Source organism: Zea mays, chromosome 1 (genome assembly GCF_902167145.1).
Source record: "Zea mays cultivar B73 chromosome 1, Zm-B73-REFERENCE-NAM-5.0, whole genome shotgun sequence".
In the NCBI taxonomy this organism is placed as follows: domain Eukaryota; kingdom Viridiplantae; phylum Streptophyta; class Magnoliopsida; order Poales; family Poaceae; genus Zea; species Zea mays.
In genome coordinates, this window is record NC_050096.1 from 8,910,400 (window position 1) to 8,979,833 (window position 69,434).

Sequence of the window (69,434 nt, forward strand, 5' to 3'; positions counted from 1 at the left end):
GGTCTGTTTGGTTGGGTTCTCTCTATAGGCTAGCTGCATGAGCCAGGCCGTCAGGAGCCTGGTTCCAGAGATGTGACCAATTTACTCGCGCCTGTAGAGCCTGGTCTAAGGTGCTTTGAGTATCGTGCGAGTCTGACTTCACATCTGCACGCAGGTAACCAAACACACATCTCGCACGTGTAGAGCCTGATTGACAACAATCAAACACCAACTCATTGCATCCCGCGATGCAAGCACTAACAAATACATGCAATCAAACACACGGTAAGAGACTTTATTATATAATAGAGTGTTTTATAAATATAGTCTATTAATAAATACAGAAGTAAATACGTTTGTACAGGACCGGATCGATAGAAGAGACAACAAATTCGTAAAGTGGAAGTAAGATGTCTGTTACTACTTGTGTTACGAGCGAGAGACGTCTTTTTATGGTTTTCATAATTTTTTTATAAATACTTTATTTAAATATTTCAAAAGCATCTACATTAAATACCGAATTTTTTGCATTTTGGTCCTTCATTCGAAAAAAATTTACGTTTGGACCCTAAAAAATTTTAATGTCATTTTTGGACCCTTTACTCGGCGCCGTAGCCTGTGGCGCCGAGGTAACACAGCTCGGCGCCATAGGCTATGGCGCCGAGGTACGTGCTACGTTGGCACAAACGGATGTCGTGGCGCCGACGTGGTACCGAGCTCGGCGCCATAGATCTTGGCGCCGAGCTCCATTTTGTACAAAAAACTTGTCTAGCTCAGTTGGTAAAATACAAGGCTCTTAACCTTGTGGTTGTAGGTTTGAGCCCCACGGTGGGTGTTTTTTAATACTTTTTGTCTTTGTCACTTATTTATTTTTTTTGTTGTCCATATTTTTCGTTTATGTCGCTGATTTATTCGTCCTGATTTATTTCTCATCCAGTTTTATTTTTGTGACTGATTTGTTTATTCGTCCAGATTTTTTTTATCCGGCGAGCACAGCAGCTGTATATGCAGTAAATTCTAAAATATATCATCCATGAGACAAGTATATAATGGAGTATACTTTTATTTAGTGCAGAAGAAAAAAAGATGATTATGTGTGCTTATTTTTACTGGGAATATGTTATTATGTATTTAAAATTTATGTTCAAAAGAACTCAATAAAAATATAATATTTTTATTTGATCACGATTGAAGTAAGAGTGTTCTCGTTTGATTTTTATTGTGGTTAGCTGAGCAAACAAGGGGAGAAGTTGACGGCTTGTGAGCACTGTGGCACACAGCTGCTGTGCTCGCCGAATAAAAAAATTTGGACGAATAAATAAATCAGTCACAAAAATAAAACTGGATGAGAAATAAATCAGGACAAACAAATCAGCGACATAAACGAAAAATATGGACAACAAAAAAAACAAATAAGTGACAAAAACAAAAAGTATTAAAAAACGCCTACCGTGGGGCTCGAACCCGTGACCACAAGGTAAAGAGCCTTGTATTTTACCAACTGAGCTAGACAAGTTTTCTGTACAAAACAGAGCTCGGCGCCATGATCTATGGCGCCGAGCTTGGTACCACGTCGGCGCCACGACGTCCGTTTGTGCCAACGAAGCACGAACCTCGGCGCCATAGGCTATGGCGCCGAGCTGTGTTACCTCGGCGCCACAGGCTACGGCGCCGAGTAAAGGGTCCAAAAATGACATTAAAATTTTCTAGCGTCGAAACGTGAATTTTTTTTCCGATGAAGGGCCAAAATGCAAAAAATTCGGACGCCCGAATTTTTTGTATTTTAGCCCTTAAACAGAAATAAATTCACTGTACATGCTTTAAGGTGTCCTATGGCTCGGCATATACAGCAGCTGCATGGATTTATATTAAATTAAATTAGTTGCAGCATGCAGGAGGATGGAAACCACACACGTCGGCTGCTCCTCGTCCCTGATTTCTAACTTATTATTATCACCATCTTGGCGTGCTACCTGGACTCTTTCTATCTGTCCAAGTTCAACGCCTAGCGCTAGTGTGCTTGGGATCCAATGCAAATGCAATGCCCCCACACCCTCGTTGCAACTTGAAACAAAGCCCTCGCCATCATGGAGGAAAAGGACAACCATCTTTTGTAGACGAGCTTCGATGTGATCATACTACTACATATCTGGGAGCCCTCATGCTTTGCCTCCCTCTGACTCTCTGTAGCCTGTAGGCTGCTGCTTCTCTCAGTCCTATTATTTCCCTTTAGCCCTAGAGAACTCCTTTGCAGCAGCTTGGGTGAACAGTGACCTCGGGGCCCCGCGAGATGTAAAGGTTGCGATTCTCAGTTCTTGAGATCAGATCACACGCGTATTCTTGCATCTGGGAACGATTTTCCAAGACTAAAATAATATTTGGGCCACTTGCCGTCCTGCTCACTCACACATGCACAGAGGAGAGAAGGAACCCTCCATGGAAATTCTCTTACTGGAGACAGGAATCTTCGCTAGTGACGGCACGTTCACAATGGGACAAGGATCATATGTGCAAATCATTGCGTTTTACAAACATACGGTTGATATGTGACCACAATATTCAAGTGTCACAAGTGATTAGTTTACAGATTAACCATGGTGTGGCTGACATTTTGGGACATCAACTAATGCAAGAGTACATATAGATACACATGTCTTAATGGGTCTACCCACCAATGTCAACGGGTCCTATATATATGGTGTCTTAATGGGTCTACCCACCAATGTCAACGGGTCCTATATATGGTGCTGGTTCATGGGTTGGGCCATCGTGTCAGCCCAAGCACAGCATGCGGCAATCTATTTGGGCCATGGGCCGATCTAAGGCACGATGGATATGGTGATTGGCATGTGAGGACACCGAAAAATACACATGTAACTTACGTACACGTGTCCAGATGGACCTCTCGAGAAAAATAGCATATTGCAATGCATACTAACGAGTGTACCAAACTTACAATACGTCTATTGTAATATAATTGACAATATATACACAACTATATATTAGATTCTCTAGAAAATAATGGGTCATGTCAGGACCAATCCATCGTGACACGCCATCAACCCGAGAAAGGCACGATGAGTGGGCTAGGCTAGCATGAGCCCATTATCCACTATGGCGAGGTTGTGTTCGTGTCGAGCTAAACATGCGCCATGTCTTAGGGCATGTTTGGATCTTTAGCTCCTAAGGGACTAAACTTTAGTTACTTTTGCTTGAACTTCTGTGGCCTAAACATGCTCTTAGTATGCTCGATGAGCCTAGCCCGTTTAGACATCTATACATGTAGGGTAGACCATATTGACTTAATCAAGATGATGATTGTCCAAATCAATTGGTGATCAGATAGTTGAGAACTAGCGATGACACGTGTTAAGATCGTGGATGACCATATCAGATACGTTACTCATGATGGGTTTGGTGGTTTGGATCTGAAAACCATCAGATTGACGACTTCTCAAGTTTGGTCCTCAAACTCGATTGGAGTTCTAACGGGAACGAGCGAATCTTACATTGAGGCGGAGCAAAATCATGAAGAGCACGTACCCATCGGATGCACGGATCTTGAGTCAGACCATTTTACCCTGGGTTAAGTGGTTTGGCTAAAATAACTAAGAGGCGGGCCCCTGGACACAAGAGGTTCTTTTCCCTGGTTTGGCTAAAAATAACTAAGAGGCGGACCCCTGGACACAGAGGTTCTTTTCCCTAGGAGTGCTCTCGAAGGCAAGGACGGATCCCAAACGAGACGACGCCAAAAAGACCGACGGACAGAAGGACTCGAAGGTCGGAGCCCCGTCACCAAGTCAAGCCGCCAATGACTAGATGTATCAACGTTTTGCCCGAACCAGTATAAATCTTGCGTCCACCGCTCACACTGTCCGGAGTCCGGAACGCGCACATTAAATTTACTTGTCGGAGCAAGGTCCGAAACAACGACACCTCTACTCCGCTAATTGTACTTAACTGTGTTAAGTCTTAAAAAATATAAGGAACAATTGCATCATTACCCCTATTTGGAGTGTAATTGTAGTTTTACCCCTATTTTTTAGACTTCATGTGTCTTTTATGACAATTCAAATTATTTCCGCAACAATTAAAATTATTTTAGACAACAATTCAAATTATTTCAATTTGAATTATTATAAAATAATTTGAATTCTTGTCAAAATAATTTGAAATGGTGTAGAAATAATTTAAATCGTCATAGAAAACATGTAAAGTCTAAAAATGGGTAAAACTACAATTACACTCTAAAACAGGGCACTGACGTAATTGTTCCTTGTTTTTTTGTCAAGGCTTAACACCATTAAGTATACCTGTTGGAATAGGGGCATACGACAATTTGTTTTGAAAAAAACAAGGACAAACATGCAAAATCTAAAAAACAGGAACAAATCTGCGCTTGCACCGTAAAACTGAGTCACTAGCGCAATTGCCCCAATTATAAAGTGTGGTAGAAAAAACTGCCTATAGTTTATTCTAACATACTTTAGATTCTTTCTGTTATATTATCTTGAATCTATATATAGTAAATTAGCAGATTGAAGTACTAGTCCAGCTGAACTTTTTTCACTGTATCCACTTAATTTCAATTAAGTCATAATAGAAAGGAAAAAAATAACTAAGTCATAATAAAAAGGAAAAAACTATGAAAACCCAAACAATCATAAACAAAGGGAGAGAAGAATCAATCGGATGCTACCGACTATGGATCAACTGAGGAATGGTACTTTCCTCTCAGCAGTTTATGTCACCGAACAAGATGAGCATAACGGCCCTAAGACAAGACCAAGAAGCAACTATTGAGCTGGGGCATCTCTGAGAACTCAAACTGTTAATCAGCAGGCACGAAATGTTCCCCAGAATAATTGACACTTAAAGAGCATCACTTGCCATGTTAATTTATGCTCCACGAGTAACAAGATGCTTCGGTGTCTATCCAAACAAGATATTATGGTGTCTGCAACACCATAAGACCACAGTTCTCTTCAAGATTTCAAACATGTAGGGAAGTTGGCCCTATGGCAACAACTCCAAGCAAGTTCCCAAATTCCAATCAATCCTGCAGTGAGTTTTTTTCCTGGAGTCAATTATCTCGTGGATTATCGGCAAATCATACAGATGCTTCTTGCCTCATAGTTTATCCTCAAGATATATGTGTTTCACCAGCAGCCTCTGCAACTGCAATCACCTTTCTTAATTGTGTGGTACCTATTGACATCCCGTACTACAATTACTCTGTCGATCACCATGCTAGCATACTTGAAGAATTCATGACAATGAGCACATATTCTCAAGTTCTTAACTATTCTCAACACCTTTCCTGATGGTGCAGCACCACTGATCAACCCATATGCAAGAGCCAATCTTTCACTATGATGCCAAAGTCTCTCATCTGCCTCCTTGTACCCTAACTTCTCTACCTCTTGAATCAATTCATGCAGTTTGTCATATATTTCTAGCAGCTGTTCATGCCTTCTTTCGTTTGCAACAAAAACATGTACCAGCCCTCTGACCTCAATCCAACTTCGCCCACCTTCCTTCCTGACCCCATGGTCCCTCATTGCAGTCCATGCCTCAGCCTCCTCATTTGTTTTCCCAGCTGTTGAGTAGACGTTGGCAAGCATGACATAAGCTGAGTCATCCTTGGGATTAATCTCCAGAAGCCTCTGTCCCATGGATTCTGCCATGTCAACCCTGCGGTGAACCACACAGCCCATTAGAAGTGTCCGCCACACTGCTGCATCTGGTTTGCATGGCATTGTACAAGCAAAACTCTCTGCATCCTCTAGATGCCCCACCCGTGCCATTGCACCCACCACGCAAGTATAATGCTCAAGGTCAGGCTTCACGCCGTACTTCGACTGCATTGCTTCCAACCAAAACTTGGCTTCAGTGGCTGCTCCGGCATTACTACATGACGTGAGAACAGCAAGGAATGTTAGCCCATCAGGGGCAAAACCCAGCTTCATCATCTGGTTAAACAGTCCAGTGACCTCCTGCACATCTCCCTGCTGAGCATGAGCAGAAAGCACCGCGTTCCATGTAATCAGGTTTCGGTCACCACCCAACCCCTCAAAAACCTTGGCTGCATCATCCACATCTCCAGCCTTACCATAAGCATCCACCAGGGCGGTCCCAACAGCCACATTTCCATCAAGCCCAACTACCACCGCATGGGCGTGAATCCCACAAGTCTGCTCCAGCACAGCAAGCCCTGCAGCTGCCCGGAGAGAACCGGAGAGCGCATGCATGGTAGAATCAACACCGTTTGCGCGCATGCCAGCGAACACAGAGAGGGATTCTTCGTACCACCCATTCTGTGCGAGCCCAACAATCGTGGAGGAGTAGCAAACGGAGTCCCGATTTGCAACGGGGATTTCATCGAACAGGTGGCGGGCGCATGCCGGGGAGCGGGCTCTGGAGTAGAGAGTAATAAGGCAAGAGGCGGAGTAGGGGGACGACGAGAGGGCGAGCTTGAAGGCGAGGGCGTGCACGTGCGGTGCGATGGACGGCGGCATGGAGCGGAGGAGTGAGGATAGCGGGCCGTCGCAGAGGAGAGCAGGGGACATGCCGAGGACGCGGCGGAGGAGCGGGAGCGCGGAGGCCGGGGAGGAAGCGGAGAGGGAGGAGAGCGAGGAGGTGAGCGAGCCGGCGGTGGGGCGGAAGCAGAACGGGAGGTGGGAGAGGAGGTGCAGCGAGAGCGACGGATGGTAGCGGGAGAAGAGGAGGTTGTAGGCGGCGCGAGAGGACGAGGCGGTCTTGATGAGGACCGCGTGAAGAACGGCCGGGTCGCCGCCAGCTTCGGCCACCGCGGAGGCCGAGGCCCTGAGGGACGCGGCCACGGCGAGCATGGGCGTCTAAGGCGGTGTGTGATGGGCGCTGGTGATCAGCGACGGCGTGGCGGCGGTTTCGGGGTAGGAAAAATTCCTGGTATGCAGATTTTATATTCATTCCTTGTGTGCCACTGAGTGGCATATAGGTATATGTTTTGGTGTTTATGATATGTGAGGCCAGTGGCACACAAGGAACAAGTATATTTTCCAATGGCATACAGCGAATTGGCCCTTCGGGGTATGAGCATGACCTGTTTTAGAGCAGCGGCAACCCGGGAAGGCTGGATTTGAAGGCGTATTCGTTGGTTATCTACTAGCTGACGGTCTCACTGATGCTCATGCCTCCGCCTCCCTGCCCGCCGACGCTGCCGCACCTTCTCCGCCACCTCCGCGGCCGCATGCTCACCACCCAGCTCCTCGACCACCTCATCAGGTCAACCTCATCCTCGCCGTTCCCCTCCCTCTCCTTCTCCGTCTTCATCCTCCTCCTCCGCTCCTCCCTCCGCCCGTCCCACTTCACTTTCCCATTCCTTGCCCGCGCCGCCGCGCGCCTTTCCTCCGCCTCCCTCGCGTCTGCGCTCCACGCGCACCCGCTGCGGCTCGGGCTCCTCCCCGCCGACCTCCACGTCGCCAACTCCCTCGTCCACATGTACGCGGCCTGCGCCCTGCCGGACCACGCCAACCGAGTGTTCGACGAAATCCCGCGCCCCAACCTTGTCTCCTGGAACGCGCTCCTCGATGGGTACGCCAAGTGCCACGACCTCCCCGCTGCGCGAAAGGTGTTCGCTCGGATGCCCCAGCGGGACGTGGTGTCCTGGAGCGCCATGATCGACGGGTGCGTCAAGTGTGGGGAGCACCGCGAGGCGCTCGCGCTGTTCGAGATGATGGAGAATGCTGCCGCCAGGTCAGCAGAGGAGGAGGATGGTGGGGGTGGGGCGAGGGCTAACGACGTCACGATGGTGAGCGTGCTTGGAGCCTGTGCTCAGCTTGGAGACCTCGAGCGCGGAAGGCGGGCGCACCGGTGCCTGAGGGAACGTGGCTTTGCATTGAACCTCAGGCTTGCAACCTCGCTCGTTGACATGTATGCCAAGTGTGGGGCCATCAGTGAGGCAATGGAGGTGTTCTGGGCTGTGCCGGTGGAGAGCACCGATGTTCTGATATGGAATGCTGTGATCGGTGGCCTTGCGGTGCATGGCATGGCCACCAAATCGGTGGAGATATTCCTGGAGATGCAGCGTGCTGGGGTTGCGCCGGATGAGATCACGTACCTTTGTCTGCTGAGCGCTTGTGCCCACGGCGGTCTAGTGGATGAGGCTTGGGAGTTCTTCCGCTCACTTGAAGCGCAAGGGCTCAGACCACATGTCGAGCATTATGCTTGCCTGGTAGATGTGCTTGGCAGAGCAGGACGCCTGGAGGAAGTGTACGGTGTTGTTAAAAGTATGCCAATGAAACCTAGTGTTTCTGTGCTTGGTGCTCTCTTAAATGCCTGTCATTTGCATGGATGGGTGGAGCTGGGCGAGGTACTCGGTAGGCGGCTTGTCCAGTTGCAGCCAGACCACGATGGCAGGTACATTGGCCTGTCCAATATCTATGCTGTTGCCAGACGGTGGCAAGAGGCAAAGAAAGCTAGAAAGGTGATGGAGGATAGGGGTGTAAAAAAGGTCCCTGGATTTAGTGAGATTGATGTTGGTGGAGGGCTCTCCAGGTTCACTGCCCAGGACAAGACTCATCCTGGCTCAGTGAAGATCTATGAGTTGCTGAATCTAATAGCAATAGAGATGAAAATGAAGGATGATGCTACTATTCCAGATTACCTCCTGTGCACACTGCTAGAATGATGGTTGCGCTTGCACCTGTAGATCACTCAACAAACAATTTCCATGAAGCTGTTCGATCATTTTCTCGGAGTGAATGTGGACATAGTATTTTCCACACTTAGTTCTGGCCACTGAAGCACTATCCAAAGCATAATTTAGGCTAATCAAATTGGAAACTAAATTAACAGGTCAACTCAGTTGTGAGCAGATACATCAGGAGATATATATTTTGCATATTAGAAGCAGCATTTGCTGCAAATTCTCTGCCGATAGAAGAGATGTGGAAATATTTGATGCAGATGGCATTTAGATTGCTTGCATAGCAGACAAATAATATTGATATATAGATAAACTTTCTTCAGGAATTGCTTCGACCTGTAGCTACTGCCTGTATGACAGATCTAGCAATAAGGTGAAAACTACATCAATTGTTTTGTAAGTTACAAGCATCTGCTGAAACTGTGCATGGAGCAATTTTGCAATCAGCCAGGAGCCCCCAGGAGCATGTTCCAGCAATTTATATGGAACTGCATAAGTCATTCTGCTCTACATCAGTTCGGTACATACTGAGAGCACCTAGAGGGGGGGGGGGTTGAATAGGTGATCCTGTAAAAACTTCAAACTTATAGTCACAAAAACTTGTTAAGTGTTAGCACAGTTATTGCCAAGTGGCTAGAAAGGAGCCAAAACACAATAACCACAATAAAGCAATCACAGAGATGACACGGTGGTTATCCCGTGGTTCGGCCAAGTACAAAACTTGCCTACTCCACGTTGTGGCGTCCCAACGGACGAGAGTTGCACTCAACTCCTCTCAAGTGATCCAATGATCAACTTGAATACCACAGTGTTCTTCTTTTCTTTTCTCTTTTCCCGTTTGCGAGGAATCTCCACAACTTGGAGTCTCTCGCCCTTACAATTGAGTTTCACAAAGAAGCACGGAGTAAGGGAGAGAAGCAACACACACAAATCCACAGCAAAATGCGCACACACACGGCCAAGAATCGAGCTCAAAAGACTATCTCAATATTCTCACTAGAACGGAGCTCGAATCACTTAGAAGGACAAACGAATGCGCAAAGACTGAGTGTGGATGATCAAGATTGCTCAAAGGTTGCTTGGTCTTCTCCTCCATGCGCTAAGGGGTCCCTTTTATAGTCCCAAGGCAGCTAGGAGCCGTTGGGAACAAATTTGGAAGGCCATCTTTGCCTTCTGTCTCGTGGCGCACCGGACAGTCCGGTGCACACCGGACACTGTCCGGTGCCCGATTTGTTTCCATAAACAGTGCATCCGACCGTTGCTGTCTGATGCAGATCTGCGCACCGTTGGCGCACCGTTGGCGCACCGGACAGTCCGGTGCCTCTTCCCGACCGTTGGCTCGGCCACGTGTCGCGCGCCGATCGCGCGGCCGACCGTTGGCCCGGCTGACCGTTGGCTCACCGGACAGTCCGGTGCACACCGGACAGTCCGGTGAATTTTAGCCGACGTCGCCGGAGAAAAACCCGAGAGCGGCTGGTTTGCTCCGCGCTGGTCTGGCGCACCGGACTCTGTCCGGTGCACACCGGACAGTCCGGTGCCCCAGCCCGAAGCAGCCTTTGGCTGTACACAGCCACTCTCCACTTCTTTTCTTTTCTTCTTTCTCCTGTTTCTAACACTTAGACAACATGTTAGTACACAAAACCAATGTACTAAGGCTTAGAAACATACCTTTACTTGTGATTTGCACTTTGTTCATCCATGGGCATATTTTCACATTTAAGCACTTGTGTTTGCACTCAATCACCAAAATACTTAGAAATGGCCCAAGGGCACATTTCCCTTTCAATCTCCCCCTTTTTGGTGATTTATGCCAACACAACATAAAGCAACTAGAACAAGTGCAAAATCACTTCAAATAAAAAACTGACTTTGAGTTTTATTCAAATTTGGCATATATGGATCATCTTTTGCCACCACTTGGTTTGTTTTTTGCAAATCAAACTCAACTCTCTATCCCTAAGTAAAACACACATGTTGGAGCATGAAGAGAGTCATTCCAAAAGAGTTTGATCGAAGATTTCAAAAAAAAAAACTCCCCCGTTTTCCCATAATCACATTTTTCCCACAAGAAACCAACTTTTGACAAAAGAGTCAATGCAAGAGTTTTGACAAAACAAAAAGCTCTATTCTACAATTTTTTAAAATTTCTCAAGTGGTAGCTGATCCATTTATTGATTTGGCCTTTATTTTCTCCCCCTTTGGCATCAAGCACCAAAACGGGATCAATCTTGGCCCTTTAACCCCATTGCCTCACCAAAATCTTCAATTAAGAGCAAATGACAATAGAGTTCATGAGATGAACTTGGAATAAGTTACCCTCTCATCGGAGTGCAGTGGAAGTCTTTCATGGTCCAAGTCCACCTTTTCCCTTTCAATTCTCCTTCGAGACTAAATCAAGCAAACTCAAGCATATGGTTAGTCTCAAAGGGTCAAGTTGTAACACATCTCCCCCTAAACATGTGCATCACTTTGCAACGGACTTGTGAGGTCCAGGGAGTGTTTGTACAACTTGAGCACCACAATAAGCAACAAAATGCAGAATGAACATGATCAAAGGCATAAACACATGTATGCTACAATTCAATCCAAGTTCCGCGAATCTAAGACATTTAGCTCACTACGCAGCCTGCAAAAGGTCTTCTCATCTAGAGGCTTGGTAAAGATATCGGCTAGCTGGTTCTCGGTGCTAACATGAAACACTTCGATATCCCCCTTTTGCTGGTGGTCTCTCAAAAAGTGATGCCGGATGTCTATGTGCTTTGTGCGGCTGTGCTCAACAGGATTTTCCGCCATGCGGATAGCACTCTCATTGTCACATAGGAGTGGGACTTTGCTCAGATTGTAGCCAAAGTCCCTGAGGGTTTGCCTCATCCAAAGTAGTTGCGCGCAACACTGTCCTGCGGCAACGTACTCGGCCTCAGCGGTGGATAGGGCAACGGAAGTTTGTTTCTTAGAGTTCCACGACACCAGGGACCTTCCTAAGAATTGGCACGTCCCCGATGTACTCTTCCTATCGACCTTACATCCAGCATAGTCGGAATCTGAGTATCCAACCAAGTCAAAGGTAGACCCCTTTGGATACCAGAGCCCAAAGCAAGGCGTAGCAACTAAATATCTAAGAATTCGCTTCACCGCCATTAAGTGACATTCCTTAGGATCGGATTGAAATCTAGCACACATGCATACGCTAAGCATAATATCCGGTCTACTAGCACATAAATAAAGCAAAGAACCTATCATGGACCGGTATGCTTTTTGATCAACGGACTTACCTCCTTTGTTGAGGTCAGTGTGTCCGTCGGTTCCCATCGGAGTCTTTGCGGGCTTGGCGTCCTTCATCCCAAACCGCTTCAGCAGATCTTGTGTGTACTTCGTTTGGGAGATGAAGGTGCCGTCCTTGAGTTGCTTCACTTGGAACCCAAGGAAGTAGTTCAACTCGCCCATCATCGACATCTCGAATTTCTGCGTCATCACCCTGCTAAACTCTTCACAAGACTTTTGGTTAGTAGAACCAAATATTATGTCATCGACATAAATTTGGCACACAAACAAATCACCATCACATGTCTTTGTAAAAAGAGTTGGATCGGCTTTCCCAACCTTGAAAGCATTAACAATTAGAAAGTCTCTAAGGCATTCATACCATGCTCTTGGGGCTTGCTTAAGTCCATAGAGCGCCTTAGAGAGCTTACAAACATGGTTGGGGTACCGTTCATCCTCGAAGCCAGGGGGTTGCTCTACGTACACCTCCTCCTTGATTTGCCCGTTGAGGAAAGCGCTCTTCACATCCATTTGGTACAACCTGAAAGAATGATGAGCGGCATATGCTAGCAAGATACGAATTGATTCTAGCCTAGCCACAGGAGCAAAAGTCTCCTCGAAATCCAAACCTGCGACTTGGGCATAACCTTTGGCCACAAGTCGAGCCTTGTTTCTCGTCACCACCCCGTGCTCGTCCTGTTTGTTGCGGAACACCCACTTGGTTCCCACAACATTTTGCTTCGGACGAGGCACCAGTGTCCAAACTTCATTCCTCTTGAAGTTGTTGAGCTCCTCCTGCATGGCCAACACCCAGTCCGGATCTAGCAAGGCCTCTTCTACCCTGAAAGGCTCAATAGAAGAGACAAAAGAGTAATGTTCACAAAAATTAACTAATCGAGATCGAGTAGTTACTCCCTTGCTAATGTCACCCAAAATTTGGTCGACGGGATGATCCCTTTGAATCACCGCTCGAACTTGGGTTGGAGGTGCCGGTTGCGCTTCTTCCTTCATCACATGATCATCTTGTGCTCCCCCTTGATCACACGCCTCCTGTTGATGAACTTGTTCATCGTCTTGAGTTGGGGGATGCACCATAGTTGAGGAAGAAGGTTGTTCTCGTTCATCTTGTTCATGTGGCCGCACTTCTCCAATCGCCATGGTGCGTATTGCGGCCGTTGGAACGTCTTCTTCATCTACATCATCACAATCAACAACTTGCTCTCTTGGAGAGCCATTAGTCTCATCAAATACAACGTCGCTAGAGACTTCAACTAAACCCGATGATTTGTTGAAGACTCTATACGCATTTGTATTTGAGTCATAACCTAACAAGAACCCTTCTACAGCTTTGGGAGCAAACTTAGAATTTCTACCCTTCTTCACTAGAATGTAGCACTTGCTCCCAAATACACGAAAGTAAGATACATTGGGTTTGTTACCGGTTAGTAGCTCATACGACGTCTTCTTGAGGAGGCGATGAAGGTAGACCCTGTTGATGGCGTGGCAAGCCGTGTTAACGGCTTCCGTCCAAAAGCACTCGGGGGTCTTGAACTCTCCTAGCATCGTCCTCGCCATGTCGATGAGCGTCCTGTTCTTCCTCTCTACCACACCATTTTGCTGTGGTGTGTAGGGAGCGGAGAACTCGTGCTTGATCCCTTCCTCTTCAAGGAACTCCTCCACTTGAAGGTTCTTGAACTCGGACCCGTTGTCGCTCCTTATCTTCTTCACTTTGAGTTCAAACTCATTTTGAGCTCTCCTGAGGAAGCGTTTGAGGGTCCCTTGGTGTCGGCGTTTCGAGACAGGGGGGTCCCTAAGCCGACGAGTGAGTGTGCTGCGTGCCCCAGCCCAGATGGGTCGAGCGCGTGGGCGAGCGCGGAGGGGGGAGAGGCGAGGCGGCCGGAGCCGAGCGTGAGAGAGGTGGAAGTCCCGCGGCCTTCGTGTTCGTCCCGCGCCCAGGTCGGGTGCGCTTGCAGTAGGGGGGTTACAAGCGTCCACGCGGGTGAGGGAAGCGAGCGGCCCCAAGAGAGCGCCTGTCCCGTCCTCGGTCCCGCGCGGCCAACCTTCTCTGAGAAGGCCCTGGTCCTTCCTTTTATAGTCGTAAGGAGAGGATCCAGGTGTACAATGGGGATGTAGCAGAGTGCTACGTGTCTAGCGGAGGGAGAGCTAGCGCCCTAGGTACATGCCAATGTGGCAGCCGAAGAGATCTGGGCACCCTGCTGGCGTGATGTCGTGGCTATCGGAGGTGCGGCGGAGCCTGATGGAGGGACAGCTGTTGGAGCGGTCGAGTCCCTGCTGACGTTGTCCTGCTGCCGTAAGAGAGCTGGGGGCCGCCGTCGTCATAGAGCTCGTGGAGCGCCATCATTGCCCCTCTGGCGGAGCTGGCCGGACGAGACGCCGGTCTTGTTCTCCGTGACCCGAGTCGATTCGGGGTAGGATGATGATGACGTCTCCTGTTGACGTGGCGGTCTGTGCTCTAGGCAGGGCGACGTGGGGTTTCCTCCGAAGCCGAGGTTGAGTCTTGCCTTCAGTTGCCGTGGCCGAGCCCGAGCCAAGGGGTCGGGCGAGGCGGAGGTCGTTCGGCCGAGGCCAGGGCGGAGTCCGAGCCCTGGGGTCGGGCGGAGCGGAGTTCGTCGTCTTCCGGGTCTTAGCCCGAGTCCGAGCCCTGGGGTCGGGCGGAGCGGAGTTCGCCGTCTTCCGGGTCTTAGCCCGAGTCCGAGCCCTGGGGTCGGGCGGAGCGGAGTTCGCCGTCTTCCGGGTCTTAGCCCGAGTCCGAGCCCTGGGGTCGGGCGGAGCGGAGTTCGCCGTCTTCCGGGTCTTAGCCCGAGTCCGAGCCCTGGGGTCGGGTGGAGCGGAGTTTGTCGTGGTGCCCTTGGCAAGGCCTGATTGCCTGTCAGACTCACTCTGTCGAGTGGCACTGCAGTCGGAGTGGCGCAGGCGGCGCTGTCCTTCTGTCAGACTGGCCAGTGGAGCGGTGGAGTGACGGCGGTCACCTCGGCTCTGCCGGGGGCGCGTGTCAGGATAGAGGTGTCAGGCCACCTTTGCGTTAAATGCCCCTGCAGTTTGGTCAGTCTGTGTGGTGATTTAGTCAAGGTTGCTTCTGAGCGAAGCCAAGACCTTGGGCAAGCCGGTGATGTGTCCGCCATAAAAAGGGGGCCTCGGGCGAGACGGAAGTCTCTCGAGGTCGGCTGCCTTCGGCCGAGGCTAGGCTCGGGTGAAGCGTGATCGAGTCACTCGTGTGGACTGATCCCTGACTTAATCGTGCCCATCAGGCCTTTGCAGCTTTATGCTGATGGGGGTTACCAGCTGAGAATTAGGCGTCTTGAGGGTACCCCTAATTATGGTCCCCGACAGTAGCCCCCGAGCCTCGAAGGGAGTGTTAGCACTCGCTTGGAGGCTTTTGTCGCACTTTTTTGCAAGGGGACCAGCCTTTCTCGGTTGCATTTCGTTCCGGTGGGTGCGCGCGAGCGCACCCGCCGGGTGTAGCCCCCGAGGCCTCGGAGGAGTGGTTACACTCCTTCGAGGTCTTAATGCTTCGCTTTACGCTTCAGCTGGTCTGGTCGTTCCCTCATGCGAACTGGCCGTAGCCCGGGTGCACGGTCGAGGCCCAAGCTCTCGGGCTGGTATGTTGACGCTGTCAACGATTTGGCCGGAGCCGGTTTTTGCGAGAGCAGCCCCCGAGCCTCTGCACAGGGCGAGAGGACGATCAGGGACAGACTCGGCTTTTTTACATACGCCCCTACGTCGCCTTTCCGCAAGGAGGAGGGGGGGAGCGCGCCATGTTACCCTCGATGGGCACCGAACATGGTGTCTCCGGTGAGCTGCAAGCGGGTAATCCGAGTGGACGTCCGTGCCCCGTTCGTTGGGGGTCGGCTAGGGGCCCAGAGGCACGCCCAAAAGTACCTGCGGGTGATTTGCCGGACCCGGTCCCCTGGCGACGGGGTCCGAGGGCTCGATGCCTCCCTCCGATGGGATTCCGTTACAAGATCGTTCCCGCTGGTCTCGGAAATGTCCTAGGGTACCTCGGGAGCGCAGCCCGAGCCTTGGTTATGTATCGAACGTACCCCTGGTCATCCCTCGCTCGGTGTCTGAGGCGACTGTGAACCCTTCGGGGGCCAGCCTTCGAACCCCTGATCAGTAATGGGCGCGGAGCCCGAGTAGCCTGAGGCGGCCATGGAGCCCTTCGGGGGGCTGGCCTTCGAACCCCTGACCAGTAGTGGGTGTCGGGCCCACGCGATCTGAGGCGGCTGTTGAACCCTTGGGGGGCCAGCCTTCGAACCCCTGATCAGTAACGGGGGGCTCGGAGCCCGGTTCCTTCGCGGAGAAGGATCCCTTTCGGGGTATCCCCCTTCCCCGGTCCCTGTTGCAAGAGATAGAGAAAGAGGAAAACGGAAAAGGATACGAAATCGGACGACGTGGCGTACCTTTTCTGAAGCGGTTATTACGGCGAAGGTGAAGCGTCGCGCGCTCCTCCTACCAGAGGCGCCGTGTGTCCCGCCGCGGAGTTAATGCGACGGGGCGAGTGGTTGGCGGGGCGGCCGTTGCGCGCGGGTGATCTGTTCGAGGAACGGGTCACGGGTGCACCGTCTTCACGCCGTGAGAGGAGGCTCTCTTGCTGTCTCAGGATGGGACGTGAGCCTGGCTGACGACGTGACCGCTGCGCCCGCCCGCCTGCCACCGCCATTACTGCCGGCCCACTTTCGGTCGCTTTGACCGACGCGCCAGTCTGGCGCTGTTGGGTCGCCTCGAGTCGTGGCATAGGCTTCGCAACCGAAGAGGCGCGATGGTGGCGCAAGTGGCGGTGCGGTTGCTTGCATGCAGCAACTGGCGTGCCGGTTGCTCGATGCGTGGGCCTGGGTTCCAAGCTGGCGTGTCAGAAGTTGGAGAAGCGCGTCCATCTGGCGCGGTTGCATGCCGCCTGCATGGCTGCCCGCCCCTTCTGCCCGTTGGTCTGGGCGAAAATGGGGGGTCGCCTGTAACTGCTGGACGGTCGTACGCACCATGCGCGGCGGTTTGGCTTCTTCTGCCCTGAGCCGGCTTGCATGACATGCGGGACCCAGCCCCCGAGTCGCAGGGGAGGGCCTTGGAGCGTGTTGGAGAAGACTCGGCCCGCGGCGCCTGGGGGCGCACGTAGGGGGAGTTGCCTTTAAAAGGAGGGAGGCTCCTTTCGTAAGGCAACCATGTCTTCTTCCTCCCTTAAGCGCCGGGTCTTCCCGTCTTCCAAGCCCCCGGATGGGGGATATCCGCCGTCTTTCCGCCTCCTCGTTGGAGGAACGCAACTCCATGGGAGTTGGTACCTCTCAGCCATCGTTCGGCTTCAAGGATTTTCATCAGCCGGCCCGGCCGTACCCCCATGCCGACGATCACCCAGGATGGTGACCGCCGGTTTCTAGGTGGGGAAGAGCAAGCCAGGCTGCGATCTTGGTCCCACCCTCAGCTTCAAGGATGTTCATCATCCCCGCTGGGGCGGGAGCCATGCTGAGCCGGCGCTCTACCTTCCGCGCGGGTCCGCGGGTCGCCCCTTCCCACGGCGTTTGGGGGTGGAGGCGCTCACTGGCCCTGCGGACGGCGCGGACTTCGATAACGAGGGGTTGAATGACGGCGGGCGTCGTCACCTCCAGCGTGTCGGAGTCGTCGGCCAGGCTTCCGGCGGCCCCTCCTGCCGGAGGGTGGCCGCCGCATCGTGTGCATAGGAGGACCACCCAGGATTCCGCGCGCCGTTAGGGCGGCGTTCGTGTTCTGGGGTGGTCCTGCTTTTGCACTGGGACGGCGCCCTTGCGCAGTGGCCGGCGCCCCCACTCGTCCGGGAGGATTTGAGTGGGGATCTGCCGGGGGGCTGGCGTCCCCTGCCATCGGCGCCGGTGCGGAGGCGGCTCGAGAAGTCCTCGTCACCAACGGGATCACTGCCACCGCCCGCGCCCCGGGCCACCGCGCCGGCGTGCTTGTCCTCGCCCCTCGAGCGTCGGCGGGGGCGGGGACAAGATCGCAGCAGCGCCGACCCACTGTTGCCGTAGTCAGGACGGGCGGCGGCGAGCCGGCCATCGGTCTTCTGTGGCTCCGCAGGCCTTCCCCATGGAGTGGGGTCGTTCGTACCTGCGGAGGGGGGAACCGGAGTTCCGTTGGTAGTGGCATCTCGTATGCCAGTGTGTTCGTTCATTGTGGCTGTCGAGGCCTGAACGTGTATGTAATTTTGGCACGGAGCCGTGTTTTTTTTTTCTCATTTCCGAGCACTAAGTCTCGCCTGTTTGATTGTCTGAACCGCTTCACCAAGCATGAGTTGCCCCTGTGTCAAGGTGACAGGTGAGGTATCCGTATCCCGGAGGCGTAGGAATCCCTCGGCCCGTTCGGCCTTGTTATGTGAGGCTCCTCTAGCTTAGTTGAAGAGACCCCTCGGCCGCCCTTTGGTGGATCGAGGCCGGGGGTAGCGATATCAGTATGAACAGAGGCGGAGTTGACTCGAGAATGGGGAACCTGGTTGGCCGGAGCCTAGCCGTGTTGCCCGTCAGTGGAGCCGACGCCCAAGTCGGTCAGTCGAGGCCTCGGATCGGGCTAGCGCCCTTGGAAGCCGGTTGCCCGAGGCCTCAGGGGTAACCGGTTGAGCCGCCTGCTCGGGCCGGATTCCTGGAGGAGCCCCTGGACCTCGGTGCCGCCCGAGGCTGGGTCGGGCTTTGCTGAAGACGTCGTCGATGCCGAGGGTGCTATGGCTCCCTTCGGCGTGAAGACCCGAGCCTGCAGGATCAGATCATCTTGTAGCGTGTGCTTTCTGCGGCCGCCGAGGCCAGAAGAACACACCCTCGCCCCGCTTGCGAAGCTGCGTCTTTTTCCTCCTGTTTCGAGCATCTGGACTTTGTCGGTAACAGGGATGTTTGTGTGAGCGAGAGTTGCTTTTCGCGGAAGGGACGAGTGAGGTATCCGTATCCCAGAGGCGTGGGAATCCCTCGGCTCGGTCGGCCTTGCCGCTTACGCGTACTTTCACCCGTCCATGAGGCCCTGTCCCCGACTTAGTCGAGAAAGCTTGAAGGACTGCTTCGGCAGGAGAGCTTCCGAACGTGATGACTCGTTTGGTCCACGGAGTCGCTTTATCCGAGCGCAAGTTACTTATCGCAGAAGGGGACGAGTGAGGTATCCGTATCCCGGAGGCGTAGGAGTCCCTCGGCTCGGTCAGCCTTGGCTGCTTACGTGTACCTCGTCGTTTCCAGGATCCGCTTTCCGAAGTAGTCAAGAAGCACGAAAGAAATCCTGCTAAAAAGAGATCCTTTTTCGAGGAAAAATTCGACGCAGAGGGGGTCTCCCCCCTTTTAGCCCCCGAGGGAGGGTCGGGCTTTGCCGAGGCTAGGCCGACCCTTCCTTGACGACTAAACTTTGCGTAGGTGCGAGGTATATGAACAACTTGGAAACATCTTAAGGGTAGAAGCGACGTAGCTGTTTGATGTTCCAAGCGTTGCCGTAGATCTCGCCTTGATTGTTGGCCAGCTTGTATGTTCCGGGCTTCAGAACTTTGGCGACGACGAATGGCCCTTCCCAGGGGGGCGTGAGCTTGTGCCTCCCTCGGGCATCTTGTCGCAGCCGAAGCACCAGGTCGCCCACCTGGAGTTCTCGGGACCGGACCCCTCGGGCGTGGTAGCGTCGCAGGGACTGTTGGTACCGCGCCGAGTGTAGCAAGGCCCTGTCCCGAGCTTCCTCCAGCTGGTCCAGCGATTCCTCTCGGCTAGCTTGGTTGCTTTGTTCGGTGTAGGCCCTCGCCCTCGGGGAGCCGTATTCCAGGTCAGTGGGCAAGACAGCTTCAGCCCCGTAGACCAGGAAAAACGGCGTGAAGCCCGTGGCACGACTCGGCGTCGTCGTTAGGCTCCAGACCACCGAGGGGAGTTCCTTCATCCATCGCCTGCCGAACTTGTTGAGGTCGTTGTAGATCCGAGGCTTGAGCCCTTGTAGAATCATGCCGTTGGCACGCTCTACCTGCCCATTCGACATGGGATGAGCCACGGCGGCCCAGTCCACCCGGATATGGTGATCTTCGCAAAAATCCAAGAATTTTTTGCCGGTGAACTGGGTGCCATTGTCGGTGATGATGGAGTTTGGGACCCCAAAGCGATGGATGATGTTGGTGAAGAATGCCACCGCCTGCTCGGACCTGATGCTGTTCAGAGGTCGGACCTCGATCCACTTGGAGAATTTGTCGATGGCGACCAGCAGGTGCGTGTAGCCCCCGGGCGCCTTCTGCAAGGGGCCGACGAGGTCCAGACCCCATACAGCGAAGGGCCAGGTGATGGGTATTGTCTGCAGAGCCTGAGCGGGCAGGTGCGTCCGCTTCGCATAGAATTGGCACCCTTCGCAGGTGCGGACAATTCTAGTGGCGTCAGCCACCGCCGTTGGCCAGTAGAAGCCTTGCCGGAAAGCATTTCCAACAAGGGCTCGGGGTGCTGCATGGTGGCCGCAAGCCCCCGAGTGTACTTCTTGCATCAGTTCCCGACCTTCGGCGATGGAGATGCATCGCTGGAGGATGCCCGAGGGGCTGCGATGGTAGAGCTCCTCTTTGTCGCCCAGCAAGACGAATGACTTGGCGCGTCGCGCTACCCGCCGAGCCTCGACTTGGTCGAGGGGTAGCTCTCCTCGACGGAGATATTGCAGGTACGGGGCCTGCCAATCTTGGTCTGGCGTGGCCCCGCTCTGCTCTTCCTCGATGTTCAATGCCCCGCCCTCGGGGGCCGAGGGTACCTCGGGCTGAGCCGAGGGTACCTCGGGCCGAGCCGAGGTTACCTCGGGCTGAGCCGAGGGTACCTCGGGCTCGGGCGCGTCGTCGAGCTTGACGGAGGGTTGATGCAGGTCCCGGGAGAAGACGTCCGGGGGGACTGTCGTTCGCCCCGAGGCTATCTTCGCCAGCTCGTCTGCGGTTTCGTTGTAGCGCCGAGCGATGTGGCTGAGCTCGAGCCCGAAGAACTTGTCTTCCAGGCGCCGAACCTCGTCGAAGTAGGCCTCCATCTTCGGGTCGCGGCAGTGGGAGTTCTTCATGACTTGGTCGATGACGAGCTGCGAATCACCGCGGGCGTCGAGGCGTCTGACCCCTAGCTCGATGGCGATCCGCAATCCGTTGACCAGAGCTTCGTACTCGGCCACATTGTTGGACGCCGGGAAGTGGAGGCGCAGCACGTAGCGCAAGTGCTTTCCGAGGGGCGAGATGAAGAGCAGGCCCGCACCGGCCCCTGTCTTCATCAGCGACCCGTCGAAAAACATGGTCCAGAGCTCCGGTTGGATCGGAGTCGTTGGTAGTTGTGTATCGACCCATTCGGCCATGAAATCCGCCAACACTTGGGACTTGATGGCCTTCCGAGGGGCGAACGAGATTGTTTCGCCCATGATCTCCACCGCCCACTTTGCGATTCTGCCCGAGGCCTCTCGGCACTGGATGATCTCCCCCAGGGGGAAGGATGACACCACAGTCACCGGATGGGACTCGAAGTAGTGTCGTAGCTTCCGCCTTGTCAGGATCACAGCGTACAGCAGCTTTTGAACTTGTGGGTAGCGGATCTTGGTCTCGGACAGCACTTCGCTGATGAAGTAGACCGGCCTCTGAACGGGCAATGTATGCCCTTCCTCCTGCCTCTCGACCACAATCGCGGCGCTAACCACCTGAGTGGTCGCGGCAACGTAGACCAAGAGGACTTCTCCGTCCGCCGGCGGCACCAAGACCGGCGCCTTTGTAAGGAGTGCCTTCAGGTTGTCGAGGGCTTCCTCGGCCTCAGGGGTCCAAGCGAAACATTCGGCCTTCCTTAAGAGGCGGTACAGAGGCAGACCTCTTTCGCCGAGGCGTGAGATGAAGCGGCTCAGGGCCGCGAGGCATCCCATGACCCTCTGTACCCCTTTTAAGTCCTTGATGGGTCCCATGCTGGTGATGGCCGCGATCTTCTCCGGGTTGGCCTCGATGCCTCGCTCGGAGACGATGAAACCTAGGAGCATGCCTCGGGGCACCCCGAAGACACACTTCTCAGGATTAAGCTTGACTCCTTTCGCCTTGAGACACCGGAATGTCACTTCAAGGTCGGAGAGGAGGTCGGAAGCCTTCCGAGTCTTGACGACGATGTCATCGACGTAGGCCTCGACCGTGCGACCGATGTGTTCGCCGAACACATGGTTCATGCACCGCTGGTACGTCGCACCTGCATTCCTCAAGCCGAACGGCATGGTGACATAGCAGTACATGCCGAACGGCGTGATGAAAGAAGTCGCGAGCTGGTCGGACTCTTTCATTCGGATCTGGTGATACCCTGAGTAGGCATCGAGGAAGGACAGGGTTTCGCACCCAGCAGTGGAATCCACGATTTGGTCGATGCGAGGCAGAGGGTAGGGAACCTTCGGACATGCTTTGTTGAGACCAGTGTAGTCTACACACATCCGCCATTTCCCCCCTTTCTTCCTCACAAGCACAGGGTTGGCAAGCCATTCGGGATGGAATACCTCTTTGATGAACCCTGCCGCCATTAGCTTGTGGATCTCTTCGCCAATCGCTCTGCGCTTCTCCTCGTCGAATCGGCGCAGAGGCTGTCTGACGGGTCGGGCTCCGGCCCGAATATCCAGCGAGTGCTCGGCGACATCCCTCGGTATGCCGGGCATGTCCGAGGGACTCCACGCAAAGACGTCGGCGTTCGCGCGGAGAAAGTCGACGAGCACTGCTTCCTATTTGGGGTCGAGCCCGGAGCCGATCCGGATCTGCTTGGTGGTGTCGCCACTGGGGTCGAGGGGGACGGCCTTGACCGTCTCCGCTGGCTCGAAGTTGCCGGCATGGCGCTTCACGTCTGGGACCTCCTTGGAGAGGTTCTCCAGGTCGGCGATGAGGGCCTCGGACTCGGCGAGGGCCTCGGCGTACTCCACGCACTCCACGTCGCATTCGAACGCGTGTTTGTACGTGGGGCCGACAGTGATGACCCCGTTGGGGCCCGGCATCTTGAGCTTCGGGTAGGTGTAGTTGGGGACGGCCATGAACTTCGCGTAGCATGGCCTCCCTAGCACGGCGTGGTAGGTTCCTCGGAACCCGACCACTTCGAACGTCAGGGTCTCCCTTCGGAAGTTAGAGGGTGTCCCGAAGCAGACTGGGAGGTCGAGTCGCCCGAGGGGCTGGACGCGCTTCCCAGGGATGATCCCGTGGAAGGGCGCAGCGCCTGCTCGAACGGAGGACGGATCGACGCGCAGGAGCTTGAGGGTCTCGGCGTAGATGATGTTGAGGCAGCTGCCCCCGTCCATCAGGACCTTGGTGAGCCTGACATCGCCGACAACGGGGTCGACGACGAGTGGGTATTTCCCCGGGCTTGGCACATGGTCGGGGTGGTCGGCCCGGTCGAAAGTGATGGGCTTGTCGGACCAGTCTAGGTAGACTGGCGCCGCCACCTTCACCGAGCAGACCTCCCGGCGCTCTTGCTTGCGGTGCCGAGCCGAGGTACTCGCCGCATGCCCTCCATAGATCATGTAGCAGTCGCGGACCTCGGGGAACCCCCCTGCCGGGTGATCTTCGTTCTTGTCGTCGTCGTGGGCCCTGCCACCCTCGGCGGGTGGCCCGGCCCTGTGGAAATGACGCCGAAGCATAACGCACTCCTCGAGGGTGTGCTTGACGGGCCCCTGATGGTAGGGGCACGGCTCCTTGAGCATCTTGTCGAAGAGGTTTGCACCTCCGGGGGGCTTCCGAGGGTTCTTACACTCGGCGGCGGCGACAAGGTCCGCGTCGGCGGCGTCGCGTTTCGATTGCGACTTCTTCTTGCCTTTCTTCTTGGCGCCGCGCGGAGCAGACGCCTCGGGGGCTTCTTCCGATGGGCGGCCCTGGGGCTGCTTGCCCTTTCGGAAGATAGCCTCGACTGCCTCCTGGCCAGAGGCGAATTTGGTGGCGATGTCCATCAGCTCGCTCGCCCTGGTGGGGGTTTTGCGACCCAGCTTGCTCACCAGGTCGCGGCAAGTGGTGCCGGCGAGGAACGCGCCGATGACATCCGAGTCGGTGATGTTGGGCAGCTCGGTGCGCTGCTTCGAGAATCGCCGGATGTAGTCCCGGAGCGACTCCCCCGGCTGTTGCCGGCAGCTTCGAAGGTCCCAGGAATTCCCGGGGCGCACGTATGTGCCCTGGAAATTGCCAGCGAAGGCTTGGACCAAGTCGTCCCAGTTGGAAATCTGCCCCGGAGGCAGGTGCTCCAACCAGGCACGAGCAGTGTCGGAGAGGAACAGGGGGAGGTTGCGGATGATGAGGTTGTCGTCGTCCGTTCCACCCAGTTGGCAGGCAAGGCGGTAGTCCACGAGCCACAGCTCCGGTCTCGTTTCCCCCGAGTACTTTACGATAGTAGTCGGGGGTCGGAACCGGGTCGGGAATGGCGCCCGTCGGATGGCCCGACTGAAAGCCTGCGGACCGGGTGGTTCGGGCGAAGGACTCCGATCCTCCCCGCTGTCGTAACGTCCCCCACGCCTGGGGTGATAGCCTCGGCGCACCCTTTCGTCGAGGTGAGCCCGACGGTCGCGTCGATGGTGCTCGTTGCCGAGGTGGCCCGGGGCCGCAGGCGCGGTGTTGCGCGTGCGCCCGGTGTAGACCGAGGCTTCCCGCATGAATCGGGAAGTCGCGGCACGAGGTTCCGAGGGATATCCTTGCCTTCGGGATGCAGTGCTCTCGGCCCGCCGGGCCGCGGCGCCTTCCAGGAGATTCTTGAGTTCTCCCTGGATCCGCCGACCCTCGGTGGTTGACGGCTCCGGCATCGCGCGGATGAGCATTGCTGCGGTTGCCAGGTTCTGACCGACCCCGCTGGATGCGGGCGGCGGCCTGATCCTGACGTCGTTGGCGACGCGGTGCTGGAGACCTTGGGGCAGATGACGTATTTCTCCGGCCAGGGGTTGGCCCACCCATGCCTGTCCGACGTCCCGACGGATCGGCTCAAGCGCTCCTGTTCCCTCGTTGAGCCTGGCCTGTGCCTCGCGGACTTGCTCGAGTTGTGGGTCGTAACCCCCCGCCGGAGCGGGGACCACAGCTAGCTCCCGTGGGATGTCAGCGCGAGGCACCGGCCTAGGGAGATCACCATCCTCCGGCATACCAAGATGGTTGCCTTCGGTGGGATCCCCCAGCTCGATGTGGAAACATTCGCGGCTCGGGCCGCAGCTCTCGTCGCCAAGGCTGCGGCTTCCATCGGAACAGTCGGACAGACAGTAGTCACACGCGGTCATAAAGTCCCGCACGGCACTGGGGTTGCCAAGTCCGGAGAAATCCCAACCGATGCTGGGGTCGTCATCTTCCCCGGACCCAGAGGGCCCGTAGGTCGAGACGTCCGTCAGTCGGTCCCAAGGCGACCGCATACAGAACCTCAGTGGGGTTGCACTCGCCTCAATGAGAGCGCCCGCCAAATCGAGGTCGTTTGGCGGGTGGAGGCCGAGTCGAAATGACGCAAGATGGGAGTTAGTCGTTACCTTTTGGTCGACGAGGAGCGACGTAGTCACATCGGGGACTGGTTGCGCCGTCATCTCTGGTTCGAGGGCGACGTCCTGCATGCTTTCCGCGAGCGCGCCGGCGTCGTCTTCTTGCTCAGGGTCAGCGTGCCGCGGGGGGACGGCGCTCGCCTCCGTCTCGAACACGAGGTTGACGTCCGGCGTGCCTTCCGTCGGGGCGTCGGGGGCGTCGATTCGCTCGACGGCTGACGAAGCGCGGCCTCCCGTCTGGCCTTGACGGCTCCGCCTTCCCCTCCGTTGGCGGGGGAGAGAACGGAGCGAGCCCGAAAATAGCTCTTCCACCACGCGGGGAAGACGTCGTCGATTCCGCCGCCGGCGGGCGGGTTGTCGGCCGCCATTGTCGTGGTCGCACGGCGGTGGAAGAAGTATCATGTCGTAGCTGCCGTCGAAGGACATGAACTCGAGAGCCCCGAAACGAAGCACCGTCCCGGGCCGGAGAGGTTGCTGGAAACTGCCCATCTGGAGCTTGACGGGGAGCTATTCGTCAGCACGCAGCGTGCCCCTACCTGGCGCGCCAACTGTCGGCGTTTCGAGACAGGGGGGTCCCTAAGCCGACGAGTGAGTGTGTTGCGTGCCCCAGCCCAGATGGGTCGAGCGCGTGGGCGAGCGCGGAGGGGGGAGAGGCGAGGCGGCCGGAGCCGAGCGTGAGAGAGGTGGAAGTCCCGCGGCCTTCGTGTTCGTCCCGCGCCCAGGTCGGGTGCGCTTGCAGTAGGGGGGTTACAAGCGTCCACGCGGGTGAGGGAAGCGAGCGGCCCCAAGAGAGCGCCTGTCCCGTCCTCGGTCCCGCGCGGCCAACCTTCTCTGAGAAGGCCCTGGTCCTTCCTTTTATAGTCGTAAGGAGAGGATCCAGGTGTACAATGGGGATGTAGCAGAGTGCTACGTGTCTAGCGGAGGGAGAGCTAGCGCCCTAGGTACATGCCAATGTGGCAGCCGAAGAGATCTGGGCACCCTGCTGGCGTGATGTCGTGGCTATCGGAGGTGCGGCGGAGCCTGATGGAGGGACAGCTGTTGGAGCGGTCGAGTCCCTGCTGACGTTGTCCTGCTGCCGTAAGAGAGCTGGGGGCCGCCGTCGTCATAGAGCTCGTGGAGCGCCATCATTGCCCCTCTGGCGGAGCTGGCCGGACGAGACGCCGGTCTTGTTCTCCGTGACCCGAGTCGATTCGGGGTAGGATGATGATGACGTCTCCTGTTGACGTGGCGGTCTGTGCTCTAGGCAGGGCGACGTGGGGCTTCCTCCGAAGCCGAGGTTGAGTCTTGCCTTCAGTTGCCGTGGCCGAGCCCGAGCCAAGGGGTCGGGCGAGGCGGAGGTCGTTCGGCCGAGGCCAGGGCGGAGTCCGAGCCCTGGGGTCGGGCGGAGCGGAGTTCGTCGTCTTCCGGGTCTTAGCCCGAGTCCGAGCCCTGGGGTCGGGCGGAGCGGAGTTCGCCGTCTTCCGGGTCTTAGCCCGAGTCCGAGCCCTGGGGTCGGGCGGAGCGGAGTTCGCCGTCTTCCGGGTCTTAGCCCGAGTCCGAGCCCTGGGGTCGGGCGGAGCGGAGTTCGCCGTCTTCCGGGTCTTAGCCCGAGTCCGAGCCCTGGGGTCGGGCGGAGCGGAGTTCGCCGTCTTCCGGGTCTTAGCCCGAGTCCGAGCCCTGGGGTCGGGTGGAGCGGAGTTTGTCGTGGCGCCCTTGGCAAGGCCTGATTGCCTGTCAGACTCACTCTGTCGAGTGGCACTGCAGTCGGAGTGGCGCAGGCGGCGCTGTCCTTCTGTCAGACTGGCCAGTGGAGCGGTGGAGTGACGGCGGTCACCTCGGCTCTGCCGGGGGCGCGTGTCAGGATAGAGGTGTCAGGCCACCTTTGCGTTAAATGCCCCTGCAGTTTGGTCAGTCTGTGTGGTGATTTAGTCAAGGTTGCTTCTGAGCGAAGCCAAGACCTTGGGCAAGCCGGTGATGTGTCCGCCATAAAAAGGGGGCCTCGGGCGAGACGGAAGTCTCTCGAGGTCGGCTGCCTTCGGCCGAGGCTAGGCTCGGGTGAAGCGTGATCGAGTCACTCGTGTGGACTGATCCCTGACTTAATCGTGCCCATCAGGCCTTTGCAGCTTTATGCTGATGGGGGTTACCAGCTGAGAATTAGGCGTCTTGAGGGTACCCCTAATTATGGTCCCCGACACTTGGGTTTCGGACTTTTCCTGCAAAAAGAACACCCAAGTGAAGCGGGAAAAGTCATCTACAATAACTAGACCATACTTACTTCCTCCTATGCTCAGATAGGCGACGGGTCCGAAGAGGTCCATATGCAGCATCTCCAAGGGTCTTGATGTTGTCATCACATTTTTGGTGTGATGAGAGCCTCCCACCTGTTTCCCTGCTTGACAAGCTGCACAAGGTCTATCTTTTTCGAATTGAACATTAGTTAGACCTATCACGTGTTCTCCCTTTAGAAGCTTATGGAGGTTCTTCATCCCCACATGTGCTAAGCGGCGATGCCACAGCCAGCCCATGCTAGTCTTAGCTATTAAGCATGTATCTAGACCGGCCTCTTCTTTTGCAAAATCAACTAAATAAAGTTTGCCGTCTAATACACCCTTAAAAGCTAGTGAACCATCACTTCTTCTAAAGACAGACACATCTACATTTGTAAATAGACAGTTATACCCCATATTACATAATTGACTAACAGATAGCAAATTATATCCAAGTGACTCAACTAGAAACACATTAGATATGGAGTGCTCATTAGAAATTGCAATTTTACCTAAACCTTTTACCTTGCCTTGATTCCCATCACCAAATACAATTGAATCTTGGGAATCTTTATTCTTGACGTAGGAGGTGAACATCTTCTTCTCCCCCGTCATATGGTTTGTGCATCCGCTGTCGATAATCCAGCTTGAACCCCCGGATGCATAAACCTGCAAGGCAAATTTAGGCTTGGGTCTTAGGTACCCAACTCATGTTGGGTCCTACAAGGTTAGCACATATATCCTTAGGGACCCAAATGCAAGTTTTGTCTCCCTTGCATCTTGCCCCTAACTTCCTAGCAATTACCTTCTTACCCTTTCTACAAATTGCAAAGGAAGTATTTAAAGCACGATAAATTGTAGAAGGTTCATTTGCTACTTTCCTAGGAGCATGAATAACATTCCTTCTAGGCGCATGATGAATAGCATTTCTTTTGGGAACAACATTTCTCCTAGTAACAATTCTATCATACACATAAGAAGAACTGGGAGCAAACATGGCATGAGAATCATAAACATATGAATCAAAAGCATCATGACTTCTATTTACATTTCTAGTTTGTCTTCTATCATGATACAAAAAAGCATGGTTCCTTTTAGCACTAGTAGCCATAGGGGCCTTCCCTTTCTCCTTGGCGGGAATGGGAGCCTTATGGCTTGTTAAGTTCTTGGCTTCCCTCTTGAAGCCAAGTCCATCCTTAATTGAGGGGTGTCTACCAATTGTGTAGGCATCCCTTGCAAATTTTAGTTTATCGAAATCATTCTTGCTAGTCTTAAGTTGAGCATTAAGACTAGCCAATTCATCATTAAGCTTGGAAATTGAAACTAGATGTTCACTACAAGCATTAATATCAACATCCTTACACCTAGTGCAAATTTCAACATGTTCAACACAAGAGTTGGATTTATTTGCTTCTACTAGTTTAGCATTTAAATCATCGTTTATGTTCTTTAAGTTAGAAATAGAATCATGGCATGTTGACACTTCATAAGCAAGCATTTCATTTCTCTTAATTTCTAAAGCAAGGGATTTTTGAGCCTCTACAAACTTATCATGTTCTTCATACAATAAATCCTCTTGCTTTTCTAAAAGTATATTCTTTTCATTCAAGGCATCAATTAATTCATTAATTTTGTCTATCTTAGATCTATCTAAGCCCTTAAACAAACATGAATAATCTACTTCATCTTCATCACTAGATTCGTCCTCACTTGAAGAAGCATAGGTAGAGTTGCGAGTACATACCTTCTTCTCCCTTGCCATAAGGCATGTGTGACGCTCGTTTGGGAAGAGGGTTGATTTGTTGAAGGCGGTGGCGGCGAGTCCTTCATTGTCGGAGTCGGAAGAGGAGCAATCCGAGTCCCACTCCTTGCCTAGATGCGCCTCGCCCTTTGCCTTCTTGTAATTCTTCTTCTTTTCCCTCTTATTTCCCTGTTCCTGGTCACTATCATTATCGGGGCAGTTAGCGATAAAATGACCGATCTTACCGCACTTGAAGCATGAGCGCTTCCCCTTTGTCTTGGTCTTGCTTGGTTGCCCCTTGTGACCCTTTAGAACCGTCTTGAAGCGTTTAATGATGAGAGCCATCTCCTCATCATTAAGTCCGGCCGCCTCAATTTGTGCCACCTTGCTAGGTAGCGCCTCCTTGCTTCTTGTTGCTTTGAGAGCAAAAGGTTGTGGTTCGTTGATCGGTCCATTCAAGGCGTCGTCCACATACCTTGCCTCCTTGATCATCATTCGCCCGCTGACGAATTTTCCTAGGACTTCTTCGGGCGACATTTTGGTGTACCTAGGATTCTCACGAATATTATTCACCAAATGAGGATCAAGAACGGTAAAGGACCTGAGCATTAGTCGGACGACGTCGTGGTCCGTCCATCGCGTGCTTCCGTAGCTCCTTATTTTGTTGATAAGGGTCTTGAGCCGGTTGTATGTCTGAGTTGGCTCCTCGCCCCTTATCATCGCGAACCGTCCAAGCTCGCCCTCCACCAACTCCATTTTGGTGAGCAAGGTAACGTCATTCTCCTCATGAGAAATCTTGAGGGTGTCCCAGATCTGCTTGGCGTTATCCAAGCCGCTCACTTTGTTATATTCATCCCTGCACAATGAAGCTAGAAGAACAGTGGTAGCTTGTGCATTCTTATGGATTTGCTCATTAATGAATGAAGGGCTATCCGAGCTATCAATTTTCATTCCACTTTCAACAATCTCCCAAATGCTTGGATGGAGAGAAAATAGGTGAGTACGCATTTTGTGACTCCAAAATTCGTAGTCTTCTCCATCAAAGTGAGGAGGCTTGCCAAGTGGAATGGGGAGCAAATGAGTATTTGAGCTATGTGGAATGCGCGAATAATCAAAAGAAAAGTTTGAGTTAACCGTCTTTTGTTTGTCGTGGTCGTCGTCCTTTTGGGAAGAAGAGGATTCGTCGCTGTCGTAGTAGACGATCTCCTTGATGCGTCTTGTCTTCTTCTTCTTCCCATCTTTGCGCCTGTGGCCCGAGCCCGAGTCGTTGGACTTGTCATCCCTTGGCTCGTTGACAAAGGACTCCTTCTCCTTGTCGTTGATCACAATTCCCTTCCCCTTAGGATCCATCTCTTCGGGCGGTTAGTCCCTTTCTTGAAGAGAACGGCTCTGATACCAATTGAGAGCACCTAGAGGGGGGGGTGAATAGGTGATCCTGTAAAAACTTCAAACTTATAGTCACAAAAACTTGTTAAGTGTTAGCACAGTTATTGCCAAGTGGCTAGAAAGGAGCCAAAACACAATAACCACAATAAAGCAATCACAGAGATGACACGGTGGTTATCCCGTGGTTCGGCCAAGTACAAAACTTGCCTACTCCACGTTGTGGCGTCCCAACGGACGAGAGTTGCACTCAACTCCTCTCAAGTGATCCAATGATCAACTTGAATACCACAGTGTTCTTCTTTTCTTTTCTCTTTTCCCGTTTGCGAGGAATCTCCACAACTTGGAGTCTCTCGCCCTTACAATTGAGTTTCACAAAGAAGCACGGAGTAAGGGAGGGAAGCAACACACACAAATCCACAGCAAAATACGCACACACACGGCCAAGAATCGAGCTCAAAAGACTATCTCAATATTCTCACTAGAACGGAGCTCGAATCACTTAGAAGGACAAACGAATGCGCAAAGACTGAGTGTGGATGATCAAGATTGCTCAAAGGTTGCTTGGTCTTCTCCTCCATGCGCTAAGGGGTCCCTTTTATAGTCCCAAGGCAGCTAGGAGCCGTTGGGAACAAATCTGGAAGGCCATCTTTGCCTTCTGTCTCGTGGCGCACCGGACAGTCCGGTGCACACCGGACACTGTCCGGTGCCCGATTTGTTTCCATAAACAGTGCATTCGACCGTTGCTGTCTGATGCAGATCTGCGCACCGTTGGCGCACCGTTGGCGCACCGGACATGTCCGGTGCACACCGGACAGTCCGGTGCCTCTTCCCGACCGTTGGCTCGGCCACGTGTCGCGCGCCGATCGCGCGGCCGACCGTTGGCCCGGCTGACCGTTGGCTCACCGGACAGTCCGGTGCACACCGGACAGTCCGGTGAATTTTAGCCGACGTCGCCGGAGAAAAACCCGAGAGCGGCTGGTTTGCTCCGCGCTGGTCTGGCGCACCGGACTCTGTCCGGTGCACACCGGACAGTCCGGTGCCCCAGCCCGAAGCAGCCTTTGGCTGTACACAGCCACTCTCCACTTCTTTTCTTTTCTTCTTTATCCTGTTTCTAACACTTAGACAACATGTTAGTACACAAAACCAATGTACTAAGGCTTAGAAACATACCTTTACTTGTGATTTGCACTTTGTTCGTCCATGGGCATATTTTCACATTTAAGCACTTGTGTTTGCACTCAATCACCAAAATACTTAGAAATGGCCCAAGGGCACATTTCCCTTTCACATACTCTCCCTCTTCTTTTTATGCATATCAGCTGTACAAAATATAGGGAAACAGAATTCTGCAGGGACAAGCTATAGGCACAAGAATACTGTATTTGGCACTTCATACACTCGAAAGTCGCTCCATAAACCAAACTAAACTGTACAGTAAGCCTTCTACACGGAGAAACGACTAGCTGAGGTTTGATTAAGCTCTATAAAAAACATTGAATCAACCTATATGTGTGAACCCAGAAAATGTGGACCTATCCATTATTTAGTTGTGGGGCCACCATGGGCTGCAACAAGCCGTTTGCTGTTTGTTTACAATTGTCATGCTTCGCTACTTGTATGCTATATGCAAACTCTAGGTGACATTTCAGTCAGTTGCTGTTTTTGCTACTTAGTACTAGCAAATCAAACCATGCAACGAACACCTCATCTGTTGATGATGTGAATCATTGTGTTCTCAGAAGCTTTGGCATCCATTTTTTGCCATGCAACATCTCCCTTCCCCACTTTTAATATCTGCACTTGTGTTGAAATCAATGTCTTTTCATTCCTTTTCATCACTTACTAATTCATTTCGATTGCTGATCAGGGATGCTTCGATGTTCCAATTTCACTGCTCTCAAAGATCTTGCGCGCCATCTCCAGTACCTCACTTATCATGGGATGGTGCCTGGCTGCCTGGCTTGGAGCACCAGGTTTTTTTTTTTGACACTGAAGCGAGCTGGGCTCCTGATTTTATGCTGTAGTCCCCTTGAAGCCTTCTATCAGTTAGACTTTCAAACTTCTAAGAGTTGCAAGATTATGCTCGCCTCTTGGCCTGTTTTGGTCCAGAGGTCACTGGTGAGGTAGCCTTGACGAGGACCGTGTGGAGAACAGAACAGACAGGTCGCAGCTTGCCTGAGAGCCCCCGTAGGGACGGGTGGTTTTGTGTCCTCTTTTTGTATTTGAAAAAATGGAATCAGTTTATTGAGGACGGTGCTTTCTGGGTGAGTTTAGAAATGTAATTTGTTTGAACAATATTAGCTCTATGCAGTGCATGCGAATCGATGGTTGGAACCATACGAATTGATGGCTGGAACCAAATGTAATATATGTTCTTGTGCTTACTCGGCCTAGGTCTACCCATAAATAATTAGGTAAAAAGATTAGTCTAGTGTATGGAGGGTTCCTAGGGTAGTCTACCCATAAAAAATAGGTAAAATAAGTTTCATTCGGATTCACTGCTTCATAGGAAATTTGTGACCTGCGATTGGCGCTGGCTATTGACAATAGATACTACAAGTAGAGCATGATGACCTGCGAATGCTGGCAATTGACAAAACCCAAAAGGGACCTGCGATCGGCGTGGGGCGAGCTAAGCTACTACCGGCGAGAAACATCTTGAACACAAGAGTCCATTAGTCGACCTTATCGCTAGTGTGAGCTCGATTAGGATCTTCAACTCGACCAGAGCCACTAGGAAATGATTAGTCGTCCTAGTCACCGACTAATCACAATTAGTCGTCTGACTAGGGGTTATGATCGACTAGTTATGAATGTTTTGGGTCACTAATCCGGTCTCTGTTATATAAGCCGGCCCACCATCTATACAACACAAACATTATTTTGCCCTACTTACACCAATACGGTACACGCATTACGCATAGTCACACATGCGCCCTTCTCCAGCGCTGCCACCCCTTCTCCATCGTTGCCGCCCTGACGTGCTCCGACAACCCTCTACTCGAGCAGTAGTTGCGCCCCCTCCATCATGCTGCGGCTACAGTTTGCAGACGGTAATTGCTCTGTTATTTTGATTATTCAGTATTCACTTATTGATTAGTATTGTATCCGCCTTGACCTCCTCTTGAGTTGCGCTTCGCTTGATTGTGTTTGGCATTCTATTAATTCCTGGCAAGTGATCTTTACCTTTTAGTAAAAACATGCTTGTCTATATATCTACAATATAGTGTGTATTTTATCGACTAAGCTCAACTAATCGACGACTAGTCACCTTATTGTCACCTTATTGGTGCTCAGACGACTAGAGTCGACTTACCGACTTTAAAACCTTGCTTGAACCCCTCGAGCAAATACAGCAAGGCCAACTTGGTCATCCCAACCTTAGGGTCCCCACATGCATTTACTCATCACAGCTACATACCATGCCCGTCCATGATTGATTAATACCTGGGCAAAAGAAAATAGCAGCCGACGCAGTAAAAATAATCTAACGGCAAAATAACGAAGGCCCTGCTAGAGAAGTATAGGAATATTCAAGCGCAGGTAAAAGTATCATAGACCAAAATCAAAATGGCTGCTCTGCTTGGTTGGCAGGATATGCCTCTGGCCATCTAGCGGTGAAAGACATCCACCGCGAGTAAAGCCTAATCACAGTACAATATTAAAGTGTACAATGCAACAATACTCATCGCCAACTCAGGAATTCCATGTGCCCAAAAGGTGGTCACCATGCCTAGCTAAGCGAGGCCTGCTGCCTGCCATCTGGGATCGCAAACAGGACCACCGGTTTGGACGATCTGATAAAAGGGGCATCACACCTATAGTAGCCTTTCCTCTCGAGCTGTATGACCTCTCCACGCTTGATGTTCCTCATGTTCGCATCTCCAAGGGCTGGGATTTCCCGTCGAGTGCAAGGGTTGAGATTGTCGAGGAAGTCCTCGTCTTCCTCTAGCTGCCAGATGCCACCAACAGAATAGTTCAACATTAATTTGCCAAGGAACAGGGAGTCTTTCTAAGTAAAACTTAACAAGGAATCCTCCTAAGTCTAATTTGGAGGCAGACATTGCATTCACTCCAACAATGTCCATTCTAAGGATTCAACATACTTATATAAAAAAAGATTCAAGATAGATTCTCTTGCAGCATCACTTAGAAATCAAGGGGAGACCTTGTGAATGCAACTGCAGTTTTGCTGCATATCTAGAAGATAAAATGCCGTAGAAATCAGCATGCAATTTGATTCAGTGCAGCATAGTCTTCTACATACAAGACAATGCACAAGTCACATTATAACATGTAAATATGTCATCTAATTCTATGATCAAACTGATCAAGAAACATGGACACTCATGCACAAAATGGTATATTTGGGCATCACAGCGCTAGTACAAAGCATAAGCAATCAATAAAGAGAGCATACAATTACCTTTTTCTTGCTGATGAGGTAATCAAATTCAACCAATGAAAGGGGAACTAGCTCCTCTATATCTGCTAGCCATGTGATCTTCAATTTTGTTGTTTTCACAGACCCCTCAAGATGCAGTTCTCCAACTAGTTCAGTAATTACTCCACTCTCCACCTTGATCTCTTTAACAATAGCATTCCCCCAATCCATAAGGGTTACTTCCTCACCCTTGCTAATAGCTGCCGCATCAGCATAATCGAGCCAAATTCTGTTGGCAAAGGTTGTAGCCTTCTTTCCAGCACCCTCAAATTTCTTATGTCTTGGTAAAATTCGAACAAATGGCTCCTCTGGACCATTTGTAAGAGTAAAGATGACACGCTGGTCTTTTAGCACAGCAGTATGCCTTGCGCACACTGGATCAATTATCTTCTTGTTGATTGTCCAGAGTTTATCCCATTCCATGAGATTCAGATTTTTTGAAGCACCCTTCAACAACAAAAAAATATATAGTTTCAAAAAATAAAAAATGGGTATGAAATATGGATATGAAATCAGGAATAAACAATCAGGAAATATGAAGGTAAAGCAAGAGCACATTAGCACAAAGGTGTACCTGTTGGAGTATAAACTGTATCAATGCATCAACCTTCAAGCCCCGACGTACTATGCCTTGGACAGTGGGAAAACGTGGGTCTGTCCAATCTTCGACCTTCTTGTTTTGTACAAACCAAAGAAGCTTTCGCTTGCTTAGAAGAGTGTAAACCATATTCAATCGGCTGAATTCATAAATTTCCACTCTCCTCAACCCCATGTCTTGAAGAATTCGATAATATTGTGCATTTCTGTCATGATATTCACTGGAACGAAGAGCATGGGTTACCCCCTCCAATGCATCGACAAATGGGCACGCAAAGTCATATGTTGGATAGACCTTGTACTTCGAACCAACACGATGGTGTGGATCAGTATTACAGCGGTAGTAAACAGGATCCCTGAGTGACTTGTTAGGATCCTGCATGTCAAGTTTACCCCGTACACAGCACTGCATGCCCCTTTCAGTTCCATTAACCATCTCTTTCCATAATGAGAGATTTTCCTCCACGGTATTATTTCTGCACCTTGACTCAATACCGTCCATCCTCTCTTTCCTCATTTGCTCCTTTGGTGTGTCATCAATATATGCTTTACCCTGCTTTATCAAACTCTCAGCCATTTCCATTAGCTTTGGGAAATAATCAGATGTGTATGTGACAGCATCATATTTGATCCCCAACGTCTCAATATCTTTCAAAAGATTCTCAACAAACTCATTGCTTTCTTTTGAAGGGTTTGTGTCATCAAATCGAACTATTAAGCGCCCTTGATATCTTTCAGCAAAGTATTTGTTCAATAGTGCAGCCTTTGCATGCCCAATATGGAGGTAACCACTAGGCTCTGGGGCAAAACGAACGCAGACTTTCCCAACTTTTGCACCAGGGAGATCAACTTCTGGAGCTGATGGGTCCTTTGAGTCATGTACCTTCTCCTTAAGGCTAGGTGCAGGAGATTTTCCAATACCTCGTTTCCCAACAAATGCAGCCACAACTTCGTTCAGTGCCTCTTTGTATTCTGAATCTATGCTGTTGAACCAGCGAACAAGATTTTGGTATTTCTTTGATTTCCTTAGACTCTCCCACCGCTGACCAATTCCTAAAGAAAAATGATGCAGCAAGTTAAACATTGCATTGCCTAGAGCCAGACTGAAATAAGAATGGTGAACAATCCCACAGCTTACCAGCAAGATTTGACCAAACTGCAATGTCAGCAATTGTCAGGCCATGACCAACCAGAAAGGTCCGGGAGGCCAAGAATCCATCAACAAATAAGCATGCATTTTCAAATTCAGAGCCTGAAAGGAAGGTGGGGGCATATTCAAGCCATTCAACAACCTACAAGTTTATTGACAGCAGCCATTTAGAATTTAGGATATCAAAATAGTCAGGACAATAAGTAACTTATTGAAAAGCAGTTGATGGCAACATACATGCCCAAACTCAATATCATTCTTTCCAGATAAGGAGGCAATTGATGCACCTCTAGCAATGTAGAGGATGATTGGGTTGACACCATGGAGTGATTCTCTATACACAAACACAAACGGTTGAATGAGAAATTATATAAACTCCCAAATGGTGAGTCAAATCAAATAGAAATACATGAAATGAAACTAGATAAAAACAAATCGCACTCAATTATCTGGAAAATTACATATTGACACATTCAGTATCAGGGATTGCCATTACAAAGTTGCAGACCCGCAAGAAACAGGTACAAAATAGCAAAGTAGATGTCATATTAGATATACTCCTGCCCTGAGGATGATAGTAAACTGTGTGAAACACAATAGCTGTTGCAGCAATAATTTGTGGACAACTAACAGTGCAATAGTGCATCAGCCATCTCTAGCTCCAAGCAACAACCCGAGGTTGCCATTAGCAGCATCCCCACCCGTATGAACTGTCCCAAAGCTAACTATGATACAAGTGGTATGCTGCTTGCAGCAATTGACCAAAGAGACATTTTAATAAGGGAAACAGAGCATATACCTGAGCAGGGGCAAAGCTACATGTTACCTTGTGGATGCACATGCACCCCACAAAAATCCACCAAAAATCAGTTATGATAGTCAAATTTTCAGCATATATGCATCACCCACATATCATCCCTATGCACCCACAAGGAAGGTGCACCCCCCATATATTTGCTCTCGCCACTGTACCTGAGAAGAAGAGCAAAGACTTACCCAGAAGCAAACTGTAGGGTGGGTGCCGAGCCAGCAGCGAGGCTATGATTGATGGTTAGGGGTAGACCCACAATCTTTGCAGCACAAATTATCGAAATTGGTGGGCTGTCCTTGGAGAATGACAAAGCTGCCTCCATTGATCTTTTTTCTTAAAAATGGTAGGAACCTGAAACCAGCAGAAATCGACACATAGGCCAGCACAGTGTGAACAATTTAGGATAAACTAAATTACATTAGAATCAAGGTATGCCAGTTCAAGTATGATACAAGCAGTAGAAACTTCAAGTGTTTCACAAAATTATCTTCACAATTTGACAAAGCGGCCTTTCATGGCTGTGGAACCAAGGGCGACCCAGTAAATGACATGGGTGTACACATCTACCCAGATTGAAACAACCGAATTTTGTAGGCTTAATACATGCCCATACACCTTTACCTAGATCAGATCCAAATAGAAATGGTAAGTTAGGGTTTGTTGGGTGCTCGGTTTTGCACAGCAGGAAGGAAAGCCAAGGCCCAAAGGGTGGGCGTACCTTGTGGCGCTCGTCGACAACGAAGAGCCCGAAGACGGCGTAGGGCAGCAGCGACGGCCGCCCAGTCGTCGCCAAGAGGGAGATAGAGGGAGTGCGCACACTGGATACCGGCTAGCCGCCGCCGAAGGCAGGGTTACCACCGGCGCGGATTGGTAAAGTTACTGGTGACTAGTGAGTTGTGACTTGCCCGGATGGCCGGACGAACCCTTCAGTGTCTAGCACTACACAGATCTCTGCATGAGCGACGTGCTGGGCTTCTGTATTGGGCGCACTGTCGCATTGGACCGGGCCGTCTGGCCAGGCCTATCAGGCCTTATCGCCCGCATAGGGTTTGTTGCAAGCAGAACCTATCATCCGTGGCTATAAACGAATTTTAAATTTTTTAGTATAAAATTTTAAAGTCACTGTAGAAACTTACTTTATAGATTCAGGATAAGTTGTTTTTTCAGCTTTCATACTCTTAGTTAATATTCATAAAATAATTAGAGAATCACTACTCAAAAATGTTATCCTGATCCTCTAATTATCAGCTTTCATCCTCTATTTCTATGTCTATATACTCCTCCTCCGTATCTATACTGATCAACCGCTTGCATGCAGTCTGACTGAATAGAGCAGACGATGCTATGCTCTTCAAAGCGTCAAAGGAGAGCTTTTGCAGCAAGTCTAGCGAAACTGACTTCAAGGTGAAGCATATATGGCATGCTCTTCGTCATTAGCCCAAGTGGTGCGCACGATGACGACGTCCAGGGGCGGATCCAGAATTTTTCTATGACCTGGGCCAAATCTACCAAATTTTCTTTCCTTTATTTTATATTAGCTATTTTATGCCGTATTAAATAGAGACTTATATAGAGTTACATGGATCAAGCCCCGGGCCACGGATCGGGTGGCCCGGGGTGTAGATCCGACACTGATGACGTCTCCAACTACGCGAGCGAAAGGTCCAATCTCACCTTGAACGGCGATTATAGCTCCACATCACAGGATAGTGTCTGACCATCACATCATATTGACCATGATAGAGCACGAGATCAACACAAAAGGGAAGAGACGAACAACGAGTAACAACTAGTCTCCTGCATTGGAGAAAAACATGTTGAACAAGCTCTATAAGGCTAGGAAGAGGATAACTTAACCAAAATTATTTGAGTAATTCACCAAGTTGTTGGATTGCTCGGCCACCGATATAAACGATGACATGAAAAGAGTCCATAAGTTGATCTTAAAAGGTTGACCAAACAATGAAAATTAGATTATAGATAATAGAAGAAAAGGTATAAGAGGAAGATGACGATGAGTAACAGTAATGAATTAGTTTTTTTTACGAAATATGTAGCTTTTAACTTTTTTAATATTTTCCTATTTATTTTCTGTTTGAATTATGTAAATTTTTAGTTCATTGTGTGATCCAGTGATTTTAAATAAAATATTATATTATATTTTAAATAACGTTCTATGAAAGAAAAAGATTACGCGGCGTTAAGATGACTGCAGCTAATAAAGCTTGATCATGATCAAGGGTGTGTTTGGTTTGGCTTTTGGCTTTGGCTTTTGCCCCCTAAAAGCCAAAAGCCAACCAAAGGGCTGGATCCAGGAAGCAGCTTTTTCTAAAAGCCGACTTTCTCGTAGTGCAAAACTGAAAGCACCCCTAGACCTGCTTTTAGTGGCTTTTGGATGGAACTGTGAAAACATATATCGAAGAAATTTTAACGACTTTTAGTGGTTTCCACCAAACGATTTTTAGCTTTTTAACAGCACACAACCTACAACAGCTTTTTCCATAGCTCACAGCCCACAGCAACTTTTTTCACAGCCACAGCCCAACCAAACAGACCCTTAGTATGATTGGTTGTGCGGTCGATAACTGATATAACAGTCGGTGCACTGGATCGACCTTTGCGGGCATAGCATATTCACGCCCTCCAAATCGCATATCGAGTGAAAAATCATGCAGGTGAACAATGTCACCGCACTTGCCAGGTTCAACGCATATGTAGAAGCGCGGGGAGAGAGATAATCCAATGCAATGCGACAGGCGACAGCCACCAGCATGTATCGGTTGAACCGATTGAGCCTGTGTCTGTGTAGTACTAGTAGACGAACTCGCTCGCAAAATCATCGCGTGGCTACACGGCGCTATGGAATCTGTTTGCTCAGAAAGAGAGTTCGCGAGTAGTATTATTGGTATGCTACTACAGACAGAGACGAGCAGAGGCCACTGTCACGCTCCATTTCGACTGCGGAGGAACCGCTCTCGAGACTCGTGAGATGGCGAGAGAGTTCAGGTTGTTGCCGTCGCCGAAGCCAGAGACGAGTGCGCCGGCTGAGCGAAGGCCGCGTAGCTGAGCGCGTCGGCGCCGCCCTCCTCGTCGTCCGTGTCCCACAGGAACGCGGCGTGCGCGGCGAGCACGTGGCTGTTCTGCGGGGACGCCTTGGCCGCCCGCTCGAAGTAGCTGGAGGCGCGGTCCTCGTCGCGGTGCACCTCCCAGACCAGCTTGGCGTACTCCGACAGGAGCTCGCCGTCGTCGGGGTCGGCGAGGATCGCGCGGGAGTAGTACTCGTCTGCCCTCCTGTAGTCCCCTTTCACCTGAGATCCAATCCAATGCGCAGCGCAGGTAGGTGCCGCCGTCAGAAGAAGAATTAAAAATTTTGTATACGAGATCTGCGCGTCGTCCAAAACTCCAAATTGACGGTAGAAGGCGAGAAGGAGATGCTGCTGCTGCTGCTGCTTGCCTGGTACAGGAACTGTGCGTAGTTCCTGAGAAAGAGGCCGTTGCAGGGGTCCTCCTCGATCATCTTCTTGTAGTGCGTCTCGATGCCGGAGCGGTCCCCTCCGTTCCCCGACGTCACCAAATTCCCGCCGCCGCCGCCGCTCCCGCTGCCGTCGCTGCCGCCGAACCCGCCGCCGCCGTCGGCGCTGAGGAGGCCCGAGCCGAGGCGGTCGATGCCGAGGCCCCTGGCCAGGAACAGCGGGTGCTCCTGCGAGTAGGCGCCGCCGGCAAAGCTGAACTGGCCGAAGCGCAGCTCCCGCTCCACCTCGTACGCGTCTTCGTCGTCGTCGTCTTCCTCCTCTTCGTCGTCGGTGGACGCATGCGGGCCCCTGAACGACTGGATGGTCTCGAGCGGCACCGGCCGCGCCCGTGGCGCGCCCTTGCCGGACGGCGGGAGGAGAAGGTGGTGGTGGTCGTGGTCGTCCGCGCGGCCGCCGGCCAGAGACGCGAGGTTGTCCTCGGAGCACGTGCGGCGCATGCCGGCGCCGGCGCCGCGGCTGCGCGAGCGCTCGTGGTCGGACCCGGACCCGGGCCCGCCCAGGTGGCAGGAGATGGGCGGCGCGTGGTAGGCGGCCGACGCCGGCGACTCGGCGAAGTGCACGGCCGGGGAGGAGACCGCCGGCGAGTGGCAGCCGGAAGGGTGCAGCGCGCCGAGGACCGGCGTGGAGGCGCTCCTCACGAGCATCGTGGCGGGCTGGTGGCTGCTTGTTCCTCGCTAGCCTAGGCTCCCTCGACGTAACCACTGGACGCCGGCACGCGCTCGCGGTGGTCAGTGTGATCCTGATCCGGAGGCCGGAGCTTTGCTTGCAATTGCAGAGGTGGGGTGAAAGAGGGATGAGGTGAGCTTGCCGCGCGATGCTGCTACCGCAGTGCCGCTGCGGCGTTTGCTCGTTAACCATAGCATGTGCTCGGGTTTTAACTCCTGCGGTAGCCGCGGCACATCACCTGACACCTGCATGCGTGCACGGGAACAGCAGGCGTGTGTGTGTGGCGTCGGGTTGTTCCGTTGCCGAGCTCGCTGCCGCGTCGGGCCACTGCTTTGCTGGATGGGCTCGCCTACGGCTGAGGGAACGGCCTCACCTTTCCACCTCGTTCTCTGGTGTCGTTTTCTTCCTCCGCTTTTGTTTCCTCCTTCCTTTTGCAAAGACGGGGACGGGGGCAGCCGATGGGTACGCTACAGTGGATTCACGTGATTTACGCCAGCGAGGGGGTCCGTCGTCGTCCTCCTCTCCTTGGCGAGTGGCGCGCCTCGTGATTTTTATCGGCTCACCTCTATCATCATTGCAGGCTTCAGCGTTCGTCGTCCTCCGTCCGCGTCGGTCAGGCTGGGTCTCGCGAGTCGGCAGACGGCAGGCTCAAAAACCGCGTCTACCAGGAGGAATAGGAATACAAGAGACGTGCGCCTAATCATCCCTGTCTCTCTGTTTCCTGTTACTTTGATTGGCTGATTGCTCAGTCACGAACGTTGATATTTCTGCCGCCGAAACGCACGCATGTCGAGCGACGTGGGCACGGAAGGGAAGGAGAAAGGGAATTAACATTTGTCTATGCAGCATGTCATAAAACTCTCTCGTCTCCTACAAAACTAAGACTTTCGGGTTATAATATATCTAAATTACGTTTGTTTGGTTTAACTTTTTCTGACAAGTTTTTTTTTAAATATGTCCGTGAGACAATCTAGGTATCATAAGGATTACGTACATATAAAGATAAAAATATCCATAGGATTTAGGATTTAGAAAGTGACAGATTTCTATTATTACAACGACTCGATCTATTTGTGTTCGTGTGGATTTTGGATGGTTTTTTATCAAATCGATTTTTATAGAATCAGGCTAAAAAACTGAGCTTTTGACAGTCCGCAGTAGCTTTTGATGGCCAGAAGATGAGAAACATAAAACAAACAGGGTCATTATATAATCTAGCGCAAATAATACGGCGGGTAAACAAGCACCTAGATTATAAGTTCATATTATATAATATAAAGCATATCTCTACTACTCTATAAGAGTCTAATGTAGACCATCCGAAGTCCCGAACATCGTGGCTCTGCCTCCCCATGGCGCATAGGACCCACCACGCGCTCCCACCCCCGTCATACGTCCACACTCCATCGGGCGCTCCCCGCTCCCGACCAAATCGAACCCTGGTTGTTAAGTGCATGTACAACCGAGAGGCGTCTCTTAGCAGAAGAGACAACTAAAAGACTGTATAGTACAATGGACAATCTCTTGATCTTGTCTTTTAATAAATGCATCATGTGTTGTTGAATTAAAACATGCTTGATCAATTGTGCATGTGAATTTCGTATGCGAAGATGTATTGTTTCTAAACTCACCAGATACACTATGGATATTACTCAGGATCAGTACTGTTGGAGAGGAAATTCTCCGGCCGGGTGGCGGAACGCACCCGCCCTAAATCCTAAGATGAGGAGGGGCCTAAGCGTTTTGCCTGTCTACTAAGTGATGAACGAACACAAGAACACACAAGGGTTTAGAGTGGTTCGGGCCACCGGAGCGTAATACCCTACTCCACTGTGTGATGTATTGAGCTTGAGAGCTTGTATGAACTTGTGAGCCTGAGCTGGGTCTAAGTGTGTCTGAGTCTCGTAACGTTGCGTACCTCCCCTTTTATAGCTAAAGGGGGGCACGTACAAGGGTGCTGAGCCCCAACATGCGGGCCCAGGGACATAACGGATATAATACTTGGAGCAACTGATCCTGGTCGCCAATGCAATCTTCTTGCGCCCTGATATCCGTGGTCTGCATAGCATTGGCGTGCAGCGGAAGCTTCCCTGGCTACGTACGAGTGATGATGAGTACATCGTATGCCGCAGCACGGGCGTACTGTCCGCCACCGGAGTGGATGGGCACGTTGCTTGCAAGATGGCCTGGATGCCACCCGTCAGCAGAGTGGACATGGCACATTTAATACTGAGGTGGCACAACGCTTGTCAGTGGAGTAACCAGAGCGCATTTAATGCTGAGGCGGCACATCACCTGCCAGTGGAGTAGACAGGGCACATTTAATGCTGAGGCGACACATCACCTGCCAATTTGGCAGGCGGCGCGCCTTACCCGCAATAAATGCGAGCGGCCTAGAGGCCTTACGTCCGGCTCCGCCCATTGGCTTACGTCACGAGCAGCTGGCCACATGGCAGCATCGGGTCTCCGCCTGAGCGGGGAGCAGAGGCGTACGCAATATGGTCTGGGCACGTGTCGGCTCCGGACCCCTGCCTGGCCTTGATTAAGGTCCGGGTACTCCTTCTCCTAGAATCCCGGGACCTTGTTGTGAGTGACCTGGGCCCCACACAGGGAGGTCCGAGACCCATCTCGGGGGTCTAGTCTGTACTCGCGGAGGTCCTGGACCCTGCCCGGAGGTTCGGGCCGTGTATCCAGGGGTCCGGTATTTTCCCGCGGGGGTTCGGACCCAATGTTGACACCATGGAGTATATTGTCTCCCCGGCCACGTGGTGGCCCCGGTGCTGCCCACGTGGCGGGGTCAGGCGCTGTTTGCCACGTGGCTAGAGGCAGTCGCATGGACTCCGCGCCTTCACACTGTAGTAAGGGGTACCCCTGATTTAGGTTACCGATAGTGGCCCTCGGGCCCGCCTCAGGGGAGGAAATGAGCCTACAGGTGGGGCCAAAGCTTGATTGGCGATTGGCACGCTGCTTCTGTGCGCTTGCTGACACAATTACTGCCAGTCCGCATCTAGTCACGCCAACTGTCACGCCTGTCCCCGCGGCTGACTGACCCGTGGTCTCCGCACTTGATGGTTTTGCTGAGCCACGCGCGGGGTACCTCGATCCCGCTGCATTGGTTTTGAAAGTTCACCTTTTTTGTCCTTTGCGGCGGCCCTGAGGGGGCGCAGTACTGGCGCGAGCGGCGGTTCGACTTCTCTGCACCCAGGGGCCGGCGCCCAAGGAGGATGACTCATGGGCCCGGGCCCCCGTGTCAGAGACTGGGCTGTTGGTTTCGACGGGGATGAAGAGGCGTGGCGGTTCGCTCCTCGCATGGCGGTTCGCCTTCTTCACACACGGAGGCCGACACCCAAGGAGAATGACTCGTGGACCCAGGCCCCCGTGTCAGAGGTTGGTCCACTGCTTTCGGCGGGGATGAAGAGGCGCGGCGGTTCGCTCCTTGCGTGGCGGTTCGCCCTCTTCGCACACGGAGACCGACGCCCAAGGAGTATGACACGTGGGCCCGGGCCCCCATGCCAGGGGCTGGGTCACCTTGGCGCGCGTCGGACGAGATCTTCTGTGACGCTTCAGGGCGTCAGTGGGGGAATCTTTCTTTAAAAGGGGATTCCCCCGAGTGCGGTAGCCATTCTCATTACTCGCAGCGCCCTTTCGCCCTTGAGTTCTCCGCGCTCTTCTGCCGTCGTAGCCGCCATGGCTTTGCTAGACCCTCTCGAGCGCCTCCAGCCCGAGGTGGCACTCAACTTGGTGCGCAACCTGCCTGGATGGGGTGTGCCAGCGTTCGCCGGAAGGATCCGTGTCGGTGCCTCTCCTCACGGCGATCTCGCCGCCGGAGAGTTCGTGCTCTTCGTCTCCAACCTCCCCAGCGGGTTGTCGCTGCCGATCTCGTCTTTCTTCGTGTTGCTGCTGGAGGAGCTCGGCCTCCAACCTCAGCACTTCACACCCTGCTTCATCCTTCTGGCAGCCATCATCGCCTACCTCTACAAGATGTCTGTGGGGGCGACGCTTCTTCCTCCAGCATTCGGCTTCAAGGATGTTCATCAGCCTTGCGGAGGTGGAGAGCGAGTTGAGCTGCGGCTCCATCTTTCACGTGAGCTTCACCAGTGCCTCATGGTACACCACCATGAACTGGTCTAGCTCCAACTCCGTCGGGTGGGAAGCGAGCCGAGCTGCGGCTCCATCTCTTTGGCTTTGATGGCTTCGGTGCCGCCTCCAATGGTGACCGCTGGCCCGGCCGCTGAAGACGCCACCCAGGGGGTCGTACAAGATGTCGCGGAGATGGCGGCCGCGTGCTTCCAGCGTGACCCTACTGATGTCGAGTAGGTCATACCTGTAGACATAAGGCTAGGGTCCCGCTTGAAGGCGGATGTAATAACTTTGTTTTTGTAAGGTACTTTTGAGTACTACTTATCGAGCACTATTAGCGCTTATCTGTGTATTATTTGTCCCTGTTGTGTGTGGCGTTGCCGACTCTTCCCTGGTACCTGGCCCCCTGGGATGTAGGCTCGACGTGTCGAGGCTGGATACTAGCATACCTAAAAGAGTTGGCAACGACCCCTAGGAGGCAGCCTCGACTGGGACCTGGACCTCTTTCAGCTATGGCAAGACGGACACACCCGGGTCGTCACACTTCCGTCACCTTGAAGGGTCCTTCCCAGTTGGGGGGAGAGTTTATGGAGCCCTTCTTGGTTCAGTACACGCCTCAGGACTAGGTCCCCGACCCTGAGCTTCCTATTATGCACGAACCGTTGGTGGTAGCGCCTGAACGCTTGTTTGTACCACACATTTCGGATTGCCGCTTGCCATCTGTGCTCGTCGATGAAGTCCATGTCTTCATGCCGCAGCTGTTCCTGCATAGACTCATCGAAAGCCTGGACTCGTGGGGAGCCCATGATGATTTCTGAGGGAAGGCAGGCTTCAGCCCCGTAAACCAGGAAGAACGGGGTCTCCCCGGTAGCTCGGTTGGGTGTTGTCCTGTTCCCCCATAGCACGGACGGAAGCTCACTGACCCAATTTGCACCATGCTTCTTCAAGCAGTCGTAGGTGTGTGTCTTGAGTCCCCTGAGGATCTCTGCATTTGCCCTTTCCACTTGGTCGTTACTCCTGGGATGAGCCACGGACGCGAAGCAGAGCTGGGTGCCGATGCCCTCGCAATACTCCTGAAAGATCCAACTTGTAAACTGGGTTCTGTTGTCCGTAATGATACGGCTTGGGACCCCAAATCTACAGACGATGGATTTGAGGAAGGCGACAACGGCACCCTGGGTGATGCTGACTACAGGGGTGGCCTCTGGCCACTTGGTGAACTTGTCGATGGCGACGAAGAGGTATCGGTACCCACCGACGACCCTGGGAAATGGTCCCAGGATATCCACCCACCCCCCATACGGCGAATGGCCAGGAGGGTGGAATCATCTGTAGAGTCTGAGCTAGTGTGTGTATCTACTTTGCGTGGAATTGACACGCCTCGCAGGACTTTACCATTTCAGCTGCATCTTGGAGAGCGGTTGGCCAGTAGAAGCCATGCCGGAAGGCCTTACCGACTAGTGTGAGGGATGATGAATGGCTTCTGCACTCTCCATGGATCTCCGTGATCAACTCACGGCCCTCCTCCTGGGTAATGCACCGCATGTGAATGCCATTGGCGCCGCGGCGGTATAGATCCCCTTCTACCACCGCGTAGCGTTTAGCCAACCGCACTATGCGCTCTGCGGACACATGGTCTTCAGGAAGGATATTGTCGGCGCTTCGAGACCGGGGGGTCCCTGGGTCGACGAGTGAATGTCGTCGCGTGCCCCAGCCCAGATGGGTCGAGCGCGAGGGCGAGCGTGAAGGGGGGAGAGCGAGGCGGCCGGAGACCGGCGTGAGAGAGGTGGGAATCCCGCGGCCTTCATGTTCGTCCCGCGCCCAGGTCGGTTGCGCTTGCAGTAGGGGGTTACAAGCGTCCACGCGGGAGAGGGAGCGAGCGGCTCCAGGCGAGCGCCTGTCTCGTCCTCGTCCCCGCGCGGCCAACCCCCTCTAAGAGGGCCCTGGTCCTTACTTTTATAGGCGTAAGGAGAGGATCCAGGTGTACAATGGGGGGTGTAGCAGAGTGCTACGTGTCTAGCGGAGGAGAGCTAGCGCCCTAAGTACATGCCGTTGTGGCAGCCGGAGAGATTTTGGCACCCAGCTGGTGTGATGTCGTGGCCGTCGGAGGAGCGATGGAGCCTGGCGGAGGGACAACTGTCGGAGCGGTTGAGTCCTTGCTGACGTCCTCTTGCTTCCGTAAGGGGGCTGAGAGCCGCCGTCGTCACAGAGTATGCGGGGCGCCATCATTGCCTATCTGGCGTAGCGAGCCAGATGGGACACCGGTCTTGTTCCCTGCGGCTTGAGTCAGCTCGGGGTAGGGTGATGATGGCGCCTCCTGTTGACGTGGCTGATCTGCGCCCTAGGTTGGGCGATGTGGAAGCTCCTCCGAAGCCGAGGTCGAGTCTGTCTTCCGTGGCCGAGGTCGAGTCCGAGCCCCTGGGTCGGGCGCGGCGGAGTTCGTCGTCTTCTAGGGCTGAGCCCAAGTCCGAGCCCTGGGTCGGGCGGAGTGGAGTTCGTCGTCTTCTGGGGTCGAGCCCAAATCCGAGCCCTGGGTCGAGCAGAGCGGAGTTCGCCGTCTTCCGGGGCTGAGCCCGAGTCCGAGCCCTGGGTCGGGCGGAGCGGAGTTCGTCGTCTTCTGGGGCCGAGGCCAAGTCCGAGCCCTGGGTCGGGCGGAGCGGAGTTCGCCGTCTTCCGGGACTTAGCCCGAGTCCGAGCCCTGGGTCGGGCGAAGCGGAGTTCGCCGTCTTCCGGGACTTAGCCCGAGTCCGAGCCCTGGGTCGGGCGGAGCGGAGTTCGCCGTCTTCCGGGACTTAGCCCGAGTCCGAGCCCTGGGTCGGGCGGAGCGGAGTTCGCCGTCTTCCGGGACTTAGCCCGAGTCCGAGCCCTGGGTCGGGCGAAGCGGAGCTTCCTATGGTGCCTTTGGCAGGGCCTGACTGCCTGTCAGTCTCACTCTGTCAAGTGGCACCGCAGTCGGAGTGGCGCAGGCGGCGCTGTCCTTCTGTCAGGTCGGTCAGTGGAGCGGCGAAGTGACGACGGTCACTTCGGCTCTGCCGGCTGGGGGGTGCGCGTCAGGATAGAGGTGTCAGGCCACCTTTGCATTAAATGCTCCTGCGATTTGGTCGGTTGGTGCGGCGATTTGGTCAGGGTTGCTTCTTAGCGAAGGCAGGGCCTCGGGCGAGCCGGAAATATGTTCGCCGTTGGAGGGGGGCCTCGGGCGAGACGGAAATCCTTCGGGGTCGGCTGCCCTTGTCCGAGGCTAGGCTCGGACGAGGCGTGATCGAGTCCCTCGAATGGACTGATCCCTGACTTAATCGCGCCCATCAGGCCTTTGCAGCTTCATGCTGATGGGGGTTACCAGCTGAGAATTAGGAGCCTTGAGGGTACCCCTAATTATGGTCCCCGACAGATATTGTCCTTCAGGTAGTCTCGGATCTCGGAGATCCATGCATCGGGACCACTCTGAGATATTGGCTGCGGCGCTAAGGGGCTGGCAGGGGCCCTTGTAGCACACACAGCCTTCGGTGGGTTCTGGGACGCCACCAGGACCGCTAGCTTCGAGGTGCTAGTCTCGCCCCCTTCGCCCAGTTCGGTAGGCTGGGCGGTGGGTCTCAGCAGCCGTCTTTCGAAGACGCCCTCGGGCACGAGTGCCCAAGTTGATGCCTTCACGGAGAGGTCATCTGCCGCCGAGTTGTCAGCTCGTGGGACATGCTGCAGTTCCAGGGCTATGAAGTCTTTCTCCAGTTTTCTCACGTGGAGAAGGTAGGCTGCGAGCCTGGGCTCGTTGCAGCTACACTCCCCGCGGACTTGCTTGATGATTAGCTGGGAGTCTCCCTTCACCAGGAGTTGTTGGATCCCCAGGGATAGGGTCGTCGACAAGTCAAAGATCAGTGCCTCGTACTCTGCCATGTTGTTGGTGGCCTTGAACTCAAGGTGCACCATGTACTTTACTTGATCTCCGCTTGGGTCGATGAGGACCACTCTGGCTCCGCCAACTTGTTGGCGGGCGGGCCCGTCGAAGTAGAGCGTCCAGTGGGGCTCGATGAAGACCGGACCCCTTGGTTCCGCAGGTGCGGGGTCCGAATCGGTGTCCGGACCCCTAGAGACACTTGGGGAGGCGTCCACTCCACGATGAAGTCAGCCAGGACTTGGCTCTTTACGGCGTGGCGAGGTTGGAAGTCTAGCTGGAACTCAGCGAACTCCGCGGCCCACTTGGCGATGTTGCCTGGTTTTTGCCTCATAAAGGACCTCGCTGACGTAGTAGACAGGCCTCTGTACTGTCCGGACTCCTGCAGTCGGTTCCGAGTCCTCTTGTTCCTGGCCTTCTGGTGCCGTCCTTTCGATGACTAGCACCATGCTTATTGCTTTTACAGCCGTCGCGATGTATAAATACATCGGCTCCCCTGGCTCCGGAGCTACCAGTATTGGTAGGGACACCAGGTGCTGCTTCAACTTCTGGAAGGCTTGTTCCGCCTCTTCGCTCCAAGAGAAGGGCCTGGACTTCCGCAACAGCTTGAAGAAAGGCAACACCCTCTCAGCCAGCCTCGAAATGAAGCGGCTAAGGGCGACTAATGACCACGTAAGCTTCTGGACGTCCTTGATACGGACCGGAGGCCTCATTGCTTCAATCACTTTGATCTTCTCCGGGTTTGCTTCAATGCCCCGGTACGAAACCAGAAACCCCAGCAACTTCCCAGCGGAGACACCAAAGACGCATTTGTCCGGGTTCAGCTTTGTGCGGGTTGCCCGCAACTTGTCGAAGACCAGGGTTAAGTCTTCCACTAGGGTCGACCCTCTCTTAGTCTTGACCATGATGTCATCGACGTAGACTTCCACTTTGTCCCTAATTAGGTCCCCGAAAGTCTTACTCATCGCCCGCACGAATGTTGGCAAGGCGTTTTTCAGACCGTAAGGCATAACAACATAGCAGTAAAGCCCGTCCACTGTTACAAAAGCGGTATGCTTCCTATCTTCCCTAGACATATGGATTTGATGGAAACCAGAGTAAGCATCTAGGAACGACAATAGGTCGCACCCAGAAGTAGAATCCACGATTTGATCTATACGTGGAAGTGGATACGGGTCCTTGGGACAGGCCTTGTTCAGGCTGGTGTAGTCGATGCACATCCGAAACTTCTCATTCGCTTTGGGGACGATGACTGGGTTGGTCAGCCACACTGGATGATGAACCTCTTCAATGAAGCTAGCGTCTAGCAGCTTTTGGACCTCCTTCCGGATGAAGTTTTGCCGCTCGACAGACTGTCTGTGAGGCTTCTGACTCACCGGCCTGGCGTCAGGGTTGATCTTTAGATGGTGCTCGATCACCTCCCTAGGAATCCCAGGCATCTGCGATGGCTCCCATGCGAACACGTTGGCATTTGCCTGGAGGAAGGCGACGAGCGCGAGTTCCTATTTTTCGCCCATACCACCCGCAATGCGAGTGATCTGGGTGGAATCCGCATTAAGACAGATGGCTTTAACGGGGACGCCGTCTGCCCGAATGGTTGCACCTTTGGCACCTTGGGGAGCGCCTTGGTACCGAAGGTTGAGGGGTTCCCTCCTCCATCGTCCGGGCGAGCAGTCTCCGCCGCCAGGGCATGCAGCTTCTCTACGGCCGCAAGCGCGATGGCGCAGTCGCCCCGCACGGTGAGGACCCCGGTTGGAGACGGCATCTTGAGGACCAAATACCCGTAATGGGCAATGTCCATGAACCGATACAGGGTCGGCCTGCCGATGATGGTGTTGAAGGGGAGGTTAACCTCCGCGACGTCGAACATGACGTTCTCCGTGCGGAAGTTCTCCTTGGTCCTGAATGTAACCGGGAGTGCGATGCTTCCAAGGGGATACACCGACTATGGGCCCAATCCGGAGATTGGGCGAGAGGGTCCCAGACGGGACCCCAGGATCTGCAACTGTTTGAATGCAGCATGGCTGATGACGTTGAGGCCTGCCCCACCGTCAATCAACACATGGTGCAGCCGCATATTGGCTATGACAGGGGCGGTGATGAGTGGTAGCACACCGGCCCCTGCCATGTTGTCAGGGCAGTTAGATGCCCCGAAGGAGATGGTGGTGCTCCTCCATCGTTGATGTGGAGCAGCCTTCGAGACCCCTGGAGTCGCCGACAGGACCTCGCGGCGCAGGGACTTGACGTTCCTGCGGGAGGTGAGCTCCCAGCTCCCGCCGTACATGACGTATAACTTCTTGCGGCGGTCGTCGTCGTCCCCGGAGTCGGAATCTCCGGTGAAGACGTTCTTGAGGTCCCCCTCGGGTGATTGATACCCGAGTTCTCGTTCTCCCGCGGCTACCTCGCCGTCGTCGACCCCCTCCTTGCCAGGCCGACGATGGGGTGGGGAGCCATCCTTGGACGACTGCTCGAATCGCTCGCTGACGCGCTTCGCAAGCTTGATGATCTCGCGGCACTCCGAGGCGCTGTGTCGAGCGTTGGGGTGCACATGGCATGAGCCGCTGTTGCCTCCCTATGGCCGGGGGCGCTTGTTGAGCTCGCTCCGGCCTCCAGTCGCAGCTGCAACAATCGGAGCGGCAGACCGCGACTTCTCATGGCCACGGTTCTTCTTCTTTTGCCGTCCTGGGTGACGGCGTCGGATCCTCCCGTCTGGGCGACTCTGGTCTGTGGCGCCGAGTGCCATGCACGGCCCTCGGCAGCTCTAGCGCACTTGTCGGCCAGAGTGAAGAGAGTGGAGACAGTTTTCACGTCATGCGTGGCTAACTTCTCTAACATCTTTTTATCACGTACCCCCTGGTGGAAAGCAGTGATGATGGATGCATCTTATATACGAGGTATGGTGCCTCGTACCTTGGTGAAGCAGGAGATGAAGGCTCGGAGAGTTTCTCCGGGCTCCTGCCTCACTGCGTGGTGGTGAGCCTCCACGCCATGCTGCTGGTAAGCACTAGCGAAGTTTGTCGTGAACCGCGCACAAAGCTCTTCCTAGGAGTAGATTGATCCTGGGGTAAGGTTCATGAGCCAAGTCCGGGCAGGCCTAGACAAGGCAACATGAAAATATGTTGCCATTACGGCGGTGTCTCCACCTGCTGCCGTAATGGCGGTGACATACACCTGCAAGAATTCCGACAGGTTTGTCGTACCGTCGTACTTCTCTGGCAGGTGTGGCCAGAACTTGGATGGCCAGGTCACCACGCGGAGATGATACGCCAGTGTGGCACAGCCCACACCGGCTAATGGGACACCCGCCTGGATCCGAGCGCCTGTTGGGATCTGTGGTGCAGCCGCAGTGAAGTCATAGTCGAGGTTGCGACCCTCGACATTTTGTTGGCGCTCACGCGCCCTCTCCAGAGAGACGCGGGCATCCTCACTCGCATGCCTGCGGTTGAGTTCCGCCCGCAGGTCATTAGACCTCTCCATATAGACTGGGGCGTCCTCGCCCGCTCGTTGGCGATTGAGCTCCGCCCGCAGGTCCTCAGTCGGCGCGGCCCTCACCGAGGGAGAGCGCACTGATGCCGACGCCTCATGTTGGCACCGAGACGACCGAGGCCTTGGCCTGGTTGAGGCAGAGTGCGCCATGCCAAGCAGTCGGTCGACGTCATCGCGCCACTGCTTCATGGCCCCCGAGGAGGCCGTGGAGCTAGGAGGGTGGCACAGTAACTCTCTGGTCGCTGACAGCGCCCCAGGCACAACCCTAGATGTCCTGGACGTTTGCACGGGAGTGTGCTGCCGTGCTGAGTGCACAGCAATGGCCGCACCAGGCGCCGGGAGGTTGGTGGCTCGTGGTGTGGAAGAGGCAGCCGCTTCTTCCATCATGAAATCCTCGGGCAAGAAATCATGGTGTTCGACGATGTGGACCATGGCGTCGAGCAGAAGAACAAGCAAAAACCTAAAGCCCAGGACTCTACCTGGCGCGCCAAATGTCGGAGAGGAAATTCTCCGGCCGGGTGGCGGAACGCACCCGCCCTAAATCCTAAGATGAGGAGGGGCCTAAGTGTTTTGCCTGTCTACTAAGCGATGAAAGAACACAAGAACACACAAGGGTTTAGAGTGGTTCGGGCCGCCGGAGCGTAATACCCTACTCCACTGTGTGATGTATTGAGCTTGAGAGCTTGTATGAACTTGTGAGCCTGAGCTGGGTCTAAGTGTGTCTGAGTCTTGTAACGTTGCGTGCCTCCCCTTTTATAGCTAAAGGGGGCACGTACAACGGTGCTGAGCCCCGACATGCAGGCCCAGGGACATAACAGATGTAATACTTGGAGCAACTGATCCTGGTCGCCAGTGCAATCTTCTTGGGCCCTGATATCCACGGTCTATGTAGCATTGGCGTGCAGCGGAAGCTTCCCTAGCTATGTACGAGTGATTATGAGTACAGCGTATGCCGCAGCACGGGCGTATTGTCCGCCACCGGAGTGGATGGGCACGACGCTTGCAAGATGGCCTAGACACCACCCGTCAGCAGAGTGGACAGGGCACATTTAATGCTGAGGCGACACATCGCTTGTCAGTGGAGTAGACAGGGCGCATTTAATGCTAAGGCGGCACATCACCTGCCAGTGGAGTAGACAGGGCACATTTAATGCTGAGGCGACACATCACCTGCCAATTTAGCAGGCGGCGCGCCTCACCCGCAATAAATGCGCGCGACCTAGAGGCCTTACGTCCGGCTCCACCCATTGGCTTATGTCACGGGCAGCTAGCCACGTGGCAGCATCGGGTCTCCGCCTGAGCGGGGAGCAGAGGCGTACGCAATATGGTCCGGGCACGTGTCGGCTCCGGACCCCTACCTGGCCTTGATTAAGGTCCGGGTACTCCTTCTCCTAGAATCCCGGGACCTTGTTGTGAGTGACCTGGGCCCCACACAGGGAGGTCCGGGACCCATCTCGGGGGTCCAGTCTGTACTCGCAGAGGTCCTGGACCCTGCCCGGAGGTTTGGGCCGTGTATCCAGGGGTCCGGTATTTTCCCGCGGGGGTCCGGACCCACTGTTGACACCATGGAGTATATTGTCTCCAGGGGGGCATGTGGCGGCCCCGGTGCTGCCCATGTGGCAGGGTCAGGCACTGTTTGCCACGTGGCTAGAGGCAGCCGCATGGACTCCGCGCCTTCACACTGTAGTAAGGGGTACCCCTGATTTAGGGTACCGACAAGTACTATATTACTCAGGCGTCGCTGACATGGAGAGTCGACTCCTATATTTTTTTTGCAGTTTACCCCCTAAAACGGTTAAAGAGACGATTTAAGAGATAGGGTTGTACATGCCATTAATATCGATCTCAAACCTTATAGCCAACACGGCTCAAGTACTGTTGTAAAATATGTGGTAGTTGTTTTATATTCGTGTGTATATACAGGCCTCCAACTCGTAGACCTAACTACTCCAATCTGTTTAGGGACAATTGTGATTATACCCTTCTCTGGTCTTGCCATTATGATTTTACCTCTTATTTTTCAACTTTGTGATTTTACCCCTGTCCTTTTGTTGGTGGGATAAATCCACCGGCCGGGTGGAGGAACGCACCCACCCTAATTCTAAGATGAGGAGGGGGCCTAAGCGGTTTGCCTGTCTATTGGAAGGTGGATGAACACACGAGGAAACGAGGGATTATAGTGGTTCAGGCCGCCGGAGCGTAATACCCTACCTCCACTGTGTGTAAGTAGTATTGAGAGTGTGGTTGAGTTTGTGAGCTTGTCCCCTGTAACGCCGTGTGCCTTCCCTTTTATAGTTTAAGGGAGGCACATACAAGGATGCTGAGCACCGACATGTGGGCCCAAGAGCATAATGATAGGAATACATTATGTGAATAGTAAATGCTGACAGTACACAGATCCTCCGCCTTAGTAACGCACGAGTAATCAGCGGGAGCCATGATGACCGCAGTCCATGCCGCATTGATAGTCAGTAACGTGCGAGTAATGGCACGGCCCGCGTATCATGGACTAGGCACGCCATCTGTCAGTGGAATGGACAGGCGCACGTCTTATCCGTAATGAATGCGAAGGCGCGCGCAGCACAGGGGCGTCATGCTAGGTTCCGCCCGTTGGCTTATGTCGCGCGTAGTACGCCATGTGGTAGCATCGGGTCTCTGCCTGAGCAGGAAGGAGGAGTGTACGTGATAGCCAGATCAGGTCTGGACATGTGTCGGCACCGTACCCTCGCCTGGGTCCTGATCAAGGCACGAGTATGTTCTGTACTGGAACCTTGGGACCCCATTGTGGGCAGCTCGGACCCCATAGGGGGGGTCTGTATCTCATTCCAGGGGTCCAGCTTGCACACGTGGAGGTCCTGGACCAATCTTGGAGGTCTGGACTGTATATCTAGGGGTCCGGCACTCTCCCATGGGGGTCCGGACTCACTGTTGAGGCCTTGGGGTCTATCACTTTCTCCGGACATGTGGCGGCTCCGGACCCGCCCATGTGGTGGGGTCAGGCGCTGTTGTGGACCCAGAGTAGTCGCCCGAGGCTGGGGCGAGTCATGGCTTGGTCCCACACACATCACCCTTACCACGCGACTAAGAGATAGCCGCGTGGATACCGCGTCTTTATACAGTAGCAAGGGGTACCCTAGTTTCAGGGTACCGACAGTGGCCCCCGGGCCCACCTCAGGGGAGGATGCGAGCCTGCAGGTGGGGCCAAAACTTGTACTTTGCTTCGACATGGCTTGATTGGTGATTGGCGCGCCGCTTCAGCGCGTCTGCTGACGCACCCACCGTCAATCCACCTTAGGTTACACTAACTGCCATATCTATCCGCACGGCTGACTGACCCGCGGCCCCCACGCCTGGTGGTTTCGTCGGGCCACACGCGGGGCGCCTCGTTGCTACCGCATCAGTTTAAAATATTACCTTCTGTCTTCTGCAGCGGCCCTAAGGAGGTGCACTACAGGCGCGTGCGCGACGGTTCGCTCTTTCCGCACCCGAAGTCCGGCGCACAAACTGTATGACTTGTGGACTCAGGCCCCCTTGTCATAGAATGGGTTTGTCTTCTGCAGCAGCCCCAAGGAGGCACACTACAGGCACGTGCGGCGGTTCGTTCCTTCTGCACCCGAAGTGCGGATCACAAGCCGTATGACTTGTGGACCCGGGCCCCCGTGTCAGGGACTGGGTTTGTCTTGGTCCTTGGTGCCCGTCGGGCGAGATTTCCTGCAACATTTGAGGGGCGCGCAGAAGGGTTTCCCTAACAAGGACTCAGGTTTCCTTGAAAAAGGATTCACCCCACGTGCAGCAGGTACCCTTTCGCATTCTCTCCCAATCGCTTGCGCCCCTTTGCCTTCTTGCTCCTTTGCTCCCCACTCGCGCCGCCTCACACGCCATGGCTTTGCTTGGTCACCCTGACCGTTTCCAGTCTGAGGGAGCGCTTAACCTGGTGCGCGACCTGCTCGGGTGGAGCGCGCCGGGGCTCACCGGAAGAATCCGCGCCGGTGCCGCTCCCCTCGGCGATCTCGCTGCTGGGGAGTTCGTGTTGTTCACCTCCTACATCTCCTGTGGGTTGGTGCTGCCGATCTTGCCCTTCTTGCTGCTGTTGGAGGAGTTCGGGCTTCAGCTTCAGCACCTCACGCCCCACTCCGTCCTCCAGGCGGCCATCTTCGTCCACCTCTGTGAGATGTTCGTAGGGGTGGCTCCCTACACTTCTCTCTTCCGCCACTTCTTCGTGTTGGTCAAGTCCGGGAAGACTAGGGACCACATTGGTGCCAACTACTTCCAGACGAGGCCGAATCCAGTCGTCGTCTATATCCCTACCCTCGATGGTGCGAGATGGGAAACTGGCGCAACGACTGGGTGATTACCGACGTCGAGGCCAACGACCGCCTTGTCCTAACGAGCGTTGGGCCGACGCTCAACCGCAAGTTGTGGAGGAGCAAGCCGTCCCTGGCGCTAGAGTTCCTGCCCGTACTGGACAGGATCAAGGGCTTGGCTATGAGTGGCCTGACATCAATGCACGTGGTCGGTGACTTCCTGAAGTGCCGGATCGCGTCGCTGCACAGGAGGGCACGCCTGTGTTGCTAGTTCACCGGCGCAAACGACATCGGCAGGATCCAGCGTGGGCCGGGTACCAACCTGTCCTGGGACGAGCTGGCGGTCCTGGTGGGAGGGATTACCGGGGAAACCTTCGTCTCTGAGTCCCTGATCCTCCCCCAAAACACCCCTGCGCTCTACGACGACCCAGGGCTGAGGACGGCGATCTTGGCCACGCTGCCGACCCTCGATGAGAGCGGTGTGGCGGTCCGCCAGACTAGAGACCGGGACCCCCACCGCGGGATCTGGATCTCCGATGCACCGGCTGGAGGTCCCTAGCCCTCCGGTGCGGCTCCCAGTGCCCCCGCTGTGGCCCCAGCCCCTTGGACAAGGGTAAAGGGACTGCAAGCAGCGCCTCCGCCCCAGGTGGCACCGAGGGGTTGGAGGAAGAGAGGCGACGCTGCTTGCATCGCGCTGACGAGTCGCTCGTTTCAGAGCCTCCCCAGAAGTGCCAGAGGACCGCAGGCAGGACCGAGTAGGCGAGCTCCCAGGCCCACAGCGCGCAGAGGCGCGCCAGTCCTCCGGTCGCGCCACCACCACCACCATCGGTCCCCCGCCACCACCGCCGTCGGGGGGTGATCTCCCCCAGGGGCACCACCACCAGCAGCAACAACAACAAGAGCGGCAATCTCGCTTCCAGGGTCGCTGGAAGGTCCAGGGCCCCAAGTAAGTGTAGCCCCTTTTTCTTTGAGCTTAATCGTTATGCCGATAGGTCTTAACCCATCTTCTGTTTTTCAGGGCTTCTTCCCCCTCTGCTCCCAAGGTCACACCTCCTCCACCGGTTTCCAGGCCCACCGCCGGGTCTGGCTCTCAGCAGCAGGCATCTGCTGGGAGTGGTGCCACTGATCCGCCCCAGGCTGCTGCCAAGACAACGCCAGCAGCTTCCCATACCCCAGCTGGGGGTCCGGTGGCAGCGGCGCCAGCGCCGGGCGGTGCCACAGCGGCTGAGGAGGCCCCAGTTGGGGTGTCCGCGCCCCCTCCGGACGCTGGGGGCGACGTAGGAGGCGCGTCCAGCTCCAACCCTCCGCCTGCTCTGGAGGAGATGGAGGTGGTGTTCGGGTGGCGCCTCCGGTCAGGTGCCGAGCAAGAAGCGGCGCCAGTCCTGCTCCCTCGCATGCTATCTCGTGCCCACCAAGTCCTTAGTGACACTGGGGTGACAATCTTGCGGGAGTGGGAGGCGCTAGAGGCTGAGCACCAACGCCTTAGCGACTGGTGCACCTAGCTGGAGGAGTGCACCAAGTCAGCGTCCCGACAGTTCCTCTCCGAGCGGTCCCAACTCGAGCGGGACCGCAAGGAGTACAAGAGGGACCTTCAGAAGGTGTGTGCCAGGGAGCTGGAGGCGTCCTGGAGGGAGAAGAAGGTGACCAGGAGGGAGGAGGCCGTGTCTCAGTGGGAGGCCCTCGCAACAGAGTTCCAGGCCAAGCTAAGTTCCCTGGACCAGACCCTGGAAGCCCAGCGGTTCCAGCAAACCAAGGCTATGGAGAGGCTGCAAAAGTGGCAGTAGGAGCTCAAGGGCACGGCCAGCGACGCCACCCTCGCTGAGGAGAAACTTAAAGCGAAGGAGCAGTCCTTGTACAGGCAGGAGACGGACCTCGCCAGGCGGGAGATGGATCTCACCTTCCGGGAAGAAATGCTCACTCGGCGAGGCGAGATGCTATCCGAGCACGAACTCGAGGCGGAGGAGAAAGAGAAGAAGCTGGAGGAGCGGATCCGGCAGTTCCAGGCGGAGCAGGCGGTGCCGGGCCCCCAAGCGATGGAGGCAACCAGGAAAGCACTTGAAGATCTCCAGGCGGAGCACCGCGCCGGGGTCTAGCGTATTGCCGCATGGGCCAGCGAGGCAAGCACGACGCTAGTGCCGCTAGGGATGAACCCTATTCCAATGTTGGAGCTGCTAGCATCGATCTCCGACGCGCTCCTAGTGCTGGACTCCACCGCCGGTCGCCTTCGGCGCCTGGACCAGATTCTTGGAGCCCGCCTGGAAGCAGAGGGCATCAAGCTATGCTGGGCGGTGATCGAATATATCTTGATGTGCTTCCGGAGTCACCACCCGACCATATCCTTGGAGTCGGTGATCGCTGGTCTGGTGGCCGCCACTGAAGATGTCGCCCGGGAGGGCGTACAAGACGATGTGGAGCTGGTGGCCAAGCGCTTCTAGCAGGATCCTGCTGATGACGAGTAGCCAAATCTGTAGAAACAAGGCAAGGGTCCCGCTGGGGAGCGGCTTGTAATAACTTTTGGTAGTGTCACATACTTTTGAGAACCATTAATCAAGCTGTATTAGTACTTATCTGTATGTTATTTGTCGTTGCTAAACCTGTGTGTAGCGTTACCAACTTCTCCCTGGTACTTGGCCCCCTGGGATGTAGGCTCGACATGTCGAGGCTGGATACCAGTACACCAAAGAAAAAGTTGGTGGTCCGGCCCCTAGGGGGTAGTCTCTATAGTTTGAGAGTACCTACTACTGGGCTGGGACCTGGACCTGCACACAGCTTCGGTTTTGAAGTGTTAGGGGCACACCCATAGGACCCATCGTCTGGTATCTGCCATCCTTTGATTCATGCAACAAGACCTACAGGATTTAGCCTGAGAGGCCAAGACGTATGCCCGGACCCACAGGATCACAGCTCCAAATATTAGAGTACCCGTTGCAGAGTGGTGGAGGTACAAGCTTAGGGTACGGAGCCAGGCTAAGCGGCTACACAGCTCCGGACCACTCCAGGAAACGAGCGCCCATTCTCTAGAACAAAACCTGCAGGTTGCCGGACCCCTGTAGCAGTAGAGGGCTCCTGAACTGCAAGCCTGGCTTGCTCAATTCGGATGTCATCATACCAGCAAGGGTGGGAACTGTATGGGTGGGTTAGATTAAAAATAATGTCTGGAAACTGTAGCAGGATAAAACCATCACAAAAAGCACATCTGGGGGGTAAATCTCTTCCTTATAACTTGATATACATGGGTGTAGACCAACAGACCGGGTTTACGAGGGCGGACCTCACCGGATTGACGTACACATATGCGCAACCGAGTTACGAAGGAAGAAAAACTCAATCCCCCAGTTTTGCTTCTATGGGTAGAACTTATGGAGATGATATATGTTCCAGGGATTGCGAAGAGGCACTCCTTTAGTTGTGGCAAGGCGGACACACCCGGGTCGACATATTTCCATCACCTTGAAGGGTCCTTCCCAACTGGGGGAGAGTTTGTGGAGCCCTTCTCGGTTCAGTACTCGCCTTAGGACTAGGTCCCCGACCCTGAGCTCCCTACTATGCACGAATCGTTGGTGGTAGCGCTTGAGCGCTTGGTTGTACCGTGCATTTTGGATCGCCGCTCGCCATCTGCGTTCGTCGATGAAGTCCACGTCCTCACGCCATAGCTGTTCCTGCATAGACTCATCGAAAGATTGGACCCGTGGGGAGCCCATAATAATTTCCGGGGAAGACAGGCTTCGGCCCCATAGATCAGGAAGAATGGGGTCTCCCCGATAGCTCGGCTGGGTGTGGTCCGGTTCCCCCATACTATGGATGGAAGTTCGTTGACCCAATTTGCACCATGCTTTTTCAAGCAGTCATAGGTGCGTGTCTTGAGCCCCCTGAGGATTTTTGCGTTTGCCCTCTTAGCTTAGCCGTTGCTCCTGGGATGAGCCACATACGCAAAGCAGAGCTAGGTGCTGATGCCCTCGCAATACTCTTGGAAGAGCCGACTTGTAAACTTGGTCCCGTTGTCCGTAATGATATGGCTTGGGACCCCAAATCTACAGATAATCAACATGAGGAAAGCAACAATAGCACCCTGGGTGATATTGACCACAGGGGTGGCCTCTGGCCACTTTGTGAACTTGTCGATGGCGATGAAGAGGAAACGGTACCCGCCGACGGCCCTGGAGAATGGTCCCAGGATATCCACCCCCCATACGACGAATGACCAGGAGGGTGGAATCATCTCCAGAGCCTAAGTTGGTGTGTGTATCTGCTTTGCATGGAACTGACACGCCTTGCGGGACTTTACCATCTCAGCTGCATCCTGGAGAGCGGTTGGCCAGTAGAAGCCGTGCCAGAAGGCCTTACCGACCAGTGTGAGGGATGACGAATGACTTCTGCACTCACCTCCATGGATCTCCATGAGCAACTCACGACCCTCCTCCTGGGTGATGCACCGCATGAGAATGTCGTTGGCACCACGGTGGTAGAGATCCCCTTCTACCACCACGTATCGTTTAGCCAACCGCACTATGCGCTCTGCGTACACATGATCTTCAGGAAGGATATTTTCCTTTAGGTAGTCCCGGATCTCGGAGATCCATGCATCGGGACCACTTTGAGATACTAGCTGTGGCGCTAAGAGGTTGGCAGGACCCTGTGTAGCGCACACAATTTTTGGTGGGTTCTGTAGATGGTACGCCACCGGGACTGCTAGCTTCGAGGTGCTAGTCTCGTCCCCTTTGCCCGGTTCGGCAGGCTGGGCGGTAGGTCTCAGCAGCCGTCTTTCGAAGATGCCCCGGGCACGGGTGCCCAAGTTGATGCCCTCGTGGAGAGTTCATCTGCCGCTGAGTTGTTAGCCCGAGGAACATGTTGCAGTTCCAGAGCCGTGAAGTCCTTTTCCAGCTTCCTTACGTGGAGGAGGTAAGCTGCGAGCCTGGGCTCGTTGCAGCTACATTCCCCGCGGACCTGTTTGATAATCAGCTAGGAGTCCCCCTTCACGAGGAGCTGGCGAATCCCTAGGGATAGGGCCACAGATAAGTCGAAGATCAGCGCCTCGTACTCTGCCATGTTGTTGGTGGCCTTGAACTCAAGGTGCACCATGTACTTCACTTGATCTCCACTTGGGTTGATGAGGACCACTCCAGCACCGCCACCCTGCTAGCGGGCGGTTCCGTTGAAGAAGAGCGTCCAGTGTGGCTCAGTGAAGACCGATACCCTGGGCTCCGCAGGTGTGGGGTCCAAATCAGGATCCGGACCCCCAGGAGTACTCGGGGGAGGGGTACACTCCACGATGAAGTCAGCTAGGACTTGGCTCTTGACAGCGTGGCGAGGCTGGAAGTCTAGCTGGAACTCAGCAAGTTCCGCTGCCCACTTGGTGATGTTGCCTGTGGCGTTAGAGTTGTGGAGGATGGCCCTTAACAGGAAGGAGGTCACCACCACTACCCTGTGTGCCTGAAAATAGTGGCGTAGCTTCCTAGACGCAACAAGCATAGCGTAGATAAGCTTGTGCGTCTCAAGGTACCTGGCCTTCGCCTCATGGAGGACCTCGCTGACGTAGTAGACCGACTTCTGTATGGTCCGGACCCCTATGGTTGGCCCCGGGCCCTCAAGGTCCGTGGTGGTCGAACCACCACCTTCTCCTAGGGGAACCTCCTGACTCCCCTAGGAATGTTGCTCCGTCCTTACGATGACCAGCACCATGCTCACCGCCTCTGTAGCCGCTGCGATATATAAGTACAGTGGTTCCCCTGGCTCCGGAGCTACCAGTATCGGTAGGGACACAAGGTGCTGCTTCAACTCTTGGAAGGCTCACTCTGCCTCCTCGGTCCAAGAGAATGGACCGGACTTCTGTAAGAGCTTGAAGAAGGGTAGCGCCCTCTCAGCCAGCCTTGAGATGAAGCGACTAAGGGCGGCCAGTGACCCCATGAGCTTCTCGACGTCCTTGATCAGGACCGGAGGCCTCATAGCCTCAATTGCCCTGATCTTCTCCGGGTTTGCTTCAATGCCCTGGTGTGAAACCAGGAACCCCAGCAACTTCCCGGTGGAGACTCCAAAGACGCACTTCTCCGGGTTCAGTTTCGTGCGTGATGCCCGCAGCTTGTCAAAGACCAGGGTCAAGTCTTCCACTAGAGTCGACCCTCTCTTAGTCTTGACCACGATGTCATCAACATATATCTCTATCTTGTCCCTAATCAGGTCCCCAAAGGTCTTACTCATCGCCCGTACAATTGTCGGCAAGGCGTTTTTCAGACCGTAAGGCATTACAACATAACAGTAAAGCTCATCCACTGTTACAAAAGCGGTATGCTTCCTATCTTCCCTAAACATCTGGATCTGATGGAAACCATAGTAAGCATCTAAGAAGGACAAGAGGTCGCACCCGGAGGTGGAATCCACGATTTGATCTATGCATGGAAGTGGATACGGGTCCTTGGGACAAGCCTTATTAAGGCTGGTGTAGTCGATGCACATCCGAAGCTTCCCGTTTGCCTTTGGAACAATGATTGGGTTGGCCAGCCACACTGGGTGATGAACCTCTTCGATGAAGCCAACGTGTAGTAGCTTCCGGACCTCCTCACGGATGAAGTCCTGTCGCTCAACAGACTGTCTCCGAGGCTTCTGAGTCACCGGTTTGGCATCAGGGTGGATCTTCAGATGGTGCTCAATCACCTCCCTGGGGATCCCAGGCATCTGTGATGGTTCCCATGCGAACACGTCGGCATTTGCCTGGAAGAAGGCGACGAGCGCGAGTTCCTATTTCTCCTCAAGATTGCCCGCGATGCGGGTGGTCTAGGAGGAGTCCACGCCGACCTGGATGGCCTTGACGGGACCGTCGTCTGCTTCAGATGGCTGCACCTTTGGCACCTTGGCAGGCGCCTTGGTACCGGAAGTTGAGGGGTCCCTCCCTCCATCGTCCGGGCAAGCAGTTTCTGCCGCTAGGGCGTGCAGCTTCTCGACAGCCGCAAGCGCAGCGGTGTGGTTGCCCCGCACGGTGAGGACCCCAGCAGGGGACGACATCTTGAGGACCAAATACCTGTAATGGGCAATGGCCATGAACCGGTACAGGGCCGGCCTGCCAATGATGGCATTGAAGGGGAGGTTAACCTCCGCGACGTCAAACTGGACGTTCTCTATGCGGAAGTTTTCCTCGGTCCCGAATGACACCGGGAGTGTGATGCTCCCAAGGGGATACACCGGTTGTGGGCCCACTCCAGAGAATGGACGAGAGGGTCCCAGTCGAGACCCTGGGATCTGCAACTGCTTGAATGCAGCGTGGCTGATGACGTTGAGGCCAGCCCCACCGTCAATCAGGACATGGTGCAACCGCATGTTGGCGATGATAGGGGCGGTGATGAGCGGTAGTATACCAGCCCCTGCCATGTTTTCGGGGCAGTCGCATGCCCCAAAGGAGATAGTGGTGCTCGTCCACCGCTGATGTGGAGCAGCCTTCGGGACCCCTGGGACCGCCGAAAGGACCTCTCGGCGCAGGGACTTGACGTTCCTACGACAGGTGAGCTCTCAGCTCCCACCGTACATCATGTACAGCTTCTTGCGGTGGTCGTTGTCGTCACCAGAGTCAGAGTCTCCAGTGAAAATGTCCTTGAGGACCCCCTTAGGTGACTGATACCCGAGGTCCCGTTCTCCCACGTCCGCATCACCTTCGTCGACCTTCTCCTTGCTAGGACGGCGACGAGGCGGCGAGCCATCCTTGGAAGCCTGCTCGCGCCGCTCGCTGACGCGCTTCGCGAGCTTGATGATCTCGTGACATTCCGAGGCGCTGTGGCGACTTTTGGGGTGCATAGGGCATGACCCACTGTTGCCTCCATGTGGCCATGGGCGCTTGCCACGCTCGTTCCAGCCCCCAGTCGCAGCTATGACGACCGGAACAGCAGACTGTGGCCTCTCGTGGCCGTGGTTCTTCTTCTTCTTGTTGCCGCCCTGGGTGACGGCACCCGAGCCACCCGTCTGGGTAACTCCGGTCTATGGTGCCGAGTGCCATGCACGGCCCTCGGCAGCTCTGGCACATTTGTCGGCCAGAGCAAAGAGCGTGGTGACGGTTTCCACGTCATGCATCGCCAGCTTTTCCAACATCTTCTCATCATGCACCCCCTGTCGAAAAGCAGTGATAATGGAGGCATCGGAGACACGAGGTATAGTCCCTCGTACCTTGGTGAAGCGGGCGATGAAAGCCCGGAGGGTCTCCTCGGGTTCTTGCCTTACGACATGGAGATGAGCCTCCACGCCATGCTGATGATAAGCACTGGCAAAGTTCGCTGTGCACCATGCACAGAGCTCTTCCTAGGAGTAGATGGACCCTGGGGTGAGATTCATGAGCCAGATCCGGGCCGGCCCGGTCAAGGCTACATGGAAGTAACTCGCCATTACAGCAGTGTTTCCACCGGCTGCCGTAATGGCGGTGACGTAAACCTGCAAAAATTCCGACAAGTTTGATGTACCGTCGTACTTCTCCGGCAGGTGCGGCCGGAACTTGGGTGGCCAAGTCGCCGCACGGAGGTGATCTGCTAGCGCGGCACAGCCCACGCCGACCAATGGGACACCCGTGTGGATTCGAGCACCCCTTGGAAGTTTGTGGCGCAAGCGGAGCGAAGTCCTGGTCGAGGTTGCGACCCTCGAAGTTTAGCCGGCGCTCACGCGCCCTCTCCAGAGAGACTCGTGCGTCCTCGCCCGCACGCATACGGTTGAGTTCTGCCCGTAGGTCATTAGGCCTCTCCAGAGATATTGGAGCATCCTCGCCCGCACGCCTGCGGTTGAGCTTTGCCCGCAGGTCCTCAGTCGGTGTGGCCTTCACTGAGGGTGAGCGCACTGATGCAGACGCCTCATGTTGACGCCGGAATGACCGAGGCCTGGGTCTGGCCGAGCCAGAATGCGTCATGCCGAGGAGACGGTCGACATCGTCACACCACTGCTTCATGGCCCTTTACCTACCTGGCGCGCCAAATGTCGGTGGGAGAAATCCACCGGCCGGGTGGCGGAACACACCCGCCCTAATCCTAAGATGAGGACGGGGCCTAAGCGGTTTGCCTGTCTATTGGAAGGTGGATGAACACATGAGGACACGAGGGATCATAGTGGTTCAGGCCGCCGGAGCGTAATACCCTACCTCCACCGTGTGTAAGTAGTATTGAGAGTGTGGTTGAGTCTGTGAGCTTGTCCCCTATAACGCCGTGTGCCTTCCCTTTTATAGTTTAAGGGAGGCACATACAAGGATGCTGAGCACCGACATGTGGGCCTAGGAGCATAATGGTAGGAATACATTATGTGAATAGTAAATGCTGACAGTACACAAAGATCCTCCGCCTCAGTAACGCACGAGTAATCAGCGGGAGCCATGATGACCGCAGTCCATGCCGCATTGATAGTCAGTAACGTGCGAGTAATGGCACGACCCACGTATTGTGGACTAGGCACGCCGCCTGTCAGTGGAATCGACAAGCGCACGTCTTATCTGTAATGAATGCAAAGGCGCACGCAGCCTAGGGGCGTCATGCTAGGTTCCGCCCATTGGCTTATGCCGCATGCAGTACGCCACGTGGTAGCATCGGGTCTCCGCCTGAGCGGGGAGGAGGAGTGTACGTGATAGCCAGATCAGGTCTGGACACGTGTCGGCACCGACCCCGCCTGGGTCCTGATTAAGGCACGAGTATGTTCTGTCCTGAAACCTTGGGACCCCATTGTGGGCGGCCCGGACCCCATACGGGGGGGGGGGGGGGGTCCGGATCCCATTCCAGGGGTCCGGCTTGCACACGTGGAGGTCCTGGACCAATCTTGGAGGTCCGGACTGTATATCCAGGGGTTCGGCACTCTCCCATGGGGGTCCAGACTCACTGTTGAGGCCTTGGGGTCTATCACTGTCGGCGTTTCGAGACCGGGGGGTCCCTCGGCCCGACGAGTGAGTGTCGCCGCGTGCCCCAGCCCAGATGGGTCGAGCGCGTGGGCGAGCGCGAAGGGGGGAAGGAGCGAGGCGGCCGGTGACCAGCGTGAGAGAGGTGGGAATCCCGCGGCCTTCGTGTTCGTCCCGCGCCCAGGTCGGGTGCGCTTGCAGTAGGGGGTTACAAGCGTCCACGAGGGAGAGGGAAGCGAGCGGCCCCAAGAGAGCGCCTGTCCCGTCCTCGTCCCCGCGCGGCCAACCCTCTCTAAGAGGGCCCTGGTCCTTCCTTTTATAGGCGTAAGGAGAGGATCCAGGTGTACAATGGGGGTGTAGCAGAGTGCTACGTGTCTAGCGAGGGAGAGCTAGCGCCCTAAGTACATGCCGATGTGGCAGCCGGAGAGATCTTGGCACCCAGCTGGTGTGATGTCGTGGCCGTCGGAGGAGCGACGGAGCCTGGCGGAGGGACAACTGTCGGAGCGATTGAGTCCTTGCTGACGTCCTCTTGCTTCCGTAAGAGAGCTGAGAGCCGCCGTCGTCACAGAGCATGCGGGGCGCCATCATTGCCTATCTGGCGCAGCTAGCCAGATGGGACACCGGTCTTGTTCTCTGCGGCCCGAGTCGGCTCGGGGCAGGGTGATGATGGCGCTTCCTGTTGACGTGGCTGGCCTGCGCCCTAGGTTGGGCGACGTGGAGGCTCCTCCGAAGCCGAGGTCGAGCCTGTCTTCCATGGCCGAGGCCGAGCCCGAGCCCCTGGGTCGGGCGAGGCGGAGGTCGTTCGGCAGAGGCCAAGGCGGAGTCCGAGCCCTGGGGTCGGGCGAAGCGGAGTTCGTCGTCTTCCGAGGCTGAGCCCGAGTCCGAGCCCTGGGTCGGGCGGAGCGGAGTTCGTCGTCTTCTGGGACTTAGCCCGAGTCCGAGCCCTGGGTCGGGTGGAGCGGAGTTCACCGTCTTCCGGGACCTAGCCCGAGTCCGAGCCCTGGGTCGGGCGGAGCGGAGTTCCCCGTCTTCCGGGACCTAGCCCGAGTCCGAGCCCTGGGTCGGGCGGAGCGGAGTTCGCCGTCTTCCGGGACTTAGCCCGAGTCCGAGCCCTGGGTCGGGCGGAGCGGAGTTCGCCGTCTTCCGGGGCCTAGCCCGAGTCCGAGCCCTGGGTCGGGCGGAGCGGAGTTCGCCGTCTTCCGGGACCTAGCCCGAGTCCGAGCCCTGGGTCAGGCGGAGCGGAGTTCGCCGTCTTCCGGGACCTAGCCCGAGTCCGAGCCCTAGGTCGGGCGGAGCGGAGCTTCCTATGGTGCCTTTGGCAGGGCCTGACTGCCTGTCAGTCTCCCTCTGTCAAGTGGCACTGCAGTCGGAGTGGCGCAGGCGGCGCTGTCCTTTTGTCAGGCCGGTCAGTGGAGCGGCGAAGTGACGGCGGTCACTTCGGCTCTACCGGGGGGCATGCGTCAGGATTAAGGTGTCAGGCCACCTTTGCGTTAAATGCTCCTGCGATTCGGTCGGTCGGTGCGGCGATTTAGTCAGGGTTGCTTCTTAGCGAAGGCAGGGCCTCGGGCGAGCCGGAGATGCGTCCACCGTTGGAGGGGGGCCTCGGGCGAGACGGAAATCCTCCGGGGTCGGTTGCCCTTGTCCGAGGCTAGGCTCGGGCAAGGCATGATCGAGTCGCTCGAATGGACTGATCCCTGACTTAATCGCACCCATCAGGCCTTTGCAGCTTTATGCTGATGGGGGTTACCAGCTGAGAATTAGGAGTCTTGAGGGTACCCCTAATTATGGTCCCCGACAGTAGCCCCCGAGCCTCGAAGGGAGTGTTAGCACTCGCTTGGAGGCTTTCGTCGCACTTTTTTGCAAGGGGACCAGCCTTTCTCGGTTGCATTTTGTTCCGGTGGGTGCG

The 69,434-nt window shown here is 54.4% G+C and overlaps 4 protein-coding genes across 5 annotated transcripts; 1 reads left to right on the top strand and 3 right to left on the bottom strand.

The window, feature by feature from the left end:
* Positions 1-4,547: 4,547 nt before the first annotated feature.
* LOC100281446 (vegetative storage protein) lies at positions 4,548-6,939 on the bottom strand. Its single transcript, NM_001154364.2, has one exon. The coding sequence runs from the start codon at positions 6,828-6,830 to the stop codon at positions 5,139-5,141; it is 1,692 nt and encodes a 563-aa protein (NP_001147836.2). The 5' UTR covers positions 6,831-6,939; the 3' UTR covers positions 4,548-5,138.
* A 110-nt stretch (positions 6,940-7,049) lies between these two features.
* Positions 7,050-33,114, top strand: LOC103631696 (pentatricopeptide repeat-containing protein At5g08305). The gene is made up of 2 exons (XM_020545022.2): positions 7,050-9,188; positions 32,598-33,114. The coding sequence occupies exon 1, from the start codon at positions 7,145-7,147 to the stop codon at positions 8,648-8,650; it is 1,506 nt and encodes a 501-aa protein (XP_020400611.1). The 5' UTR covers positions 7,050-7,144; the 3' UTR covers positions 8,651-9,188; positions 32,598-33,114.
* Positions 33,115-34,213: 1,099 nt separating this feature from the next.
* LOC100383320 (Glutamate--tRNA ligase cytoplasmic) lies at positions 34,214-38,672 on the bottom strand. 2 transcript variants are annotated; one of them, XM_008646515.3, is made up of 8 exons: positions 38,451-38,672; positions 38,185-38,353; positions 37,918-38,083; positions 37,159-37,255; positions 36,910-37,063; positions 35,749-36,824; positions 35,157-35,621; positions 34,242-34,682 (listed from the first exon to the last, which is right to left on the bottom strand). In XM_008646515.3, the coding sequence occupies exons 3-8, from the start codon at positions 38,052-38,054 to the stop codon at positions 34,464-34,466; spliced, it is 2,148 nt and encodes a 715-aa protein (XP_008644737.1). In that variant the 5' UTR covers positions 38,055-38,083; positions 38,185-38,353; positions 38,451-38,672; the 3' UTR covers positions 34,242-34,463. The 2 variants fall into 2 exon arrangements, with proteins under 2 accessions (NP_001348926.1, XP_008644737.1); NM_001361997.1 differs by lacking the exon at positions 38,185-38,353 and having other exon boundaries at positions 34,214-34,682; positions 38,451-38,612.
* Positions 38,673-40,601: 1,929 nt separating this feature from the next.
* Positions 40,602-42,101, bottom strand: LOC100277637 (uncharacterized). Its single transcript, NM_001151149.2, has 2 exons — positions 41,187-42,101; positions 40,602-41,040 (listed from the first exon to the last, which is right to left on the bottom strand). Exons 1-2 carry the CDS (start codon positions 41,907-41,909, stop codon positions 40,735-40,737), a joined length of 1,029 nt encoding a protein of 342 aa, NP_001144621.2. The 5' UTR covers positions 41,910-42,101; the 3' UTR covers positions 40,602-40,734.
* Positions 42,102-69,434: the final 27,333 nt, after the last annotated feature.

What these genes read in the sequence shown, in the direction of transcription:
- LOC100383320 (NM_001361997.1), bottom strand. Translation starts at nt 38,054, where the DNA reads ATGGAGGCAGCTTTGTCATTCTCCAAGGACAGCCCACCAATTTCGATA. An exon ending in ACCCTACAGTTTGCTTCTGG is followed by an intron (nt 37,256 to 37,917) that starts GTAAGTCTTTGC and finishes GTTTGTGTATAG; the next exon opens with AGAATCACTCCATGGTGTCA. An exon ending in AGTTTGGTCAAATCTTGCTG is followed by an intron (nt 36,825 to 36,909) that starts GTAAGCTGTGGG and finishes ATTTTTCTTTAG; the next exon opens with GAATTGGTCAGCGGTGGGAG.
- LOC100281446 (NM_001154364.2), bottom strand. Translation starts at nt 6,830, where the DNA reads ATGCTCGCCGTGGCCGCGTCCCTCAGGGCCTCGGCCTCCGCGGTGGCC.
- LOC103631696 (XM_020545022.2), top strand. Translation starts at nt 7,145, where the DNA reads ATGCTCATGCCTCCGCCTCCCTGCCCGCCGACGCTGCCGCACCTTCTC.
- LOC100277637 (NM_001151149.2), bottom strand. Translation starts at nt 41,909, where the DNA reads ATGCTCGTGAGGAGCGCCTCCACGCCGGTCCTCGGCGCGCTGCACCCT. An exon ending in ACGCACAGTTCCTGTACCAG is followed by an intron (nt 41,041 to 41,186) that starts GCAAGCAGCAGC and finishes ATTGGATCTCAG; the next exon opens with GTGAAAGGGGACTACAGGAG.